This window comes from Lepidochelys kempii, chromosome 6 (assembly GCF_965140265.1).
Source record: "Lepidochelys kempii isolate rLepKem1 chromosome 6, rLepKem1.hap2, whole genome shotgun sequence".
Lineage (NCBI taxonomy): Eukaryota > Metazoa > Chordata > Testudines > Cheloniidae > Lepidochelys > Lepidochelys kempii.
Window position 1 is genome coordinate 14,992,749 of NC_133261.1, and position 70,194 is coordinate 15,062,942.

At 50.3% G+C, this 70,194-nt stretch overlaps 3 protein-coding genes and 2 non-coding genes across 6 annotated transcripts in view; 2 read left to right on the plus strand and 3 right to left on the minus strand.

The window, feature by feature from the left end:
* Nucleotides 1–402: 402 nt before the first annotated feature.
* On the plus strand, nt 403–5,987 carry CABP4 (calcium binding protein 4). The gene is made up of 6 exons (XM_073350589.1): nt 403–648; nt 3,026–3,056; nt 3,652–3,795; nt 4,605–4,714; nt 4,833–4,980; nt 5,835–5,987. The coding sequence occupies exons 1-6, from the start codon at nt 403–405 to the stop codon at nt 5,861–5,863; spliced, it is 708 nt and encodes a 235-aa protein (XP_073206690.1). The 3' UTR covers nt 5,864–5,987.
* A 13,351-nt stretch (nt 5,988–19,338) lies between these two features.
* ACY3 (aminoacylase 3) lies at nt 19,339–57,214 on the minus strand. Of its 2 annotated transcripts, none has more exons than XM_073350590.1 (7): nt 56,839–57,214; nt 24,077–24,328; nt 23,232–23,427; nt 23,057–23,150; nt 20,898–21,005; nt 20,465–20,574; nt 19,339–19,574 (listed from the first exon to the last, which is right to left on the minus strand). In XM_073350590.1, the coding sequence occupies exons 1-7, from the start codon at nt 56,862–56,864 to the stop codon at nt 19,383–19,385; spliced, it is 978 nt and encodes a 325-aa protein (XP_073206691.1). In that variant the 5' UTR covers nt 56,865–57,214; the 3' UTR covers nt 19,339–19,382. The 2 variants fall into 2 exon arrangements, with proteins under 2 accessions (XP_073206691.1, XP_073206692.1); XM_073350591.1 differs by lacking the exon at nt 56,839–57,214 and adding an exon at nt 24,983–25,061.
* TRNAL-UAA (transfer RNA leucine (anticodon UAA)) lies at nt 36,705–36,787 on the minus strand. The gene has a single exon. It is a non-coding gene; the product is annotated as a tRNA-Leu (tRNA).
* Nucleotides 42,143–42,225, plus strand: TRNAL-UAA (transfer RNA leucine (anticodon UAA)). Its single transcript has one exon. It is a non-coding gene; the product is annotated as a tRNA-Leu (tRNA).
* A 12,234-nt stretch (nt 57,215–69,448) lies between the features above and the next one.
* The window catches only part of LOC140913175 (mas-related G-protein coupled receptor member H-like), a 5,027-nt gene continuing 4,281 nt past the window's right edge, over nt 69,449–70,194 (minus strand). Inside the window, 1 exon segment of the mRNA XM_073349096.1 lies at nt 69,449–70,062. Coding sequence (XP_073205197.1) covers nt 69,449–70,062 — 614 coding nt within the window.

The following is a 70,194-nucleotide window of genomic DNA, read 5'->3' on the forward strand; positions in this document are numbered from 1 at the left end:
GTGGGGGCAATGGGGGGGATGAGGAGGGGAGAGGATCGGGGGGCAGTAGTGAGAGGAAGGGGAGCCATGGGAGGCAGTGGGGGGGTGAGGAGAGGAGGGGGAGCCATGGGGGGCAGTGGAGAGGGACAGGGAGCTGGGGGGGGGTGCCAGGGGGCACTGGTGGGGGGCAGCAATTCATACAGGTGGGGCTGGTGCTGGAGCGGCTGAGCTGCCAGTGTCCTGCCTGTAATCCCAGCTAATTGGCTTTGCCCCTCAGCCCTGGTGTTCCTGGGGGCGGGGGTGGGAAAATAAGAGGATTTCTCTGACTCCTTCTTAAGGCCCCGCTGTCCCGTCCGCTTGCTCTGTGCCTGACCTGGAGCTGCCTGTCCCAGAGTTGGCTGCCGCGCCCCGGTGCCCGGCCCCATGCCCCACAAGCGGCTAGATGAGGTCGAGTCGGAGACATGCAGAGAGGGGCAGGACCTGAATAAGGGGGGCCAGGCGCCCCCTAAGGAGGAGGAGGAGCCCAAAGCCAGCAAGAGCCCCGGCTCCGAGTCGCGTCGCAGCTCACACTCCAGCCACGGGCGCAAGCATGGCAAGAAGCATCACGCCGATGCCCATGCCGACGCCACCAAGGCCTACTCGCCCTTCCTCAACACTGTCTTCGGCAGGGTGCGCTTGCCTGGGGCGGAGATGGGGGGGGCAGAGCAGGATGGGGCACCAGGGAGGCAGGGCATGAGGGTGCTGGATGTGGGGCAGGGCATAGGGGTTCCGGGAGTGGGGCAGAACATGGGGCTCCAGGGTGGGGCATGGGTGTGCTGGGTGTGGGATGGAGCATTGAGGTGAGGCATTGGGCTTCGCGGGGGGCATGGGTGTAGGGTAGGGCATGGGGCATTGAGGCGGGGCATGGCGTTCAGGGGTGGGCATGGGGGCGCTGGGTGTAGGGTCGGGCATGGGGCTCCAGGGTGGAGCATGCGAGTGCTGGGTGTGGGGCATGGGACACTGGGTTGGGGGCAGGGATGGGTACATGGGAGTGGGAGCAGTGATGGGGCACAGCATGGGGATTTGAGGAGGTCAGGATGTGGGGGCAGAGTGGGATGAGGACATGGGGGTGGGATGGGGCAGGGCATGGAGGCACAGGGGGTAGGAGCAGAAATACAGGTGCGGTGGTGGGGTATGGGTGTGTGGGGGCAGGAGGAGTGGATGGATTGTTGTGGGGGGCTGGGCTCGAGGGAAGAGGGTGGATCATGGGTACGAAGAGGGGGAAATGTGGGCAAAAAGGTGCCCGGCAAGTGTGGGCATGGAGAGGACAGGCTGTGGTGTGAGAAGGGCTGGGCATGTGGGGTGGGGAGTGCTGTGTGGGGGTGGGCTGGGAGAGGAGAGGCAGCTGCAGTAGGGAGGCAGTGGGGGCATGGCCAGTTGGACGGTGTTGGTTGGGGAGCTCTTTGGGGTGAGATGAGGCATGGCTAGCTGGATTGTTTGGGTGGGGAGGGCGGACCATGGCTGGGTGGGCACGATCATGGTGGGGGCATGCTGGGGTGGGATGGGGGCAGCAGGGCAGGGTGGCTGTGCAGCACGTACAGCTTTCTGATGCCCAGAACGGTGCTGGGGGGCAGGCACCCTGCCCCCAGGCTCCTCCAGAGCGGGGAGGCGCTGGGCAGGCTCAGAGGGCCCAAGGGGTGGGGGAGAATGGGGCACTGCAGGCACCGGTGGGCCAGGGGTCCCCACTCCCAGATGCTCCACTCCACAGCCCCACTGGTGCCCATCATTCCCTGGGGCCAAGAGCCTGGAGGGATGGAGCCCAGTCCTCCAGGTCCTTCTCTGCCCCCCAGGCAGCTCAGTGGGCTGCAGCATGGCATGGCGCCCTTGGGGCTTAACAATGGCCCTGCTGCCTGCACCCTGTCACCCCGATTAGCTGGTATAAATAACCCCTTCTCAGCTCCCTGCTGGGAGCCCGCCAATCCCATTATCCCTGGGCGTGGGGCAGCCAGTGCCGGGGCCAGTCAGAGATGGGGGAGTAGGGGCTCTCAGGCGATGGAGTGGGGAGCAGGGCCCTGCTGGGGGGAGTGGGGCAGGGGTTGAACGGGTTGAACCATTGGAGGGCTGGAGTGTGGGTGGGGTGGGGGGCACTGGGAGCTGGCCGTTGAACCAGGCTGGGGCTGGAGATCACAGCTTTGCCCACAATCTCCTTAATCCCAGTTTCAGCAGGTTAATTTTGGCTGGGATTTCTCACCTGCTTCTGTGGCTTCTAAATGAAGTTGCCACCCTGACAGCACCTCCCGCGCCTCCCCTCCCCCACTGGACCCTTCACATCACCCCTCTCTGCAATGAGGTGTGTGCTCAAAGAGATGAGACCCCTCCTCACATTTCTCCAATAAAATATCACTGCTGGGCCCAAAATCCTCTAAGGGATGCTGGCTCTGATCTGGCCCTGGAGTGGGGAGGACTGCCTGGCTCAGGGGGCAGTGAATGGAACACAAGGCCTTTCCCCTCTAGGGGATGCCAGCTCTGATCTGGGCCTGGGGCGGGGGCACTGGCTGGTTCAGGCGCTAGGGGGCCAGTTGGCTGAGGCAGGCTGGCGTGGGGTGCTGGCTGTGCTGTGGGGCTGGGGGCGTGTGGCTCTGCTGCGCTGACCCTGCTGTTCAAGGCTAGTGGGGAAGGTGATGGGGATCGAGTTACAAAGGGCAGCGGTTGGGGGCATTAGCACTGAGCTCCCAGCATCCCTGGGAGCCACGGAAACACCCTGGGCATGGAGCCCCTGTCGTCCACCCCTGCTTGCTTTTTGGGGCTGCTCTACCCTCTGCCCTCCCCCACTTGCCTTGTTCAATCCCTGCTTGCTCTGGGATGGGGGCAGTTTTTCCCAGTTAGCCCTTTCCTGCTGTCTCCTGCCCTGGCTCCTGACCCTGCTTGTCATGCTGGCATGGCTCCTAGGGGTGGGTTTTGTGGGGAGGGTTTCCCTGACAACAGCTCTGTACTGGGGCTGCCTATCTAAGGGGGGTCCTCCCCACGTTCCTGGAGTCTAACTGCCTGCTCTTCTTTCTGCCCCCAGGAGAGAGATCTTTCCCCAGTAGAACTGGATGGTGAGTTGGCAGGAGTGGGGGCCTGCCCCTGGAAGGGGGGCACTGGGGCCCAGGCATGTCTGTTTGACCTCTTAGAGGTGGGGCAATAGATTGTGCCTGTCTCTCAGACATGCCCAGTCCCCTCTGGGTCAATGGCCAGGGACACAAGGAAGGGCACAGTGCCTGCCAATCTGAGGGGGTGGGTCTGGATTTATTTGTAGACTCTCCCAGTTGTGACCCTGTCCTGGGCTAGAATGTCTCTGGGCAAACCTAGGCATGCCCAGCCTGCAGCAGAGGATTCTGGGTAGCATATCCCACCTGGCATTGCCCACTTTACAATTAGAATGACCACTAGGGGGCGTCCCAGCTGGAGCCACTGCTACTGGTGGAACCCCTCACCGTGCACCCCTGGGGGTCCTGGCAGCAGGGGCTTGGGCGCTGGGTGGCATCAGTGCAGCGGCCAAAGAAGGGGTCACCCCCATGCATCGATGGCCAGTTCGGGTTGGTTCTGACCCAGTTCTCACCCCACTGTGGCTGGTTTCCTTGGAGCCCCCAGGGGGACGCCCGGGATAGGCACCCCAGCGCTGAGGGTGGCTCTGGCTCTTCCTCTTGGCAGAGCTGCTGGACGCCTTCAAGGAGTTCGACACGGACCAAGATGGCTTTGTGAGCTACAAGGACCTGGGCGCCTGCATGCGCACCATGGGCTACATGCCCACTGAGATGGAGCTCATTGAGATCTCCCAGCACATCAAGATGAGGAGTGAGTGTGGGGAATGGCTGTACCCTCAGGGGTCCCTCCCCGCACTGCATCTCACCCACCCATGAGACCCCTTCTCACTGCTCCTTCTGTGGGACCTGCCCCTGCCCCAGAGAGACCCCCGTCCCCTCAGACTGTTCCCCACCGTGGGACCTGCCTCTGCCCCAGAGAGACCCCCGTCCACTCACACTGCTCCCACCTTGGGACCCAGCACTGGCCCCCGAGAGAGACCCCCATCCCCTCAGACTGCTCCTCCCTGTGGGACCTTCCCCTGCCCCAGAGAGACCCCCCTCCTCACACTGCTCCCCCCTGTGGGATCTTCCCCTGCCCCAGAGAGACCCCCATCCCCTCACACTCCTCTGCCCCATGGGACCCTACCCCTGCCCCAGAGAGACCCCTGTCCCCTCACACTGCTCCCCCTGTGGGACCTGCCTCTACTCCAGAGAGATCCACCTCCCCTTTCACTGCTCCCGCCGTGGGACCTGCCCCTGCCTCTGCCCCAGATAGACACCCCTCCCCTCACACTGGTCCCCCCGTGGGACCCTGCCCCTGCCCCAGAGAGACCCCCCTCCTCACACTGCTCCCCTTGTGGGACCCTACCCCAGCCCCAGAGAGACTCCCATTCCCTCACACTGCTCCCCTGCCATAGGACCTGCCCCTGCCCCAGAGAGACGCCCCCTCCCCTCACACTGCTTCCCCCTGTGAGACCTGCCCCTGTCCCAGAGAGACCCCACTCCCCTGATGTGACTTCCCTCCGTGGGACCCCTCCCCATTGCGGGGGCTGGGCACTGATTTCCTTGTCTCTCCCGCAGTGGGTGGGCGCGTGGACTTTGAGGACTTTGTGGAGATGATGGGGCCGAAACTGCGGGAGGAGACGGCCCACATGGTGGGGGTGCGTGAGCTCAAGATCGCCTTCCGTGAGGTATGGGGGTGTAGGGGAACATGGGCACAGGGGGGAGGGGGAGCAGGTGGGGATGTGGCTGCACCCATCCAGTCGGGCGGTCCCACGCTCACCCCATTCTCTGTCCCCCTGCCCCCAGTTGGACAGGAACGGGGACGGGGAGATCAGCAGCATGGAGCTGAAGGACGCCCTCCTGGCCCTGCTGGGGGAGCAGGTCCCGCTGCCGGAGGTGGAGGAGATCCTGCGCGACGTTGACCTCAATGGGGATGGCCACGTGGACTTTGACGGTGAGACACCCTCTGCAGCACCCACCCCACCAACCCCCTGGGGAACCCATTGACCCCAGGGACTCCCCTCACCCCACTAACTGCACTGGCCTTTGGGAACCTGCCTCCCACCCACTGGTGCTAGAGACCCCCCACCTCCCTTCATACTGAGCCCTAGGGATACCTCCTCTGCCCCCCCCCCCCCACAGCAAGGACTCATCCCTGCAGAGATCTCCCCCTTCTCTCCCTGCCAGTGTCTTCCTGTGACACCCTCCCACCCCCGCAGTCCTCTCTGTGCTCTCCCCCTTGTGTTTAGTTGTGTGCTGGGCCCTTAACCCAGAACTATAGGGTCTAGGTCCCTGGGCTAAAGAGCCACCCCCCACCCCCTCCAGAACAGGGTGAGGCTCAGACTCACTTTCTAGAGCCCCAGGAGGGCTGTTTTTTCACAGGGTGCCTGGGGGCAGAGCTGCCTCCTTTGGGATTGGATGGAGGAGGGGAGGGAGCCAAAGCTAGGACTGGGGAGGGGCAAATGAGAGGAGTGGCAGTGATGGCTGCGGGGTGGAGGGGACAATCTCCCCCCAGCATCCTGTCTCCCGGGGGGCATGATTCCTCCCTTTGGCTGCTCCAAGCCCTCACCCTGCCCTTCACAGCCCCCCTGCAGCCCTGTGCCCCCTCCTGTAGAAGCTCTACATGCACTGCTTGGGGTGGGCAGCAGCATCCTGAAGCCTGGTAGGGGGAGCTGTGGCACGGGTTACGGTCTAGGGGATGCAGTGTGGGGTAGCACAGGACAGTGCAGTCCGGCTGTGCTGTGCAGGATGTGCATTGGGAGGTGCTGGTGTTTGCTCACTCCAGGTCCCACGTTGTGTCTCTCTCAGAGTTTGTGATGATGTTGTCCTCCCGCTAACAAGGCCCTCACCCCCCATCGCCATCGCCATTCCAGCCTCCAGGGGACCCGAGCAGCTCCAAGTGGATCCCCACTTCTTGACAACTGGTGACCCCCCTTCTTCGCCAGCAGGAAGTTCCCTCACGCCTCCCTTATGGGCCTAAGAAGACCCCTCCCACCGGGTCTGCCTGCCCCTCTGCTGGCCCCTCTCCCTCACAGTGCGCTGCCAGGGAGCAGGGGCCTGAATGCCCAGTTGGCAACCCCATTGGGGGGCTGCTAAGTCTCTGACGAGGGCAGGCCCTGCACCCCAGCTGGGAGCCCAATAGGCGGGCTGTGGAATTTATTAAAAAACTACACGTAAGAATAAAAAACCTTCCCTTGTATTTCAATGAGCTGGATGGCAGTCTGTACGTTTGCTCTCCGGGACGAGGCCCCTTTCAAATACTATGCACGCGTCACATTCCATTTCCCAAAGTGAGGCTAAGAGGGAGAAAAAGTAAACAGAGACAGACGTGCCCTGATGAATGCAATGTGGTGCAATGAGCCTTTGATGGTGATGCACATAAAAAAAGACATACAATTCAAGCCTAAATTTTATATTTACTTTTGACTTAGGGTAAAAGCTGAAACGAGCCAGACCTGGAACGGCATTATAATTAATTATATCACATTTAAAGACAGTGGAGAAAGTGACATGTACTTGGGAAGACTATTTTGGGAATGACCAGAAATGATTAATTATTAATTGCTTGTCATCCCAAAATATTATTCTCAAGGGTGTGTTGTTGTCTCCACTGAGCATGCTTATGTCCAGAGTTCTTATATTTAGCTTTAATGTTAGTTTCCACTGTCTGAAAATGTTAATTCTGGCACAAATGACAGATCGCAATCTAATGCTAGCCACCATGTTTGTTTGGATTTTAACCCTACTAGCCTCGTTATGGGTTGGTTCCTGAATATTCAAGATTCAAAATTAAGAGTGACCTATGATAGACGCAACGTTACACTACAGTCATATGAACTTGACGTTACAGGAGTCATATGATGGTATCAAGGTATGCCATGGCAGAGAAAAACATTGGGAACCACTGCTTTGGAGGACTCTGCTCAGTGGACCAGGCCCCCAAGGGGGTCCCACTCTTCCTCCAGGGCTGGCCACACCCTCACTTGCCTCTGGGCTCCAGCCCTCCTGCCTCATGTGGGGAGCTCTGCCCAGCAAGGCCAACTGAGCCAGAAGTCCGCTTAGGGATGTGTAACTCTCCAGGGCCTGATGCACTCCAGCGGGTATTTGCAGTGACACGGGGCAGCTTTTCCAACCAGGGCAGGGTTGGTTAGTCCCCTGGCATACAGCTTTCCAAGTCCTGAGGGTAGCCCAAAGAAAGGAAGGTTAAAGCACAATCCTTCTGGCCAAGCCCGAGCAAACCACCTGCCTTGCTGTAGCAAATTCCATCTCAGGCACTGTGTCTCTCTGGCGTCCTTAGTCGGGGCCAGGTTCTTCCAGAAGCCCACTCTTGGTCCTCCACTGGTCACCTCCCAATCCTTTGGCTCCAGGCAAGGACATGCAGAATTCACAGCCCTGCCTGCTGTCCAGTGTCCAGTCCTTAGGGCTTCCCATTGTCTCTCAGGACCCTCTCTTGAGCTGGGTCAGTTTCAACCAGTTTTCTGATGAACCTATTCATTGCGGCCCAGACAGCAAGGTCTCTCACATACACACTCCCCTCCTGTCCCACACAGCCCCCCCAAGAACTGATTTAACTCTCCACTCCCAAACTGGCTAGCAACACAGTACAGAGGGAAACTGAGGCACACAAGATTCATAAAAATATTACAGAAGATTTCCACTTCAGCACAGCTCTCCTCCCTTGGGGGCCGAACTGAGCAAGACGGCTTTACCCTTTGACCTGGGAGGCTTGAGCCCACCATGGTTATTAGGAGACGCCCTAGCATAATGCCCATTTCCATGGTAGCAGTTCTACCTGGCACTTGCGAGATGCGTACAGCACAGTTTCTAACCAAGCGTACAGGTTTCACAGCACAGGGCAGAGCTGTTTCACACCCTCCCTTTGGTCTGTTCTGTTTGATGACATGAGCAGGGTGCACATGGGAAATTTCCATGCAGTCCCCAGCCCTTTGGCCACCCCAGACCCTTTGGGTTTGAAACTGAGTCCTGCCACTACCTCCTCCCTGTCTTTTTCCAGGGAAAGATGAGGGCACGGAACCCACATTCCTCCATGGGTCAGCCATCCTGGCTGCAGACCGGGGTGTCCTGACCCCTAGGTTGGCTAGGAAGTGACCCTGTGAGCGTCTGGTGGGGTCAACCTGTTGCCCTCACCCTCAGGACAGAGTCCTGTCTTATGGTCCCCGGCCCTGATGGGCTGTGATTCAGACTGTCTTGGGTAGGCGCACCCATCAGGTCCATGGCCATGCCCTGACAAGTTGTGTCCAAGTCCAGTAGCTTAGCTAGGGCCTCAGCCACCACTGGACCTAGCTTGGCCTCTACTTCCCCAGGCTGGCTCCCTTGGTCACAGCAGCAGGCCTCAGGGAAGTTGTGCCTGAGCCCATGTGACTCACATCTGCTGTGTGGAGATGGCTGGGTCCATTCCTCTGCCCCACTTGGATACAGCTGTCTGCTTATGGGTCTCCCGACCTTAACCTTTCCTCCTTCTCCCTATATGCACTGTCACTAACACCTCCGGTCTGCTTGGTTCAGACTCTGGGCTAGGCCAGGAGGAGGGGCTGAATTTTATCTTAAAGTGACACATTCATTCCCCAAAAGGAAGTCAAAGCTGATGTCCTGGATGTCTGCCAAGGGATCTCAGCCATAGGTAGGGCCAATGGCTTCCCATTTGGAATCTTCCTTCAGGTTGTCCTGCCTTTCAGGATTTGATGGGGTTTCACCAGCAAGGATTCTCTCTGTCCCACAGTCCCTCCAGCCCATGAATGTCTTCCCATTAACCTTCTGCTCCCACTACAGCCTTAGGCTTTCTGTCCGCTAACCATGTTTTAAGCTTGTAGGGACATATCTTACAAAGTTGTTCCCCAGATCCTCCAGTGTAGTGACACCTGCATCTTTGCCCCATCATCATTCTTCCATCAGGGTGGTGGCTTCCATATGTGTCACAACCTTGATCTTTTGCATACACTCCAAACCTTTTCCTGTAAGCCTCAGGTGTCATTTCAGATTTAAGCAGTGGAGTCTTTTCAAATTGTTCATGGCCCCCACTATCAATTCTATCCGTTTGGCTGTATACCTGTATTGCTTTGGAACCGAGTGAGACAGACTGTACCCCTGAGTCCACACCCTATTGTACAAGGCATGCCGTGAGAGGTATCCGTGAAAAAACTCATAATTTGCTGATCAATAATATCATGGCAAAATATACATAGCCACGTTCTATGGGAAGTTCTAAACATAAGCGGAGATCATGACTAGAAGTAGGTTTTCCAGAGACTTCTGGGGAGTGGCCAAACCAGTTCCTCAGAGAGGAAGGACAAATTGATGCCTCAGCCTGGTGTCAACAAGCAGGGCCATTACCTGCTAAGTGGCCATTCTTTGGCAGGAAAGGGGGCAGGGGCAAAAAAACCCCAAACCAAAAACCCTACATCTTAGCAAAGAACCAGCCTGGGGTTCCACTCCACACAGGCTGCCTGTCGCCTGTTCCCAGCTGGAAATGCATCTCAAAGTGGGGACAGGACTATAAAAAAAGGGGGCAGACACCCCAAGGGACTCCTCCTTCCTTTCACTCTGTCCATCGATTTGCTGCACCAGAAGGAACAAAGGAAGCAGCCGTTACACAGAAGCCCAGACACGCAATCAAGGAGTCAGTGAGGCTACAGGGCCTACCCTGGAGGAAGAGTGAGACCCCTTGAGGGTCTAACACACTGAAGGGGTTCCTCCAAGAAACTGTTTAAAAGGTGCAATGTAGCACCAATCCTGTGGCAGTTGGTGTTAGAAGTGGGATACTGAATGCATCAGTAGTGTTTTGCAATACTGACTTGCTGAAGTAAAAAACAAGGTTAGTCAAAGGAAGAAGCAAGAAAATGGCATATAACTATCTCCCTAAGAAGGACATCATAAACCTGTGCGGGGAGAGAGGGTTTGGCCTAGGAAGTTTGGCCCGTAAAACTGTTGAGAGCATGCGGTGAGAGAAATTTTGCTGTGAATTTAACGTCGTTCGTTCAGGGAGGCTTTATTTGTGTTTTATCTTTACTTTTCTTGTAACCCTTTCTGACTTTTATGCTTCATTATGTATTCACTTCAAAGCTCTCTCCCTCTGTAGCTAATAAACTTGCTTTATCTAATCCAGTGTGTCTAAACAGAAGTGTTTGGGAACCTCCATTTAGGACAGCAGGTGGGTGCATATCATTTCTATGAATAAAATGATGGACTTTAAGTGAACATGTGTTGGCCAGGAAAGGGCTGGGCAGCACAGGATGTACGTTTCTGGGGAAAATCTAGGACTGGGGGTATGCTAGTGTCACCCTGAAATATAGTCAAGGCTGGTGAAAGCCAGAGCATCATCCATGTGTGGCTGGCTGGCTGCAGCCCACACACAGACACAGCTGGGAGTGACTTGTTGTTCGTGAGTTGTCCAGACTGGAGTCTACAGTAGCAAAGTCATGTAAAGGGCACCCCAGGTTAGAGGGCAGGGGTGACAAAGCTACTCACATGTCTGCATTGTACCCTGGTACTGAGTTAGTAGGTAAGACATTGGAGCTGGTAAGCAGGGTCATCCTGGTTCAAATCACAAGGCTTCTCAAAGGCAGTGATTTCGGCATCTATATCATCCCCTTAAACTGGGGCAACTGTATGGTATCTAGGCTTCCTGAGGATTGGCATCCCGAGGTCTTTCCCCACTTCCATTTCTCCATCTCCAGTTCATGCTTCTGTGTTCTTTTTCATGTTTTTGCTGCTTCTCCTGGTCAGCTCCCTCCCTTGCACAGTACTCCAGTCTCTGCCACTCTACTTGAAGATCCTTAGCTCCCAGCTCCAATTCTCACCACTTCAAGTCTATTAATGGGGAACCAGGTCATGAAGGTTCCCTGCTGAAAGGAGAATCAGGTCTTGAGGCCGTCCTGCTGCTGCTGTGGCCTTTCTTGATCTTGGACCGCCTTAGAACTTCAACTGGCTCTGGAATCTGGTTCTTGGTCCAATCATCCTTCTCCAGCCATGCACTCAGTTGCTTCTTGTTGAGCTTTCCAATGCTTAACCCTCTCTCCCAGCACAGGTTTATGATGTCCTTCTTAGGGAGATAGTTATATGCCATTTTCTTGCTTTTTCCTTTGACTAACCTTGTTTTTTACTTCAGCAAGTCAGTATTGCAAAATACTACTGATACATTCAGTATCCCACTGCTCACACCAACTGCCACAGGATTGGTGCTACATTGCACCTTTTAAACAGTTTCTTGGAGGAACCCCTTCAGTTTGTTAGACCCTCAAGGGGTCTCACTCTTCCTCCAGGGTAGGCCCTGTAGCCTCACTGACTCCGTGATTGCGTGTCTGGGCTTCAGCCCTCCTGCTTTATGCCACAAGCACTGACCAGTGAGTCCAACTGAGCTAGACTCCTGGTAGAGACTTGTCCACTTTTCAGGGACTGATTCACCTGAAGGAGTGGGGCTGGATGGGACCTGGCCAGAGGGCTGAGGCGTGGGAAGGTGCCACTCCCCAGCCTAACAGTGACTATAGCCAGGGGGTGCTGGAGCTGAAGAGGCTGCTCCAGCCACTCTCGCTGGCTGGTGGGGTACCTGGGATCCCTGGTGGGGTGGAGATTGGAGGAACCTGATATTGGAGAAAATGGGAATGGATGGGTGCACACAGACCCTGGCATGGGGAGGTGGGGAGGAGATGGGTGGCCCTGATATAGGGGAAGGGGCCAGTGGGGGGCACAGGGAGTCCCTAGCATGAGAGAATGGGGGCACACAGGGACTGGGGGAATGCAGAGAGTCCCTGCAATAGAGGGGGATGGCAGGTGGCAGCAGGGAGCTGTGGGGGGATGGAGGGATGCATGGAGCCCATAGGGTGCAGTGCACCCAGTTGACACAAGCTACCACCTGTGCACCCCTTAGCGTATTGACCCTCGCAGCTCCCCATGAGGCAGAGCAGTGCTGTGATCCCCATTGTACAGATGGGGCAATTGAGACCCAGAGGCTACATGATTTGCCCAAGGTTACCCAGGGAGCACATGGGAAAGCTGGAACTTGAATCCAGGCCCCTCAAAGCCAGTGTCGTAACCACTGGGCCAGCCTTCCATCTCAACTGCCCCCCATTGCTCCAGCACTTCCCCCTGGGATCTAACTCTTTTTGGGGACCATGGGGATCTCAGTGCTGGAGACAGACCAGGCTCAAGGCCTGGGGCAAGACCCCTAGCTCCCAGCCCCCTAGAGAGAATCAGCTCTTGGGTCCCTCAAAGCTGCTCCTCATGGGTTACGTCCCATGGACCAGTCCTGAGGCCCATGGTTGCCATGCTGCCCTCCCGCTGGCTGTTGCACTACAGAGTGTCACCTGGCTGTGGCCCCCTAGTGTCCCTTTCCAGGTTTCCCTGCCTGTCAGCGGGGCTGGAGCAGAGCCTTCTGCCCAGGCTGCTGAGCTAAAGGAGAATCCCACCAGCGTGTAGAAGAGCAGTTGTGAACCCAGCCAGCAGAGGGCAGGGTGAGACAGGTGCTCATCCAGAGAGGTTAGGAGTCTGTTCCAGATCTCGAGCTCCAGCTGTAGTGGCTCTGTGCCTTTAGCTCCGGCGGACCCCACTTCAGTGCCCAGTGTGTCGGCTGTCACACACCCCGCTGGGTCCCAGCTCCAGGGAAGATCTCCATGCTTGTAGTCTCATTCCTTTCCCTGCCCGTGGCAAAGCCGCTGGAGGGGCCTGGGTCTGAGAGCCCCAGCCAGGGGTGGGGCTGGGGGAGAAGGGCTCCTGAGAGTGGATTCTCCCATTGCGACCCCTGCACTGATCTGGATTCGCTCCCTTGGTGTGTGCGCCAGCATTTCCCCAGAAGGGGAGTGGGATTGGGGTGGGGGATGGAGTGGATGGCATCAGTTCCCCCGGACTCCCCGTATTTCTGCTCTGACACCTCAGAGCTCGTGTCAGTCCCATGTGCTCCCCTTTGCCCTATGGGGTGCATACCCTTTGCTGCTTCTAGTACTGCCCTTTCCCCACTGGGCTGCCATTGCGGGGACCTTGCATAGTTCAGAGATGGTGTCTTTCCCCCCGGTTCTAACTCCACCAACGAGCTAATCTCCAGCGCGCAGCATCCTCCATTGCCGATGCTGCAGTCACCTGGCTCGGCCGGTCTGAGCAGAGCATCCGCTGCTCTCCAGGCTCCTGGGGTAGAAGCCTCCTGTCTGTGTGTGACACCATCCTTATCAGACCCCCATCACCGTAGTAACGGAGTACCGCCCAATCTGTTTCGTATGAACCATCACGCTCCCTCCCCGGGAGGCAGGGCAGTGCTGTGATCCCTGTTGCACAGATTGGGAAACTGAGGCACAGAGCTGCTAAGGGACTTGCCCAGGTCATGCAGGGAGTCTGTAGCACAGCAGGGAATTGAACCAAGTCCCAGGCTAGTGTTTTAACCACTAGACCATCCATCCCCTCCCATATAGCAATATGGGGGGGCAGGGCAGGTGTGACTCCCCCCACCTCCAGTTGAGACCCCCTGTCCTAGTTATCCCAGCCCCTTCCTCAAGAAAATAATGGGCCTGAGCCATCATCCCCACCCAGGGCTCAAGAGTCCTCGAGCTCCCTTGTGGCAGAGCTGTGCCCTCCCCTTCCTGCAGGAGTGGCAAGGGGAACCCAGGCCTCCCACTTCCTTCCAGCCCAGGAACCCTAGAGTAAGCAGCTCCATCCATCCCACTCACTGCTACTTCCCATGGCCACTTCCTACCTTCAGGCTGATGGCAAGTCTGTTCAGGTTGCCTGGCCGCGCAGCCCCTTGCAGGCTGGGCCCGTTCCAGCTCCCTGGGAGGGCCCTTGCTCAGATGCTGTTCTGGCCAGGGTCTTGCTGCCCTGGGAGCTCAGCTGCTCTCTCCCTAGGAGGCTTCTCCTTCCAGGAGCAGCCTGTGAGCTCAGCTGTTGCTAGTCAGCAACTTCCTCACAGAGCTTATGCCCATTAACCCCTTTGCAGCTGCTACTGTGTGGGCCCCTCCTATGCTAGGGGATCTGTGGGCACCATACCAGGGTACCTCAATTCTTTCCTCCCCAGCCAGGGGTTCTGTGTATCCCACTTCCCCTCTTCCACCCATGCCAGAATCCCTCATTTCCTCTCACCACGTCCCATGCCAGGGGCTACCTGCATCCCACCCATTCCCTCTGGCCCTCCCCACCATTATTATTGGGCACTCAGTCATCCAGGGTGTCAACATGTTAAACTCTAGTGGGAGGCTATGCTGAGCTGAGATGGGGGTGTTGTTATGTGTGCCGGTATTAAAGGCGCGGTCAACCAGCTGTATGAGCTACAGACAAGTGGAGAGGTGCTTGATGCTGTGGCTGTGCTAATCAGATGCCGGGGCTCTGTGGATCCCCCATTTCAGATCCCCACCCCCGCATTTTAATAGTTTTCTGCCTATCACTGCCTAGAAATTCCCTGGGAGTTTGGAATGGATGGGGTGTGTGATTCCAAGATAGACAGACACTGGAGATGCCATCAAGCTGAGTGACAGAGTGAATGGGGTAATTATCTTTTATTGGACCAACTTCTGTTGGAGAAAGAGATGACCTTTCAAGCTCCACAGAACTCTGCTTCAGGTCTTCCCTGTATACACTCGAAAGCCTGTCTCTTTCACCAACAGAAGCTGGCCTCATAAAAGTGATTACCTCACGCACTTTGTGTCTCTCTTATCCTGGGGCGAACGTGCCTGCCACAATACTGCATATAGCCTGCTCAGCCAATTACGGACTGGAAGGCACTCAGACACTATGGAGGGGGGCATAAGTACCTTAGCTAGAAAAGAGCAGTTCTTTGTTTCATGAGTTTGCCCCATATCCCAGTTGGGCTGCAGCAGTTGGCCACCCCTGCAAGCAGCATCCCTGAGACAGTAGCCTTGTATCCAGGTTCAATCTCCCCGCTGGGTGAGGCCCCCCCCCCACGCTAGTAAGTGGCTTTCTTTAAAATTGCTCTTTTCTGATCCCATTGGAAATTTATCTACCCAAGGAAACTGACCAGCCGTGCAACAGTGGAATAAACGATTCTGCTACAGGTCTGCCAGAATAAGTCCCCATGTGGCTGCTCTATTCCACAATAAAAGTGACTTCCAAAGCAGAGTAAATATTCTGGATTAAAGTTAGTTTTGTTCTGGAATAGGGTCTCCACAGGGGGAGATATACTAGAATGGTTTATTCCACTATCCCAGTCAGTTTCTGCAGGAAGATAAGCCTCAGGGTATGTCTGGTTTAGTTTTTAGAAAGTAAAGGGACTTTTCCATCTCAGACTCTACAGTTCTGGGCTTTGGCAAACCCCAATTCATCTTTGAGAGAGGAAATACACTAATGGTGCAATCCAGAGCGCATGGAAGTTGATGATGATCCCATTGGGGTCTGGCTCAGTGTACAGTGAGTATCCTGTACTGGTGGCGATAATGGATTGTGTGTTGGCCTTTCAGAGCTTGGAAGATATTGAAAGGCAGTGGGTTTGACACACATTGCTGATTCTTACCCATGGAGAGAGCAGTTTCTGCATGGAGTGCAGATAAATGATTTCCTCTGCAGCAAGATATTCTAGCCTGTGTTATGCATGTGACCAGATGATCATAACAATCCCTTCTGGCTTCTAAATCTATTATTCTTACTATTTGTATTTATGACAGTGCCTAGAGGTTCTGGCTGAGATCAGGGCTCCATTGTGCAGAACGCTGTACAGACAGTCATGGAGATCAGGGCCTGTTCTGCCGGACTCTGCATGGACACAGTAAATGAGATTGGGGCCCATTGTCCCAGGCACAGAGTCATAGGCCATCCCTGTCTGAAATGCTTGCAGTCTAAACAGATGAAACAACTGAAGCTGCATCATTATCCTGATTTTGCAAGTGAAGTCTGAAGAGGTGAAATGACTTAACCAAGGTCACACAGTGAATCTGTGGCAGAGCAGGGAATTGACCTTGGGCCTCCTGCATCCCAGCACTGATCCTTAACCAAATTCTTTAGGGGATAGGATTATGTTAGCCTTGGGGAAACTGAGGCACAGCTCAGCATTGCTTCGGCCAAGATTGATGCTGAAAGAGGGGAAATTGAGGCACAACTCTTCATTGCTTTGGTCAAGACCGCAGCTGAAAATGGGGAAACTGAGGCAGCTGAGGAATACTGCATAATATGTGATTCCTATGCAAGATTGGAAAAAGCCCCTGATACGTGTGCAGTAGCCAGGAGGCCACTGCCTACGATAGAGGCCCCTTTTCAGAGGGTGGCCATAGATACTGGGGACAGCTCAGTCAAGGGGCTCAACAGCAGCGATGGATGATTTAGGCTCAAGCTTGTGAAGACCAGCTGTTTTTCATTGTGGTGAAATATTTGCTGCCAGTTTGCATCCAAACTTCAGCATAATAGAATAAATAGAAATAAACCTATTTCCCACCAGATTCTTCACATATGTGGGTGGTTCTAGAATGGAGGTATTCCCACAAGCTTGTCGTTTGTCTCCTGCTTCTAGGAAGCAAGGCCAGATTCCTGGGAAGGCAAAGATGGGATTTTTTGCATAGGGGGATGGAATGTTTTTCTGTCTCAATTTGCTATATCCCTGTAACCCCTGCAGCACCCCTTTCTGGCTGGGGGGAGGAGTCCACATGACTCACCTTCTTTGATGTTTAGTAGAAGGAGACATTTCGTTCCTATGAATAAAGCAGCTAGGAGAGGTGGGAGGGAGAGGTGAATGTGTCTGGGAATGCAGAGTGCTGACTGTTAAACTCATGCATCTGGTGCTAGCCACGGTCCGAGACAGGATACTGGACTAGCTGCACTGGCTCTGATCCAGTCTAGCTGTTCCTGTGTTCTGATGCAGCCCCGGAGGGAAGGGGCCTGGCTGGCTCGATGGTGGGAAATGGAATTACGGTGTCTTTCTCCTCTTGGGGGTGCTGGATCCCATGTGGCCCCCAGGGGCTGGGACTAGTTGGCTCAGGGGAGTGGGGAATGGGACATAGTGCCTTTCTCCTCCAGGTCCCCAGCTCCCATCCAGCCCCAGGAAGATAACGCAATGATGGGGATGAGTTTACCATCCCCCAGGTTACCGCTGTGCTGGTCTGTGTCTCCCTCTAGTGACTGCTCCGCAATGAGGTTTGTACGTCCAACAGTGTTTCCAGCAGGGGCAGGGCTAGGTGGGGGGCGGGGAAGGGGACTTGCTGGAGCTATAGTCACTGCAAAATTTGCATATCCCCCCCCCCCCCCCCGCAGCAGCTGCCGCTCTCTGGCCGCCCAGCTCTGAAGGCAGAGCAGAGAGAGCAGCGGTTGCTGGCTGGGCACCCAGCTCCAGCAGCAGCGAAGGAGTAAGCCTGGGTGTGGGAGCTGGTGTGCCTGAGGGTAGGCCCTGGCCCCTGTCTCTGCCTGCTGGGGTACACTGCCCAGGACAGGTGGAGGGTCCAGGGCTCCCCACAGCAGCCTGGACTAACCCACTCTGGCCTGGGCTCCTGGGCCCCACCCCTCGTGGTTGCTGCTCCTCGAGGGCTCTGCTGGCCCCAGAGCTGAGTCGCCCTTCCCAGGCAGCTCCTACTGGCTGCGAGTAGCCAGTGCCCGAAACTGCCTGGCTCTGGCTTCCAGCCTCTAACCTGGCCAGGGGGTAGGACCTCGGGGGGCGGGGGAAGGAGAAGGGGAGACCTTTTGAGAAGTAGCAGGGGGTGGGGCCACAGAGAGGGGCAGGGCCTCATGGTGAGGGGCACAGTCCCCCCCCTTCTGTCTAGCCCATCTCAGCCCCCCACCAGGAAAAGGCTGGCGGCGCCCCTGGTCTCCAGCTGGCAGACACCACCTCTGAAGTACTGAGCAAGGGCCATTTGCACTGTGCTCCCCAGGGGAGTCAGCAGGCAGCCCTGGCAGCCCCAGGCCAGAGCAGACTGCAGGGCTAACGTTTAACCCTGGCCTTTGGCCGATGCCACCTGCGGCTTCTCTGCCTCCCGCAGGGCTGGTTAAAGCTAAACCCCAGGGCTGGGTGTGGAACAGCTGAGCCCAAAATGGGGCCCATTCCCTGCTCTCGCCCCAGCTGCGCCTGCTCCCGGCAGGGGGTGAAACCCTGAGTCCAAAGGAGGCTCCACCGCTCAGGCTCGGGGCTGCGCAGGAAGCCAGGCTATGCCCGGGGTGGCAGAGCCATGCTGAGCAATCCCCCGTGAAGGCAGGGGCAGCCACTGGAGCTGGCCCACTGGTGGCAGCAGGGGGCACTAGGGATCAGGCCCATGATTTTGGGGGGCTGTTAACGATCCTGATTATTGCCCTGGCCTCATATGAGAGGAAGAAAACAGTGGACTGGGGGGTGGGGGGGTGGGTGTGTGTGGGACAGACCCATCCCATGCTACTCCAAGCCTCTTCTGCTTCCCCTCAGCAGGTTGGAACTGGCCTCTATGATCGCCCAGTTCTGAGCCAGGCCACGGCATGCCTGAGGGGACTCACCACACCTCCCACCCTCACCTTTAGCCCTGTTTCGCCACCCCCTCACTTCCCTGGCTCCAGCCCCCCTCCCGCTGCATGGGTTCCTGCCCATCCTCCTCCCCCAGGGCCTCCCCCAAGACAGCCCCTACCTCTTCACTCTCCCACCCTACACCTGTCCTCACTCCTGCATTGCTCCTGCTACTGCAGTCGACTCAGGTTGCACCTCCCCCACAGCACCTGAGGGGGTCACTGAGTGCACAGGAGAGCCAGGTGCCCCGCTCTGTGTGCTGCTGCCTGGCACCACAGCAGACAGGAGTAACAATTGCAGGGAAAATCTGACTCAGCCCCAGACTGGAGCACGCTCAGTCACCCTGTGGGGCGGGCCCATGGGCACTCTAGTCCCTTCTAGGAGCTGGGAGGGGTTGGAGCATGCTCAGTGTGGACAGAAACTTCAGGGAATTAAAAAGGCCCTACTGAGCGTGTGCAAACTCAGATTCTCCAAAGGCTTATCACTTGGCCAGATTTGGGTGGATTTTGATGGGGATGGCAAACGGCACTTCCCTTCCTCCAAGGCCACCCTGCTGCTTGGGGGCGCTAGAACCTTGCAAAGAAACCGTTGTAGAAATTAACCTGGCGAAACAACACCTTTGCCCTAGCCTTGTTCTTGGGAAAAGGCTGAATGGCTGAAATGTTCCAAAAAAATTTCTGCCTGAGGCAGACACCAGGCTGGCCTGGAAAGTTTCAGCCTGAATGGTCAGTTTTTCAAAGTTATAAGAAAGAAAGAAAAGACGTGCACTGGGAAGTGTCGGGGAACCTGGATAATAGGTGGTGCTACCAGATAGTGCTCCCAACACCCAGCCCAGCCCCTCCATCACAACACAAGGGTGATGTCCGCCTGGTAACACCCATCCCATCCCTCATGGCACACACCGTCATATCCATTCAGACTCTGTTTATTCCCTCTTAGCCCATGGCCCACCTGGCTCATTCTCGCTGCAGGCCGGGCATGGAGAATGTGTGCTTCTCCATCTTGGCAAAGGCCACCTTCTTCTCATAGTAGGCAGCCTCGTTGATGAAGGCTGGGTAGATGGTTGTGTCGTCCTTGTACAGGATCTCCTCCCCACTGAAGGTCTGGAAGATTGGGTCCCCGGGATTCAAGGGGAGGAAATCCTTATCCTAAGGGTGGAACAGGTTGGTGATTGGCTGGGGCTGGAGTAGCCAGGAACTCCTCCCCCACAGCCAGTGCTCTTGCCCTGCTCCCTACAGCACCCCCTGCTGGTTGAGGCCAGGATCCCCACTGTCCTGGCAGTACTCTCTGGTAACCAAACATTTCATTAGATATGTGGCAAGACCCCATGCAGGTCACAGTGCCTTGTGAACTAAGCCCACCCCAACTCATCTCCCGGCTGTCCAGTGTCACCCAGCCTGATGCTGTATTGCTACAGTGTACAGCTCCCTTGAGCCTGAGGGCTGCATAACCAAGAACATGGAATCAACTTCACTCGCCCCGTGCCCCGGAATAAACCCAGCTTCACCCCGCTGAGCTTGGGGCTAACTCTGGCACTGCCTTGCCATGGCGGAGCCTTTGGGGTACAGGCCTCAGTTGCACTAAGGCCCCTTTGTGCTGCTCAGTAGTAGAAACAAGAGCAGAGTTATCCCAGCTGCTCTAGAGCTGGTGTAAGAGCCCTGCTCCCAGCCCCCACTATGGGCTAGACTGTGTGGGGGTGGGGTGCATTATGCTCTGGATATTCTCTGCCACCCTGGGACCATGGAGAGCAGAGGGTAGCTCACAGCAGCCCTTAGGCTGCTTTAACCCACACCAGCGACCAGGCGCACAACCCACAATGCAGGGAGCACAGAAGTGGTTTAAAGCCACCCTCCCCTGCCCCCCCAGCTCTACCCAGAGCTCAGAGAAGGGCTGAGAGAGAATCTGGGCTAGTGAATCAGGCCTTGTCGTTGCCAGGCTGGCTTTGCGCACACGCTGGAGCTACAGCTGTGATCCGTCTCTCCCAGAGAGAACAACAATGCAGGGTGCTGGGACTACCCTATTCCAAGCCCACACCCACCTGCAGCTTGGGATGCACCATGGCTGAGATCTCCCCATCAGGGTAGCGGGGATAGTCCATGAGCCCGGTGATCTTGTAGGCTTCAATCTCAAAGGCAGGGAACACTGTGCCTATGGGGCAAAGGGGGCAGCAGAGAGCTCAGAATGGGGGGGCACTGCATAGGAAGGCTGCTCTCCCCCCCGCCCCCCCAGTTAATTACAGGCTCCCACCGCTGTGGCTGGTGAGGAAGGTGACCTCCTCAAAGTATTAATATGGGAGGAGGGCCTCACCTAGGGTGACCAGATGTCCCGATTTTATAGGGACAGTCCTGATATTTGAGGCTTTTTCTCACCCACCCCTAGGGCACTGCAGAGCAATGTGTGATGGGATAGCTCAATTCATCTCCAGGGTGATGCCAGGTGGGATAGCTCATGGCTCCTCTGGGATAACTCACCCTTGTTAAAGAGTTCGATGAAGTCCAGTGCGCAGGCCATGAGGGCTCTCATCTGAGCAAACAGGTCAGCTCTCACCACCCTCTGGGGCTGTGGCCCCAGCTCCAGCGCTGCAGGGAGACCACAGAGACCCAGTTACAGCTTGGCTACCGCGCCCTCCCCAGCACTTCTCCCCAGAGCATGCTGCAAGGAGTCCCCCAAACATGCCCCAATGCCCATTGCTACCCCCGGGGCCCTGCCCCAGGGGAGAGCATCACCCACCCCCTCCCTCAATCACAGCTATGCCCCAGGTGCCTGCTAAAATACTACCCGTGTCCTTTCATCCCACTCACCCCCAACCCCGACCTCACACACCTGGCCCTCACTGCTCTCAAGACCTGCCATGCATGAGACAGCGGAAAAGGCTCTGGATGGGGATGCAGAAGCCGTGGGGTTCATCCCTGCCTCTGCCATCAACCTCAGGTGTGACCTCCAACCCATCCCTCTCTGAAGGCCTGGCACTCTAAGCCTGGCTCAATCCCAGGTTTTGGAAAAACTTTAACCACCTCGGGGGGAAAACACCAGGGAGGGGGATGAGCTAGCCAAGCTAAAGGGGCAGCATCGGCACAAGAACGAAGGGGGATCACCCAGCCATGCATAAATGCAGGCTGGAAATGAAAGGTGGGGTCTACCCATCAGATCAGCAAGGGTCCAGATGAGCCTCCCAGTGGGGTAGGGGGGTTGTGTAGGGCAATTCCCTGAAATATCCTGCACAAACCTTCTTTCAAGGAAGTTTAACTTAATTTGGTATGTTTAAGCACCTTAGGCATTAGTTGTATTGAAAATGCAGATGTTTGTGTGTTATTGGGGGATGGCATGGAACGTCTCTCGGCGGGGCAGGACTAAGGTAAATCCTGGGGCAAGTTAGGAGCTTCAAAGGACTACTTGGAGCAATGGGCCAGGCAAGACTGGGCATTTCAAGTGAAGTGATTCCCTAGGAAATCTTGAGGGGGAGGAGGATGCAAATGTAACTCCTCTGCTATGCAAGGAGCTTCACCCTGAGAATGGGAACTTTGTCTGCTGATCACTGGTTACATGAGGACAAGAGCAGAGGGCCAAACTGTAGGAAAGAGGGACACATTAATTCATGGGGATGCTTGTTCTGAGTCCCCTGGTGTGATGAACTGGTGACCACAGAAACATCCATGGGTGGGGTCTGAAGGACTGATCACTGGGCAGAGCCGTGGCAGGAGTCGGGAAGCTTATTACCAGTAGTGTCGAGTCTTTTGTTTTAGCAGCTTTTCTCTGTCATGCTTTCACTTTAGGAATAAATGTGCTTGCTTAGAAAAGCAGTGTGATAACTAATTAGGGTTAAGATGGAGCTCAGTAAGTTTGTGAGCATCAGCAGGGATGTGGATTCAATGATCCGAGAATGACTGGAGAAAGGATGGCTACTATCTGCTGACAGAGCACCTATGCAATAATCCTCAGCATGGGGATTGAACCCTTGGCCTCTATAGTCACAGCCAGAAGCCACTACGGTGTGAACTTCAGGAGGCAGCAGCCTCAGAAATCTGTATTTGTGATCGGGACACTGGAGGGTGACAGAGCCCCACACAGCATTACTGCACTCTGTCGAGCCACCCCAATTCACCCCATTTGCCATGGGAGCCCCGAAGAAGCCAGTCTCAGAGCTGGGGCAGGCAGCACCCTATGAGGGAGGAGGTCATGGTGGGGCTTAGCTGGGAGCAGCAGTGGGAGGGGGTGTGTCTCCCAGGAGAAGGAGATGGGGAGCCATGGGAATGAGGGGAAGAGAGGGCACTGGGAATGGGAGGAGAGAAGCCTTGGGGATAAGTGACTAAGGGACAGGGCTTGAGGGCTGGGGAGAAAAGGGCAAGGGTTAGGAGTGGGGGCAGAACTTGGGGATGGGGAGGTGGGGCTTGAAGGGGCAGTGGGCACTGGACATGGGGCACAGGGGGCAGGGGTGTGAAGCTGCTGGAATGGTGATGGGGTGGGGAGGAGGTGACATAACCAAGGACGTGGTGGGGGGCAGCAGTGCTTGGTGCCAGAGGGGCATGGGAGGGTGGGCTCTGGGGGGGTAGCTGAGCAATGCCATTCCCTGCCCTGGGACAGATTCGCTCACTCCACAGGGCTCTCCCTGCCCCCTGGCAGTGCTCCCTACCTAGCCCGGCTTTGGCCACCGAGTTGATAGAGTAAGTCTCCTCGCCTGGCAACTTGTACAGGTAGATGGGACAGGGGCTCCGTGTGTAGTGCGTCTGGGGGAGAGAGGAGAGGGGTTAGGATGGGGGACCCTGGCCTAATGCAGGGCGAGTGGAGAGATTGGAGGCTGGCCGCACCTGGATGTAGTGGCACATGTGCATGGGCAGCAGGCTCTCCTCTGAGTCCACGATAAGGCAGGAGCCCATGTTGGCCGTGGTGTTGTGCAGGTCAAACATGAAGTCAAAGGCCTGGGCTGAGCCCTTGGGGCCGTAGGTCTGGTTGATCTTGCGGGCCTGGACCACCTCATAGGGCTCGTCCTCTGCCTCTGCAGAGCTGGGATAGGGAGAGATGAGTCACATGGAGCCACCAGGGCCCCCGGAGCCAGGGGATGGCTCCAAGTAGGGCTCACCCTCCCCCCAGTTGCTGGGAGCCTTCTCCACTTCAGTTCACGTTGGTGGCCCCAATCATGGTGTGGGAAAGGTTCTGGGGGGGTCAGTATGAGGGGTGGAGGATCCCTCTGGGGCAGGATCCCTGGGGGGAGTAGTGTGAGGGAAGAGGGGTCCCATGGGGGGTGCAGTGTGAGGGAAACCCTATCCACTTATGTGGGGCATGTGATCAGTCACCCCACACGGTGCTCTCTCATGGGCTATGAAGCCCCAGCTCATGGAAGATCCCTGGGCTTCCCACCACCACCTGGGATAGCAGTACAGAGTGTTGAATGCTAGGATAACTCATCCCAGCCCAGGGAACTGTTGCAGAATGATGCATCATGGGATACCTTACCCGTCACTGGAAGCCTCTCCACAGTGATGCATCATGGGATAAGTTTCCCACCCAGTCCCCGAGAACCAGTGCAGAGCGCTGCATGCTGGGACAGCTCTCCCCACCGCCCCGGGGACCAGTGCAGAGTGGTGCGTGCTGGGGCAGCTCTCCCCACTGCCCTGGGGACCACTGCAGAGTGGTGCGTGCTGGGGCAGCTCACCTGAGGAACTCGGTGGTGAAGGTGCGGTTCAGATCCCGCCCCACGTACCGCACACACTTCTCAATGGCACACGGGTTGCCCAGGAAGGGCGTGACGGCAAAGCTGTCACGCTGCAGCTCCATGGGGTCCCGCAGCCAGTGCTTGGCCAGGTAGACGCCCGACATCTCATTGCCATGGGTGCCCCCACTCACGGCCACACGGCTCAAGGGCTTGAGACGGCAAGAGGCTGCCATTCCTGCGGCTGCTCTGCTCCTGTGGGAGGGGGAAGAACAGAGGATGCTGCCCAGGTGAGAGCCCATATGGGATCTTCCCCATCCAGTGGCTCTTCTGCTACTCTGATATCATCTCCACTGGCCTGGCCTGGCCTGGCCTGTGTGTGTGTGTGAGGGGTAACTGTAGGGGACTGATGCCCAGAAGCCAGCTGGGATGCCCCCTGCTACAGTCACCCTCCAGCTGGAGGCCCTGCCGGTATTTTCCCCCATCAGTATTTACTGGGGCTTCAATCCCCCTGACAGCGAAGTGTTCCTCAGCCAGAGGAGTGTGGAGCCCACCCCTGTCTCTATGCCTCTGTGAACAGCTTCCTTTCAGCGGTGTAGGCGTTATATGGGCTTCCCCTTACTCAGCCCACAGACAGTGCCCTGCTCTTCTTGGGAATCTGCTCTGGCAGTGCCCATGCCAGGCTTCACACTGCATGGCAGGGGTGCTGGGGCTGGCCTCCCTGGCTTTCAGCAGGTGCACTGGCCACAGCAGGTTCTCCAAAGGCTGGAACCTATGACACAGGGCAACTGGCCCTTTAAGAAGGAGTGGAGTTTAGGAGTACCTCCAATGGCTTCCCTGATGCCCAGGGGGATCCCTGCCCCTCTTAAAGGGCCAGTCACCCCGTGATATCCAGGCAGCCACACTTACCCACAGGCTGGTGTGGAAGAGCCTCAGGGCGGTCCAGATGGGGACAGAATCCTCAGCAGGATGCTGGGGCCAAGGGGTTATAAGAGGAACATGAAAGCCACTGGCAGGAAGCCAAATCTGCCAACTTCACAAAAAAGAAAAACCCACAAGGATGGGGAGGAGTTTCCAGGCACTGAGACCAAGCGAGCGCAGAGATTGGCCCTCCATCATTCCCTCCTGTGCCTCCTTCCCCTGGGAGCACAGGGCTGAGGAACCACCAGACTGGATCCAACCCACGCCTCATCTAGCCCAGCATCCTGATTCGTACAATAGCTAGCCCCAGCTGCTTCACATGAAAGAAACGCTGCAGTTGCAGGATCACCTGCCCCGCAGACAATGGTCACTCTAGCCCCCAGTTGTTAGAGGCTGCAGGGTTGTGAAGGGTTTAAAGTCCTTACATAACCCTAGTTTATTCCTTGAACATGTATCCTAACTCTGCACGGTCTTTTTTTCCATCAAAATGACTGCCTCTTTTAGAAATCCTGCTAAGCACCAACAATACCTTGTGGCAATGAGTGCCGCAGGCCGATTGGGTGTGGGGTAGAAAGGCGTTTCCTCTGATCAGTTTGGCTCCATTCCTGGGCACGTCCTCTTCTTTTTGTTGCGCGGGGGCGACGGGACAGTGAATGAAACAGGCTAGAAATGGTCCAGCCAAAGGCGTATCCTGGAGTGCTGAACACTCACCTCTCAGGCAGCCGATAAAGGTCCCAGCCCACCTGCTGGTTGTGGGTGTATGTCAAGACAGACCTCCCAGCTTTGATTCTGTCCACTGCCAGTCAAGGGCCGTCAATAACAATCTCCTCGGGCCTCCCATATGTGAGAAGCTGCTCCAGGTCCAAGCCATGGAGCCCCTCCGTGTTTAATGTTTACCTCCCACTGTTGGAACTTGAGTGAATTATACCCCAGGGCTGGCAGCGACCTCTTCACTGAGGCTTTCCCTCATGGCCTCCAGCCAGGAGACCTGCTGCACCTGGTGACCCTAACCCAGATCACAGGCATCTCAAGGGGCCAGATGCTGGATGTACAGTCCCCAGGAAATGAAAGTGAACTCCAGGCCTTGGAAAGGGTTGGGGGAACCCTGAGAGGTTTGGGGAGCAGTGACTGGATTCCTCTGGCTCCATATCCCAGCGTCCAAGGGACAGGGCCCCAGCAGGTGTACACTGGTGTCGCTACATTGGAGTCTGCTCATTTGCACCCGTTGAGCATCAGGCCCCACATGCTTATCTAAAGCCTGCCCAGATCTCTCAGTGCCCCCCTGTGCCCCGCATGCTCTCCCAGCCTGCCCCACACAGGGAGATTGGGGAGGGGGGAATGAGCGGGAGCTGGTGGTGGGAGCTGGTAGAATAGACAGGAAGTCCCTGCAAACTTGATTTCATCCCCCTGCTGTTCCTGCCCTGCCCCTCCACTGTCCACAGGCCCCCTTGCTGGTCTGCTCTTGTCCCTCACTACTCTGGGTGAAGTAGCCACAGCCAGGTCTTCTAATGCAGCTTAGGCCCGCCCCGCAGCTGCCCCGCTATCCAAGCCCTGGCCCCTGCAGCTGTGCCAATGCCCTTCAATCCTGACTCACGGCCCCCCATTACCCTAGCCTTGGGCTCCCCCACTCTGCTGAAGCCCCTCCATCCTGACCCACAGCCTCTCCCCCTCGATCTCTTTGCCAGGTGGGAGCGGCACTAAGCTCGTTGCGAGGGGCAGGGCATGTTCCCTTCCGCCTGGGCATGCAGCTGCAGCCGCCCAGAGAAAGCATGACACAGCAGCTCTAAGGGCCCCAAGGCCGCCTCTGGTTCCGAGGGCATGGAAGACCCTAAGGGCTGCTGGGGGTGGGAGGGAGAACAGGAGAAAGCCGGAGGGAAACTCCATCCATGAGCTTGATGGGAGCTGGGGGTGTCTATAGCCAGACCCACTGCTATGGCCTTGACTCCCTGGGAAAGTACAAGTGTTGAGATGCCTGCCCCCTGGTGGCCCTGAGGGTGCATTGCCCTCAGCTCCCTCCCTTCTATCAATCAGTTACTGACCGCAGAGTACCTCAAGCAGAGGGAGGTCTGATGTATTAGCTCTTTGAGAGAGTCTAAACCCCTCTTCATTAGGGTCCCTATAGAGGCTCAGTTTGGCCCTGCCAATCACCAGCCCTGCCCCTGGAGCTGGGTTGGTACAAACCAGGCAGGTTCCTGTCATGGGATGGGATGGGATGGGATAGGATAGGATAGGATCGGGCGGGGCGGGGCGGGGCAGGGCAGGGCAGAGCCAGGATGGGTGCTTGGGGAATCCCTCCCCCTAGACCCACTCTCTTTTATCTGCGCTCTGGTAGCTTTGCAGGCTCAGGTGCTCCTCACCCAATGAGCTGCCAACCAGCCACCTAGATGGTTAATCACTACAGGTGGGCTGAGTTGGGCTCGTTCTCTCTAAAGAAGCCAGCCTTGGGTAGATTGGGCCCTGTCTCCTCTTGAAGGAACCTGCTCCCTTGTACTAAGACCCTGGGGGTGTCCAGCTCTTCTTTGAGCAGCCCCTCACTCTATTCCAGCCCCTGGAGTCATGTTGTTTATATTCAGGTAATCCACTAGTCTTAACAGTAAGTCATCGCTAGTAACTTAATGCCCTTCGGTGTGAGCTACGTAGTTAACACATAGACAAGAACACCACAGGTGTCTGGCTGAGAGGGACCCGGTGGTCAGCGCCTACAGTCCCTTCTCCCCCTCCCGCCAATGGTGCCCATGCTCCCTGGGAAGATGAGGCACAGTCACCCACTTTGGTGGCTGCGTTGTGACCGTCTTCCTCCCCACGTGGGGAGTTAGCTTGCCCAGGCTGCAGTGCCACAAAACAGCCACTATCCTTGGCGCTAAGGCGGCAGAGAGACTTAAAGGGTCAGATCCTCAGCTGGTGGAAATTGACATTGCTTCATTGACTCCCATGGAGCGACAGCTGATTTACCCCAGCTGGGGATCCGGCCAACTGGCTCCAATGACGCTACGGCTGATTGACACCAGCTGGGGATCTGGCCTTATGGGTGGGATAGAGACTGTATTTCCTTCACATGCCTGCAGGGGGCGTTTCTCCATGGCAGAAGTCAAACATTTTGTCCCGGAGGCAGGGGAGCGGGAGGGGCAGTGTGTGGTGTGGTGTGGGCAAACTGGTGGGCTGCGTAGCCAGTCAGCAGCTACACAGAGGCTGTCAGTCCCTGGGGATCTCCATGCGGCCTCCTCACTGGAGCTTCCCTCACAAAGAAAGCGGGATCGCTGCTGCGCTCTCCCTTCCTGCTAGTCCCTGGGGCTATTTGGGTATCCTTTGGGCCAGTGAATTGGTGTCACCTTCCCATTCTAGGCTCCTTCACCAGGGGCCATTGCTCAGTTCCTGGCACGCACAGCCCCTGCACCAGTCACCTTCCCACTCTGTGCCTCCTGTACCCCAGCGCCCCGCACCAAATGTGCTGCAGGGAACCTCTTCCAGCTTCCCGGCCCTGTGACCTCGGGCCCCATAGCCACTGAGGGCTACTGCAGGGCCTGCCTTTCCTTGCCACCTGGGCTTCCTCACTCTCATCTCAGTCTCTCTGGCCCTGTTTCACCAGTAATGAGAGCACCCAGGATGCTGCAAAATTGGAGAGGGTGCCGGGAAGAATTGGGAAAAGGCTTTGATGGTGGGAAAAAATGCCTGACAATGAGAGACTGAAAGAGCTCCGTGTGTTTCGCTTATGGAGGAGAAGATCCAGCAGGGTGGGGTTCTGGTGACAGCGTCTCAGTACCTCCCTGGGAGAAAACACCAGCTGCTCTCTGAGCAGAGAATAGGCATGACAACCAAAGGCTTGGCGCTGAAGGCAGACACTTCTGACTAGAAACAAGACACGGCTTTAACAGCGAGGGTGGTTAACCATCAGAACAGACTGCTAGTGGATTCTCTTTTTCTTGGTGGCATCAAAACCAGCCTGGAGGCCTTCCCGGAAGATGCTTTAGCCAAACGTAAGCCTCACCTCAGTCCCTGGAAAAATCATGGAGCAGGTCCTCAAAGAATCAATCCTGAAGCACTTGCATGAGAGGAAAGTGATCAGGAACAGCCAGCATGGATTCACCAAGGGAAGGTCATGCCTGACTAATCTAATCGCCTTTTATGATAAGATTACTGGTTCTGTGGATGAAGGGAAAGCAGTGGATGTATTGTTTCTTGACTTTAGCAAAGCTTTTGACACGGTCTCCCATAGTATTCTTGTCAGCAAGTTAAGGAAGTATGGGCTGGATGAATGCACTATAAGGTGGGTAGAAAGCTGGCTAAATTGTCGGGCTCAACGGGTAGTGATCAATGGCTCCATGTCTAGTTGGCAGCCGGTATCAAGTGGAGTGCCCCAAGGGTCGGTCCTGGGGCCGGTTTTATTCAATATCTTCATAAATGATCTGGAGGATGGTGTGGATTGCACTCTCAGCAAATTTGCGGATGATACTAAACTGGGAGGAGTGGTAGATACGCTGGAGGGGAGGGATAGGATACAGAAGGACCTAGACCAATTGGAAGATTGGGCCAAAAGGAATCTGATGAGGTTCAATAAGGATAAGTGCAGGGTCCTGCACTTAGGACGGAAGAACCGAATGCACAGCTACAGACTAGGGACCGAATGGCTAGGCAGCAGTTCTGCAGAAAAGGACCTAGGGGTGACAGTGGACGAGAAGCTGGATATGAGTCAGCAGTGTGCCCTTGTTGCCAAGAAGGCCAATGGCATTTTGGGATGTATAAGTAGGGGCATAGCGAGCAGATCGAGGGACGTGATCGTTCCCCTCTATTCGACAATGGTGAGGCCTCATCTGGAGTACTGTGTGCAGTTTTGGGCCCCACACTTCAAGAAGGATGTGGATAAATTGGAGAGAGTCCAGCGAAGGGCAACAAAAATGATTAGGGGTCTGGAACACATGAGTTATGAGGAGAGGCTGAGGGAGCTGGGATTGTTTAGCCTGCAGAAGAGAAGAATGAGGGGGGATTTGATAGCTGCTTTCAACTACCTGAAAGGGGGTTCCAAAGAGGATGGCTCTAGACTGTTCTCAATGGTAGCAGATGACAGAACGAGGAGTAATGGTCTCAAGTTGCAGTGGGGGAGGTTTAGATTGGATATTAGGAAAAACTTTTTCACTAAGAGGGTGGTGAAACACTGGAATGCGTTACCTAGGGAGGTGGTAGAATCTCCTTCCTTAGAGGTTTTTAAGGTCAGGCTTGACAAAGCCCTGGCTGGGATGATTTAACTGGGAATTGGTCCTGCTTTGAGCAGGGGGTTGGACTAGATGACCTTCTGGGGTCCCTTCCAACCCTGATATTCTATGATTCTATGATTCTAAGCGATGGGACTCAGTGCAGGGGTAAATGGGCCATATTCTCTGGCCTGTGCTATGCAGGAGGTCACACTGGATGGTCTGATGACCTTCAGCTCGCTGGCTCTATAGTGAGCTGCGTGACAGGCTCAAAGCACGAGACGGGCTATTTTTTAAAATCAGCAGATTTAGTTTTGTGAAGGCAGCAGTATTCCCCAGCTGCACCTTCCCCCCATCGTCTCCCAGCAGTAGAGATTTCTCGGTTCCCCATTTATTGTTGTAGTGGATGGAAGTCAGGAAACTGCAGCATGGAAGTGAAAGTCCTGAGCTCGGGAGTCAGGCCAATGCCAGTCCGTGCCATGCCTCCCCATCCCCCAGGGCCTCAGTCCAAGCTGAGAGGAGTCCTTGCTTTGAGTGTGCCCCGGGGCTGTCACTTTATAGCCACAGACTCAGCTCACACAGCCGTAGGCTGGGAGGATTCTGGGGAGATGATGCAGTGACATACATTTGCACTCACTCTGGGGAGTTCTGCACACAGTTAACTGGCCCCTGTAGGCCTGCTGCCTCACAATCATTAATGTATTTATACCCACTGCACCCCTGGGAGATAAGGCAGTGCCATTATCCCCATTGTACAGAGGGGAAACTGAGGCACAGGCACATGTCACACAGGGAGTTTGTGGCAGACCTGGGAGTCAAACCAACATCTCCAGAGTCCTGACCTTAACCAGTGGGCCACTTCAGCTCGCTGCTGTGTGGGTGTGAAACACCCATTAAGGCCAGGGTGGGTGTCTGAGTACAAACCCTGCCCGAGGCCAGGATCCTCTCAGCATTCCCTCAGATGCCACCTGGGAGGTGGGACCTAGAATTTAGGCCACTCACCCCAAATTTCCCCTTCACCCAGCGTGGCCTAGTGGATGGAGACCTGGATTCTATTCCTGGCTCGGCTGCTGGATGACGTGGGTATGTGACCGCACCACTCTGTGCCTCAGTTTCCGCATTGGTAAAAGAGTGATAATAATACTGCCCTCCTTTGAAAAGCACTTTGAGATCTATGGCAGAGAAGAACTAGGGATGAGTATTATTAGAACAGGAGGCTCAGGCCTGGCTGCCCCGCACACCCTGGGGGCCCATCTAGTCCAGACTTGGGTGCTCGGTCTCGGCTGGCATGTAAAGGAGAGAGCAGTGCTATAGCGAGGCAGCGAGGCCATGAGTCGAGCACTGCTCTGCCTCCTTTGCTGTCGGGGAATCACTGTGCACTGACATGGGGCTGTCTAGGTGCCTGTATGTCCCTCACCCCGTGGCACATCACAGCCAGGCGCGAATCAGCGCAGTCCTACGGCCTGGGTTATCCAGGGGGAGAGGCCAGACATTCCAACGAACCCCTCTGGCCTTAAAAATCTACAAATCAGTCATAGATTTTGTCCTCACAATCCCTGCCCCGCCCCCCCTTGAGGTAGGGCAGCAGTGTCCCCTTTTTAAACTGAGGCACGGGGCAGCAAAGTGACTTGTCCAATTTCATACCGGAAATCTGGGTAGAGCGAGGAATGAAACCCCAGTCTCCTGAGTCCCGCACCATGCGGCCCTACCCATTAGTCTTCCTATCAGAATTGGGTCCCTGGTCTCCCATGGTGGGACAGCCTGGAAAACATTATAGTGCTAGACTCCTATTTAGCTGAATAAAGGGAAGGCTAAGGGTGACTTGATCACAGTTTATAAGTACCTACATGGGGAACAAATGTTTAACAATGGGCTCTTCAGTCTAGCAGACAAAGGTCTACCACCACCCAATAGCTGGACGTTGAAGCTAGACAGATCCAGAGGGTGTATATTTTTAAGGGTGAGAGCAGTTAAGCACTGGAATGATTTACCAAGAAGCCGTGGTGGATTCTCTGTCACTGGCAATGTTTAACTCGGGATGGGATGTTTGACTAACAGCTCTGCTCTAGCAATGATTTGGGGGAAGTTCTATGATCACAATGGTCTCTTCTGGCCTGGGACTCCAGGAACCAGTGAAAAACACAGGGTGAGAGCCACGGTACTATCTCCAGTACACTGCTGATTCTCCTAATAGCAGGGCTAACACGGATTTTATTCGGATGATCGGGAGTTCAGATAATCAAGAGTTCAGGAGCCATTCAGCAGCAGGATAGTCTCCCCCACGGCCCAAGGCTCCTCTTCCTTGCAATCCTGGCTGGTCTCTGCTCCATTATCCAAGTCCTCTCCTTGTCCCCCACCAGGAGCTACATGCAGCAGAGGGCATGCCATGTAACTCATCTCATGTAACTCATGCCAGGGGGCTAGGAAGGGCTTCAGATAATGCAGAGGTTCAGCTAATAGAGTTTGGCTCCATGGGAGTATACTGTATCTGCTTCTATGCTCCCACCCCTGTTGTGTGTTTCACTGGGTCAGCTCTGTAACAGGGACAGGGGGCTGTGAGCAGCTAAAAATGGAGCCGCCGGTGCCCTGGTTACTTAGATCACCCAGGACACCAGGTGTGGTGAGAGTAGGAGGGAGTTGGGTGGCTTGATTGGCTGTAGCAGGGTAGAAGATCACTTAGAACTGTAGGGAGCCTGATGAGCTAAGGACATAATTAGCTCACCAGCTGGAGGACGCAGGGAAGAAAGCCAGCCATATGAAAGGCTGACCCAGGGAATACCAACGTGCATGGCAAATGGGGAAGGAAGGGAAAGGGGAAGTGGGGGCGGCAGGGGCCATGCAACGGTAGACAGTTTCTCTCTTTTGCGTGGTTTCACTGTTTGCACTTGTTCATGCACCTTTTCTTTTGGCAAGGTTGTGTTGTTACTGGTGATTTGGTGTGGTAATGGCAGTGGGCCCACCTGGCAAGGGGTTTATAGACATCTCCAACAGGACTTCACACCTCCAAAAGCACATTCAACAATCATTCTGCACCGGCTGAGAGTGTAATCTGCCAGGGCCTCTGATATCAGGATTCATAAGGCAAAACGGGATATACTGGGTCCCCCAGAATAACGGCGGGGCCAGTAATTCCATTTAAAACAAAGTCCATTGGTGGGAATAGTATCCCAGCCTATCTCTGAATATAGATTGCCGCTCAGTGAAAAATCTCGGCATCATGAACTTTTCCAATGCACGTTTCAGAGTAGCAGCTGTGTTAGTCTGTATCTGCAAAAAGAAGAGGAGGACTTGTGGCACCTTACAGACTAACCAATTTATTTGAGCATAAGCTTTCGTGAGCTACAGCTCATTTCATCGGATGCATTCAGTGAAAAATACAGTGGGGAGATTTTATATACACAGAGAACATGAAACAATGGGTGTTACCATACACACTGTAATGAGAGTGATCAGGTAAGGTGAGCTATTACCAGCAGGAGAGAAAAAAAACAAACACCTTTTGTAGTAATAATCAATGTGGGCTACTTCCAGCAGTTGACAAGAACGTCTGAGGAACGGTGTGTGTGTGTGTGTGTGTGTGTGTGGGGGGAATAAACATGGGGAAATGGTTTTACTTTGTGTAATGACACATCCACTCCCAGTCTTTATTCAAGCCTAAGTTAATGGTGTCCAGTTTGCAAATTAATTCCAATTCAGCAGTCTCTCATTGGAGTCTGTTTCTGAAGTTTTTTTGTTGAAGAATTGCAACTTTTAGGTCTGTAATCGAGTGACCAGAGAGATTGAAGTGTTCTCCGACTGGTTTTTGAATGTTATAATTCCTGACGTCTGATTTGTGTCCATTTATTCTTTTATGTAGAGACTGTCCGGTTTGGCCAATATACGTGGCAGAGGGGCATTGCTGGCCCATGATGGCATATATCACATTGGTAGATGTGCAGATGAATGAGCCTCTGATAGTGTGGCTGATGTGATTAGGCCCTGTGATGGTGTCCCCTGAATAGATATGTGGGCACAGTTGGCAACGGGCTTTGTTGCAAGGATAGGTTCCTGGGTTAGTGGTTCTGTTGTGCAGTATGTGGTTGCTGGTGAGTTGGGGGGCTGCCTGTAGGCAAGGACTGGGCTGTCTCCCAAGATTTGTGAGAGTGTTGGGTCATCCTTCAGGATAGGTTGTAGATCCTTAATAATGCGTTGGAGGGGTTTTAGTTGGGGGCTGAAGGTGACGGCTAGTGGCGTTCTGTTATTTTCTTTGTTAGGCCTGTCCTGTAGTAGGTGACTTCTGGGAACTCTTCTGGCTCTATCAATCTGTTTCTTCACTTCCGCAGGTGGGTATTGTAGTTGTAAGAGACCTTGTAGGTGTTTGTCTCTCTATATGAGGGGTTGGAGCAAATGCGGTTGTAGCGTAGAGCTTGGCTGTAGACAATGGATTGTGTGGTGTGATCTGGATGAAAGATGGAGGCATGTAGGTAACTATAACGGTCAGTAGGTTTCCGGTATAGGGTGGTGTTTATGTGACCATCACTTATTAGCACTGTAGTGTCTGGGAAGTGGACCTCTTGTGTGGACTGGTCCAGGCTGAGGTTGATGGTGGGATGGAAATTGTAGACATCATGGTGGAATTCCTCAAGGGCTTCTTTTCCATGGGTCCAGATGATGAAGATGTCATCAATGTAGTGCAAGTGGAGTAGGGGCACTAGGGGACGAGAGCTGAGGAAGCGTTGTTCTAAGTCAGCCATAAAAATGTTGGCATACTGTGGGGCCGTGCGAGTACCCATAGCAGTGCCACTGATTTGAAGGTATACATTGTCCCCAAATGTGAAATAGTTATGGGTGAGGACAAAATCACAAAGTTCAGCCACCAGGTTTCCAGTGCAGCCCATGCTGACATTCATGAATTCCCTCTGTGGTTCATGAGTGCCAGCATAGAATCATAGAAGATTAGGGTTGGAAGAGACCAACCCTAAGGAGTTGGGGTCATCTAGTCCAACCCCCTGCTCAATGCAGGACCAACCCCAGCTTAATCATCCTGGGCCTTAAAAACCTCTAAGGATGGAGATTCCACTACCTCCCTAGGGAACCCATTCCAGTGCTTCACCACCCTCCTAGTGAAATAGTGTTTCCTAATGTCCAACCTAGACCTCCCCCACTGCAACTTGAGACCATTGCTCCTTGTTCTGCCATCTGCCACCACCAAGAACAGCCGAGTTCCATTCTCTTTGGAACCCCCCTTCAGGTAACTGTAGACTGCTATCAAATCCCCCCTCACTCTTCTCTTCTGCAGACTAAATAAGACAAGTTCCTCAGCCTCTCCTTGTAAGTCATTTGCCCATGCTGATCATTGGGGTGCATGGGACCCCAGTAACAAATGAGTGTTGTGAGAATGCGCAATTAATCAACGCAACGCTGAGCTGATGCGGCAACTCATGGTGTTGGACTCCATCAGGTGGTCGAGGGATATCTATCTAGAACACATCATGGGACATCAGCAATACCAGGAGAGATGAACTGGAGCCCCGATTGGAAGCAAAGTTGGGAAAGTATTGGACATATTTCCCTAATGGATTGTATTTTCTAAGGGATAGCTGCAGGAATCAATTAATTTAGAACAAGACTTAACTCAAGCCTACAACTGAATCACTGTGCTGCCCTAGAAGGCCAACATGCTATCCAGTCTGCCACAGAGCCACCTAGAACATGCTGCTTTAACCCTTCACTTAGGGAAAATACACATCCCCAGGCATTAACTGAGTAATTCCAGGGCTTCTTTGACATTAGAGGGACTCAGGCCATAGCTTGGCTGTCAGCATGGATAGGAGAGGGAAAATGGGATAGGATGGGTCCCTCACAGAGAGCAAGGGAATCCAGAAGCTGGGCTGTGAATGGGCTACAGGGGTTAGTGGTGTTAAATGTCCACGGTGGGGCAGGTGGAAGGGGCTGACAGGAGACAAGGTGGGATTTGCAGCGGCTGGTTTCATCTTTCATCCAAGTAACTCAAATCTCAGCTTTCCCAGCCAGCACCTGGAATTCACTGCCGGGAGCTAGTCTGAGGGAAGAGATAGAGAAAAGCTAAGCCAGACCCAGTGAGTCAATGAGGGGCCGAAGTTAATCACTTACCTCTGTGCTGTTCAGATGAAGACTGAAAATGAGGTGGATCATTGGCTAATCTATTACATTAAGAACTGGGGAACAGGAAAATGGTTTCAATGAATCATTCCAAAGATTCGCTCAGGGGACTGGCAGGCACAGACAGTCCTGCATCCATGGGTATATCTACGCTGCAATTAAAAACTCACAGCTGGCCTAAGGGGCTGTTTACTTGCTGTGTAGGCTCAGGCTGAAGCCCAAACTCTGGGACCCTCCCACCTTGCTGGGTCCTAGATCCTGGGCTCTAGCCCAAGCCTGAAGGACTATGTACAGTAATTAAACAGCCCCTTAGCCCCTGGCTCAGGACAGCTGTGGGTCTTTATTTGCAGGATATGGTCAAATAGAGGCTACACTGGGCTTTGAAAGGGAGAAAAGAACATTACTACCAGAAGTGGGGTTCGAACCCACGCAGACACATGTCCATTGGATCTTAAGTCCAACGCCTTAACCACTCGGCCATTCTGGTGAATACATAACAAAATTTCCATTGCACCATAGAGATTATTACTAAAGCCTGACCACACCACATTCAAAACATTGCCATTATCCAGCAGCCCTTGGGATTAACTGGGTAATTACATGGCTTTTGAAGTTCAAGGAACTCAAGCCCTAGCTTGTCTATCAGCACAAATAGGACATGAAAGGTGTGAGGGGATGGGTCCCGCACAAAGAGCATGGGCGGGGGAGGGGCAGGAGCTGGCCTAAAAATGGGCTACATTAATGGTGAGTTGCATTAAAACTGTACTGTGAGGCAGGTGGAGGGAGCTGATTGGTCCCAGCCTATAGGGGGTGGGGCAAATGTGCTATTAAGTAGGCAGCAGGTTTAAAACAAACAAAGGGAAGTGCTCACACAACACAGTCAAACCTGTGGAACTCGTTGCCAGGGGATGTTGTAATGGCCAAAAGTATAACTGGGTTCAAAAAAGAACTAGATAAGTTCATGGAGGATAGGTCTGTCAATAGCTATTAGCCAGGATGGTCAGGGATGTGACCTCATGCTCTGGGTGTCCCTAAGCCTCTGGCTGCCAACTGTTGGGACTGGATGACAGATCACTTTGATTATTTCCCTGTTCTGTTCATTCTGTTTGAAGCACCTGGCATTAGCCACTGTCAGAAGACAGGCTACTGGGCTAGGCAGACCATTGTGGTCTGGCCTGGTATGGCCATTCTGATGTTTTTAAAGTCTGCTCTATGGACCTAGCAGTCATTCCAGTCTGCTAGCTCAGCCTAGCCAATGGTGCTTCCAGGCTGAAGTCTGGGCTATGTTCAGATTTTGTACTGGCATAACTATTTCAATGAGGGGTGTTGATTCCTTTCATGAAATAATTACACCAGTACAACCCTTAGTCCCTCTAAGCTAGTCTCAATCAAGTGTGAAATTTACAGATTTTAAGACCGGACAGGGCCATTAAATCAACATTACTAGATTGATATCCACAGGGCAGAAAAACTGACTCACTCAGCTCTGTATTGAAGCCAATTACTTGTGTTTGACTAATGCTGATCTTAGAAGGGCATCCAGGTGGGATGGGAAGACATCAAGGAGATATAGGAAGCACTGACCTGCAGGTCTCCTAGCTCCTCTCCCTCTACCAAGGCTCATGCTGCTGGCTCTCCCACTCATCAAATTTACCTCTAGGTAGACCGACCTCTTCTGCAGTGGGGCCTATTCCTGATCCTGAGGGGACAGTACCTTGCAGACTGTCTCTGCTCTAGTTTTGGAGGGTCCCCAGTCAGGATCGGGATGAGGTGAAAGCAGCACGGGGGAAGGAGGGGAAGGGAGTTCTCTCCTGGACCAACATTCACACCCACTTTTCCTCAGGGGGAGATGAAAGAACCACATGGAAATAGGAATTGCCATAGATCAGAACAAGCATGGAGGTGTGGGGCTTCCCAGCCTGGCCTAGAGCTGGAGGAAACCAACTCGGGGCAGAAGTCTTCTTGACCTGCTGCTCACAAACCGGGAAGAATTAGTAGGGGAAGCAAAAGTGGATGGGAACCTGGGAGGCAGTGACCATGAGATGGTCAAGTTCAGGATCCTGACACGGGGAAGAAAGGAGAGCAGCAGAATACGGACCCTGGACTTCAGAAAAGCAGACTTTGATTCCCTCAGGGAACTGATGGGCAGGATCCCCTGGGAGAATAACATGAGGGGGAAAGGAGTCCAGGAGAGTTGGCTGTATTTTAAAGAATCCTTATTGAGACCTCATCCCGATGTGTAGAAAGAATAGTAAATATGGCAGGCGACCAGCTTGGCTTAACAGTGAAATCCTTGCTGATCTTAAACACAAAAAAGAAGCTTATAAGAAGTGGAAGATTGGACAAATGACCAGGGAAGAGTATAAAAATATTGCGTGGGCATGCAGGAGTGAAATCACACCTGGAGTGAAATCACACCTGGAGTTGCAGCTAGCAAGAGATGTTTAGCAACAAGAAGAAAGTCAAGGAAAGTGTGGGCCCCTTACTGAATGAGGGAGGCAACCTAGTGACAGAAGATGTGGAAAAAGCTAATGTACTCAATGCTTTTTTTGCCTCTGTCTTCATGAACAAGGTCAGCTCCCAGACTACTGCACTGGGCAGCACAGCATGGGGAGGAGGTGACCAGCCCTCTGTGGAGAAAGAAGTGTTTCGGGACTATTTAGAAAAGCTGGACGAGCACAAGTCCATGGGTCTGGATGCGCTGCGTCCGAAAGTGCTAAAGGAGTTGGCGGATGTGATTGCAGAGCCATTGGCCATTATCTTTGAAAACTTATGGTGATCGGCGGAGGTCCCGGACGACTGGAAAAAGGCTAATGTAGTGCCCATCTTTAAAAAAGGGAAGAAGGAGGATCCTGGGAACTACAGGCCAGTCAGCCTCACCTCAGTCCCTGGAAAAATCATGGAGCAGGTACTCCAGGAATCAATTCTGAAGCACTTAGAGGAGAGGAAAGTGATCAGGAACAGTCAGCATGGTTTCACCAAGGGCAAGTCATGCCTGACTAATCTAATTGCCTTCTATGACAAGATAACTGGCTCTGTGGATGAGAGAAAAGCGGTGGACGTGTTGTTCCTTGACTTTAGCAAAGCTTTTGACACGGTCTCCCACAGTATTCTTGCCAGCAAGTTAAAGAAGTATGGGCTGGATGAATGGACTATAAGGTGGATAGAAACCTGGCTAGACTGTCAGGCTCAACGGGTAGTGATTAATGGCTCCATGTCTAGTTGGCAGCCGGTATCAAGTGGAGTGCCCCAAGGGTCGGTCCTGGGGCCGGTTTTGTTCAATATCTTCATAAATGATCTGGAGGATGGTGTGGATTGCAGCCTCAGCAAGTTTGCTGATGACACTAAACTGGGAGGAGTGGTAGATACGCTGGAGGGTAGGATAGGATACAGTGGGCCCTAGACCAATTGGAAGATTGGGCCAAAAGGAATCTGATGAGGTTCAATAAGGACAAGTGCAGGGTCCTGCACTTAGGACGGAAGAACCCAATGCACAGCTACAGACTAGGGACCGAATGGCTAGGCAGCAGTTCTGCGGAAAAGGACCTAGGGGTGACAGTGGACGAGAAGCTGGATATGAGTCAGCAGTGTGCCCTTGTTGCCAAGAAGGCCAATGGCATTTTGGGATGTATAAGTAGGGGCATAGCGAGCAGATCGAGGGACGTGATCGTTCCCCTCTATTCGACATTGGTGAGGCCTCATCTGGAGTACTGTGTTCAGTTTTGGGCCCCACACTACAAGAAGGATGTGGATAAATTGGAGAGAGTCCAGCGAAGGGCAACAAAAATGATTAGGGGACTGGAACACATGAGTTATGAGGAGAGGCTGAGGGAGCTGGGATTGTTTAGCCTGCAGAAGAGAAGAATGAGGGGGGATTTGATAGCTGCTTTCAACTACCTGAAAGGGGGTTCCAAAGAGGATGGCTCTAGACTGTTCTCAATGGTAGCAGATGACAGAACGAGGAGTAATGGTCTCAAGTGGCAGTGGGGGAGGTTTAGATTGGATATTAGGAAAAACTTTTTCACTAAGAGGGTGGTGAAACACTGGAATGCGTTACCTAGGGAGGTGGTAGAATCTCCTTCCTTAGAGGTTTTTAAGGTCAGGCTTGACAAAGCCCTGGCTGGGATGATTTAACTGGGAATTGGTCCTGCTTTGAGCAGGGGGTTGGACTAGATGACCTTCTGGGGTCCCTTCCAACCCTGATATTCTATGATTCTATGATTCTATGACAAACCTAGAACAATTATAGAATCACAGGACTGGAAGGGACCTCGAGAGGTCATCTAGTCCAGTCCCCTGCACTCAAGGCAGGACTAAGTATTATCGACCATCCCTGACAGATGTTTGTCCAACCTGCTCTTAAAAATCCCCAATGATGGAGATAACACAAACTCCTGAGGCAATTTATTCCAGTGCTTAACCACTTTGACAATGAGGAAGTTTTTCGTAATGTTAGACCTAAACCTCCCTTGCTGCAATTTAAGCCCATTGCTTCTTGTCCTATCCTCAGAGGTTAAGAAGAACAATTTTTCTCCCTCCTCCTTGTAACAACCTTTTATGTATTTGAAAACTGTTATCATGTCCCTTCTCAGTCTTCTCTTCTCCAGACTAAACAAACCTAATTTTTTCAATCTTCCCTCATAGGTCATGTTTTCTAGACCTTTAATCATTTCTGTTGCTCTTCTCCGGACTTTCTCCAGTTTGTCCACATCTTTCCTGAAATGTGGCACCCAGAACTGGACGCAATGCTCCAGTTGAGGCCTAATCAGCGTGGAGTAAAGCGGAAGAATTATTTCTCGTGTCTTGCTTACAATATTCCTGCTCATATGTCCCAGAAAGATGTTTGCTTTTTTTGCAGCAGTGTTACACTGTTGACTCATATTTAGCTTGTGATCCACTGTGACCCCCAGATCCCTTTCCGCAGAACTCCTCCCTTATACAGATACGTATTTGAGAAAATGGTTAAAAATCAATTTAAAAAAAAAAAGATACGTTAACACAGGCATGTCAACTATGCAGCCCTCAGAAAGTTAAAGGATGGCCCCTGACTGACAGTACTGCATTATTAGTTAATGCTGACACCTAATTAATTTTTTTTATATTACAGATGACTATAAATGGAAGGAAGGCTTCAAGTTGATTGCCGTCATTGGCAAAAAAGAAGCAGTTCAGTGGTATTAATTATACGCTTTGTTTATTATGCCAGAAGGGTTGTGATGTCAGCATCCAGCCAGAAATTACCAGAGTCCATCAGCAAGCAGTATGAACAGAGTTACATAACATAATTAATTACAATCCCAAAGTAATTTATTACATAATCCTTGATTTTACTTTGGTCTTGATGATTTTTACGCATTAGTGGGGAGACAGAGTATCACCTAGTAGCTGAATCTTTGGGGACTACCACCATGGAGGACCTAGTCAAACACAATGCTTGGTGGCACCTACCATGCTTTAAGAAGTGCACCCAGAAACTGAATTTGGCAAGGCTGGACAAGAAGTACATCAAGCATCAGGAAAAAGTTGAAGATGCTGGGACAAGTGTCAGCTGTGGCTACGATTCACCTTATACTAGGTTCCAAGGCAGGTGTTGCAAGAACACCTGCTTCTTTCATAGTAAGCTGGAAGCCCGAAGGCATCTGTTAAGCACAGTTTCACTAGTGAGCCATGTGAGAAACTGTATGAAGCAACCACTCTTAGGAAACAAAAGGGAGAGATGAGAGAATCCTCAACCTCACAGCTTCCCCCCTGGAGCTGTTAAAGAGCCATGGAAACCAGCAGTAGGTAAAGCTATGCTCTGGGGATCAAAGCTCACTTTAGCAACAGGTAATATATGGGAATCACCAGAATGGCCGAGTGGTTAAGGCGTTGGACTTAAGATCCAATGGACATGTGTCTGCGTGGGTTCGAACCCCACTTCTGGTAAAAAAACATTTTCTTGCCTCTCAAGCACCCACTGTTTAACACCATAAATAAAACTATTTTCCTTCCCACAGTTTTTCATTTAGTGGATAAAGATGAATTCTCTTGATTTTCAATCATCAATCAACCAACACAAAAGTAAATTCCCAATTTAGTGCCTTCCTAACTCATTTAGTCTGGTTCAGCTTTTTCAATAGCACTCATTGTAACATATAATCCTTCTGGCAGATGTTGGCAGCAGGAAAAAGGGACAGGCTCAATTTTCTAGGGGTTCCTACCAAAAACTCCAGCAACATTGTCTCCACCTCCCCACCTAGAAATCTGGGAAACTATATATACCACCCTGGGAACACCCAATGGGCAACACTTCCCCATGAAGTTTAAAAGGGCAACAAGCCTTGTGGATAAGGGGGAAGCAGTAGATGTGGTATATCTTGACTTTAGTAAGGCTTTTGATGCTGTCTTGCATGACCTTCTCATAAACAAACTAGGGAAATACAACCTAAATGGAGCTACTACAAGGTGGGTGCATATCTGGTTGGAAAATTGTTCCCAGAGAGTAGTTATCAGTGGTTCACAGTCATGCTGGAAGGGCATAACAAGTGGGGTCCTGCAGGGATCAGTTCTGGGTCCGGTTCTGTTCAATATCTTCATCAATGATTTAGATAATGACATGGGGGTACACTTATAAAGTTTGTGGATGATACCAAGATGGGAGGGGTTGCAAGTGCTTTGGAGGATAGGATTAAAATTCAAAATGATCTGGACAAACTGGAGAAATGGTCTGAAGTAAATAGGATGAAATTCAATAAGGACAAGTGCTAAGTACTCCAATTGGGAAGGAACAATCAGCTGCACACATACAAAATGGGAAATGACTGCTTAGGAAGGAGTACTGCAAAAAGGGATCTGGAGTCACAGTGGATCACAAGCTAAATATGAGTCAACAATGTAACGCTGTTGCAAAAAAAAGCAAACATAATTCTTGGATATATTAAGAGGAGTATTGTAAGCAAGACACAAGAAGTAATTCTTCCGCTCTACTCCGCACTGGTTAGGCCTCAACTGGAACATTGTGTCCAGTTCTGGGTGCCACATTTCAAGAAAGATGTTGATAAACTGGAGAAAGTCCGGAGAAGAGCAACAGAAATGATTAAAGGTCTAGAAAACATGACCTATGAGGGAAGATTGAAAAAATTAGGTTTGTTTAGTCTGGAGAAGAGAAGACTGAGAGAGGACATGATAGCAGTTTTCAAGTACAGAAAAGGTTGTTACAAGGAGGAGGGAGAAAAATTGTTCTTCTTAACCTCTGAGGATAGGACAAGAAGCAATGGGCTTAAATTGCAGCAAGGGAGGTTTAGGTTGGACATTAGGAAAAACTTCCTCACTGTCAAAGTGGTTAAGCACTGGAATAAATTGCCTCAGGAGTTTGTGTTAGCTCCATCATTGGGGATTTTTAAGATCAGGTTGGACAAACATCTGTCAGGGATGGTCTAGATAATACTTAGTCCTGCCTTGAGTGCAGGGGACTGGACTAGATGACCTCTCAAGATTCCTTCCAGTTCTATGATTCTATGATGAACAAGCACTGAGTTCTGAGGTTTAAAACAAAGACCTTTACCGTGGGGAAAGGAAAAAACAGAATAAACTTGGGAAAGCCAGCAATTCATCAATTAATAATATTTATGAGCTAAGACTTCTTCCCAATCAAGGGTGTCTTAACAATAGTCCCAACCTCAGTCTTTCTCTTCCAGTTGTGAGTGGCTGATTCATTCTAGCTACCACATAAGAACGGCCATACTGGGTCAGACCCAGGGTCCTTCTAGCCCAGTATCCAGTCTTCTGATAGTGGCCAGTGCCAGATGCTTCAGAGGGAATGAACAGAACAGGGCAATTATTGAGTGACCTATCCCCTGTCATCCAGTCCCAGCCTCTGGCGGTCAGAGGTGTAGCCATCTTGTCTAATAGCCATTGATGGACCTATCTCCTCCATGAACTTATTTAATTAATTCCCTCTTTCCTGGCTCGCTCACTCACAGTTTATTGTGCATGACGGGTGGAGTCCAAGAATTCTGACAGCTCTGTCTCCAGCCGCAAGGGAAATGTTGCATTGGCTGCTCTATCAAGCTCTACCACCTCAGGTGATTAGAGCTGTGATTGTTGGGTGGAGAAACCATAGCTGAGTCCTTCAGGAAGGCTGCTGTTTACTGCAGCTTCTGCTCAATCCACAGCCTCAAATCTGCCCCAATTTAGCTCCATTTACTTCCTCAAAGCTGTTTTAACTCAGTGCTATATAGTGCCTCACAACCACATCAACTCAGCTCTACAGAGTACCTCAAGCCCAGTCACCTACTTGAAACTACCTGTGTGCTGGCTCTCCAGAGAAGAATAAGTGGCATAAAGAACTCATAACAGATTTATTTTTTTCTCACAAACACATTCTGGCAACAGATTAAAAAACCTGTCTCATTTCAAAGCCATCTCCAGGCTCAACTGTTCCAGAACTTTTTGCAGTCATGGTGACCCCACTCAGCTGTTCCAGAACTTATTTCAGTCATGGTGACCCCTCACCCCAGCACATTTATTGCAGTTTTCTTGTCCTTTCATTGCCCAACAGGGTTAGTGTCATTTTATTGCCCCCAAACTCAAAACTTAACTATATTTTAACCAAATGCTCCAAACAGTCACAGAACTGAAATGCAAATGAGACATGGAACACCCAGTCATTTCCCCATGCTCAACAGATGGCAGCAGAGAATTCGGTCCCTCATGGAGCCCCTGCCCATCTGGAATTCCTATGCAGATCTGGGCTGTTCTTCTCCTTGTTCACCAACAGGAGTCAGTAGTGAGTGTCCCATTCTGTAGAGCTTCAGGTCATGGGGCTTACAAGAGAACACTGAACTCTTGGGGTTGGTAGTAGTGAGTGCTCAGCAATAGAAGACTGTACACACATGTATCTATGGGTGCAGAGAAACTGCATGAGATTCTGCTGTATTGCCTGGAGAATAGTGGGCACTTTGCAATTATAGACAGTATCTTTTTAAGCCACAGCAATATCCTGTTATGCATAGATCAATCTGAAACAATGTTATTAGCAAAGAGAAATGTAATGTTTGGGTCACCAACAGAAACTTGTAAACTTGTGTTATTTTTCTATAAAATTAAAATACTCCCCAGTGATATGCTAGGGCATGTCAATGCTTAATGTTTTTGTATGATCTCAAGCCACTATAATTGCTTTAGTTTTTAGGATACCTAAAGCAATAGGAATATAAGTTTTCAGTTTACAATGATGAAAACCTAGCAGGTGGTTTAATACCATATGCAGTCAGACTCAGAAAAACTTCAGTAGAGAAAATGCCCCACAGAAGAAGATCCCTGGGAATCTCCTTCTCTTCTTTGGTGTGTTGCTGTTTTCTAGGCTGAAGTGCATTGACCTACATTACACAGTATGTACAGTGCAATCCAATAAACTGCACTGTGGGTAGCTTATTGGGTAGAGTCTCAGGCATTTAATTTGAGGATGCAGAGTCCAAGGCCTGGGTTTGTTCTCAAAAAGCAAGCCCTGGACACTTTAGAAACACAGCTGTTTCCATCCCCATCCATCCTGAGCAATACCTGCAGCCCTCCAACTGCAAGGAAAAGAGGCTGCCAAGTTTCAAATGTTCACAGATGATTTAATACTCTCCAAGCTGGTTTCAATCAAGTGAAGCCCATAGATTTAGAGTTCAAGGCCAGAAGGTACCATTAGATCAGATTCTAGGCTGACCTCTTATATAATACAGGGCAGAGTATGTCACTCAGTTACCTCTGTGTTGAGCCCACTAACTTATGTTTGGCTAAAGCATCTTCCAGACAGACTCCAGACTGGATTTGAAGACATCAAGACATAAATGAAGTATTGACCTTTAGGTCTCCCAGCTCCACTCCCTCTCACAAGTGTCATGGTGCTATCTTTCCCTCTTGTATCATGTTGCCCTCTGAAGTGGTCTGTTCAGAGAGACCATAAGCTTATAGAAACTTTTTAACGTTAAGAATAACTGAAATGTACCTAAGAATAACTGGAATATACTTCCTATACTGAGCTCCTGAAGGCTTCTTTGGGGGTCATCTTTTATTTTCTACTGGGGGAGAACAGATAGTATTAGGGAGAGCAAAAGTCTATGTTCCGCTAGCGTGACTAGATAGCAAGTGTGAAAAATCGGGACGGGGTGGGAGGTAATAAGTGCCTATATAAGAAAAAGCCCCAAATATCGGAACTGTCCCTATAAAATTGGGACATCTGGTCACCCTAATGTTCTGCAGTCTTAGAAAGTCATCAAACATTACATATTAAACATGGCAAAAGAAATAACAGTATTTCTTTTATATTGTTGCACAGATAGGGGTTTCATAGATATCTTTGGCGTCTCAATAAATATATGCTTTATTAGTTGCTACTTACACTCTTCAAGTCTTAAAACACAAGTACACTTCCATAAGTACACAATAAAACAAGGTTCACAATATAGCCACTGGGCTCTCACTTCACTTCGTTCTTATATCTCATTGATTGACTGGCGATACCCCATCCCTAAAATACCCGCAAGGGCATGGCTTACAACATTCTAAGAGGTTTGAGGAAAATGTAGTTCTCAGAAAGTCTGGAAGGTTCCATGATATTCTACAAAGGTTCAGAACGTTCTAGGAGGTTAGTGAAAAATGAATCCACAAATGAAATATCTGAAACATTTTACTTCATACATTCTATTTTCTCTTTTGTTGCTAACTTGTTAACACCAAAAACAGCACTCCGAATGCAGGTGGTCACTTGGGTTGTCTGCCCCTAAATCCAGTCCTGGAGGCAATGGTCACGCCCTGTGATTCAGCAAAACACGTAATGGCATGTGATATAGACATGTGACCTTGGACTGTATCTTTGTCAGTAACTTGCCATATAGAGGGGCTGCGGGCTTTGTTTGGGATACTAAATTTCCATGCAAATGGCAGAGGATATAAGACTCCTGAGACATCCCCATTTTGCCTCATTCCTGCTTCAATTTTCTGGACTGTGGATTTACAAATAAAAGGAGTATTTTGAAAAATGGACTAAGGACCTTCCAATCTTTTGGAAGTTGTGACACATTCCCCAGAGTGCAGCCTGGGACTGTGGGACCACTGATCCCCCTGAACTCTCTCCAGCCTGGGCTGTCTCTCACAATGCCTTTCTAGTGAGCAGCAGCAAACCCCTCCAGGTGCTGTTATCACTCAGCACAACTGCAAGCGGAGACTCCACACCCAGCTAATTGCATGAATGCTCACAGATCCACTCATGAATCACACAGGGAAAGGCACCAGCGAAATACCCCCAGCTCCCAGCACTGCACCTCAGGAATATACCATCTTGCACTGCTCAAGGTGGGCAGTGCAAATTTATTAATTGGTTCACCACTTCATCAATGGAAAGTGGATATGCACCAGCCTTTGCAAAACCTGAGCAGATTTGCCACACACTTCATACAAACTCCCTGGCAAATATAACCAGTAAAGGAAGTTTATTGACTACAAAAGATAGATTTTAAGTGATTATAAGTGATAGGCAAAAAGTCAGAGTTAGTTACCAAAAGAAAAGAAAATACAACCACGCAGTCTAAACTCTTAACCCTATTAGACTGGGCAACATCTAGATTAAGCAATTTTTCTCACCCCACTGTATACTGCAGTCCATAGTATACAGATTTCACCCTTGAAATCTGGGCCAGTCCCCTTAGTTGGAGTCTTCAGAGTGGCCTATTGCTTGCAGCATAGTTGGGTGAAGGAGAAAGGCCAAGCATGGCCTCCTATGTTTGTTTTTATACCCTCAGTCCATGTGCTTGGAAAACACAAGTCCAGGCATGTCTGGTGGGTATTGCTGAGTCTCCAGGCAAGGTTGAGCAATCCCCCTAGTGTGGCCTCACGCAGGTGAGTCATTGAATTGTAGCTCCCTTGTTGGACAATTGCTGTTGATGGGTTTTTTCACACCCCACCTGGGCTTTGGTTACTTTCCTTGCTGTTGCCTCTGGGGAGCTAATATCTGGCTGATTCCTCAATTTACAGCATGTTGTAGTGACCACCATACAACACAATTCTCATAACTTCATATGCATTAATGATACACATATATAGATAGAGAAATGACTTTCAGCAGATCATAACCTTTCCCCTGATACCTTACAAGGCATGTTTTATATGTAAGATCACAATCATATATAAATGAGGAATATGCGGGTTACAGGGTGCTCCCCCAAGGTACAGAACGTCACAGAAGTTACCAGAGTAACTTTTGGAAACCAGCAGTCTACTCCATTAATGCTACAAACCTGATCTAAGGACTTTGCAATCATTTGTATGTATACGATCTTATAACAATTTATAACTCTATTCTTTTCTTCTATTAATAATTCTTTAGTTAGCTTACTGAGGATTGGCTGACAGCATGATATTTGGGTAAGATCTGAGATATATATTGATATGGGGGTAAGTGCTTGATCCCTTGGGACTGGTAGAACCTCACATATGGTGAATTGGGTTTTCAGTACCTCTCACTATATTACACCTATTTGTCTGGCTGGGAGTCAGGGGCTGGAATGCCTAAAGGGGACTCTGTTTGGCTTCTTGTTAACCAGGGTGGTACTGCAGAAGTTCCTTTGTTACTGGTTTGGTGAATCTAATTATAGAATAAATCACCATTTTGGGGGACTGTGTGCCCTGTTTCTTGCAGTCTGCCCTGTGTGTGTCATTCTCAGTGTAGCCCATCCCAGGCACCTGGTCACAATGGGGAGAGAGCGAAAGCAGCCCCGGGGGAAAGGGAATTTCTGTTCTGTAACAACATTCACAGACACCTTTCCTCAGAAGGAGGTGAAAGAACCAAATGGGACATAGGAACCACAGGAATTGTCATATTGGATCAGACCAGATGTACATGGAGGTGGAGGCTGCTTAGCTTGGACTAGAGCGGGCTGAAATCTGGGAAGTCTTCTGACCATAAATAAAACAAACACAAATCCTAATTACCAAAAAAAAAAAAAAAGATTTTTTGTTTTCTTAGGAAAAATGTTTTCGCATTTTTCAACTCAAAATTTACTTTTGGAGAGTAACCCTACCACTTTCTCTTGTTTTTATTCTTCTTCCCAAAAAGGAGGAGGGGAAGGTTAACCCTCCTACTCCCCTTTCTCTCACATGTCACCAGTGGTCTAGGTTTACTTGGGCCTGTCTCAGCACAGCACTGGAAGATGTTGGAGAGTCCTACATTTCTGGGCTTTCATAAGGAGCTGGTGGTTCTAGTGAGGTGCAAACTACAGCACAGCTGTCTGTAAAGAAGGCACAATAGCCATCAGGCTACAGAACCAGCTGTCATTAGGTGCTTCTGTGGAACCTCATGAAAAGAAACCTGACTGGCTGGGTCTAGAGGAGAGAGGTGAGTCCCTCACAAAAAGGGGATTCACAAACAGGAATATTTCAGAGAGAAATACCCAAATTAACATCCACTTCCAACATTCCCTGTGGGTCAGCCTCTCTCACCATTCCCTAGCTGGGAGCCTCCTCTCCATGGCAGAGACGTGTAGTCAGTGACTGGGTATAACCCACTGTTAGCGTGCATCATATAGCCCCCTCTGTGCCTGATAAACAGGATGGGGTCCTGTTACAGCCCCACCTATAAAACCTGGCTCTCTAGCTCAAGCTGTAGCTGTGAAAAGCCCAGTGTGGGGTTGCCAAGTGTTTGAAATCAATGAGCATTTTTAAAATGGTGTTATTTTTTATTTTTTTGCCTTCTGTTTTCTGAGCCTTTTGGGCTCACTTCGGTCACATTTCCAAGCTTTTCTCTGCACCCGGGGGGCTGGCGACTTTCTGCTTCCGTATTTTTTTTAAAGTGATTCTCCCATAATCACAGGGCTTCAGGAGCTTGGGCTTTAAGGAAACCCCGAAGATCACAAGGCTTGAGAGAATACAGCAAGAGTTGTCAGCAATGACAATGTTTGGTGCCACTGACTATTTTCTCTTTATTTTTAAAAAGGAAATCAGCCCCAGACAGCTACCAAGAGCAGAACTTGAACAAGGGGCCCCTTAAGATCTTCAGTCTAACACTTTTCTAACTCACCTGTTTCAATCAACTGAAAAATGCCTCAGAGGTACACCTGACTTCTACCTTTATATTTCTCCTTGATTACACCATACTCATCAGCGGCAGATGCTGCCTCCGCAACCCAGCAAGACCAAGACCATGTCTACACTATGGGCGTCATATCGGTAGCTCTGCAAATGCAGTACAGACTCTTCCTACACCAACAGAAGGGGCGTTTCCATTGATGTAGGTAGCCCACCTCCCTGAGCAGTGGTAGCTAGGTTGCTGGAAGAATTCCTCCACTGACGTGGCTGCATCTACACTGGGGCTAGTTTGGCTTACCTGCGGTACACAGGAGTATGAATTTTTCACACCTCTGAACAACGTAGATAGATCGATCTAAATTTTAAATCTAGACCAGGGCAAAGAAGAAAATAAACAGCACAAACTAATCAGAGTGAGATCCATGATGTTTTTCATTCATGTCTCTTTGGAATTAAGAGAATTTCAGTCACTGATGTTCCAACAACAGCTTAATGAGAAATGCCCCTTTGCAAAATCCCCCATGAATCGGAGGTGAGCTTTGAATTCCAGCTCGCATTACAATCTCTCACCCCTAAAGTCACATTCCTGAGCTAAACTGATGCTCCTTAAGGGCTTGTCTGGAAAAAAAGGATAGTATCCCAGGATAGCTATAGAGGTAGGGATGCAATTATATCAGTATAAAGGTGCCTTGTGTCCAGTGCTTAATTTGTAATGAATGGGGTGCTGGGGCTCAAGCAGGTTTTTTTACATTCTTAACTGATACAGGAAGCCCAGAGGTGCCCGGGCTATGAACTGCCAAGACTAGAGGTGCCAGGCTCAACCCTGGCACAGATTAAGTGCTGCTTGTACCAGCATAGTTTACTCCCAGAGATTGTATTGGTGTAATTATTTCAGGCAAGAAATCACACACACAGAATGAAATACCCAGAATGAAGTACCCAGACCTCAGCCTGGAAGCACCATTGGCTAGTCTGAACTGTCAGACTGAAATGACTGCTAGATCCATGGAGCAGACTGTACAGCATGTTAGCTCCACCCCTAAAAAGATCTGGTCAATCAGCCACCTTCACCTGCCTTACTATGGAGTTTTAACATAACATTAATTGCTTAGCCATTACCTTAAGAACTGGGGAATAGGAAAATGGTTCTAATCAATCATTCCAAAGATCTGCCCAGGTGATTAGTAGGCAGAGAAAGACCTGAGAAGTGACCTGCCCTCCCTGAAACTTGCATCCTTGTTGTTAAATAGAGGAGACCCTGCTCTTGAGAGGGACAAAAGAACAGCTGTACTAAAAGTGGGACTCAAACCCACATGGGGCACACATCCACAGGAGTTTAAGTCCCACACCTTAATGACTCAGCCATTCTAGGTGGTGCAGAAGTGCTCCCTGCTAGTACTGTACACAGACACCTACCAGAGGCTGACTCCACACCACATCTGGGGCACTGCCATTATCCAGCATAATTTGCGTAATTACCGGGCTTTTGAAGTTTGAGGGACTCAAGCCCCAGCTTGTCTATCAGCACAAACAAGGCATGGAAGGAGTGATGGGTTACACATCTATGATTCTATGATCACAGAGCGTGGAGGCAAAAAAGAACATAAGAATGGCCATCCTGGGTCAGACCAATGGTTCATCCAGCCCAGTATCCTGTCTGCTGACAGTGGTCAAGGCCAGGTGCTTCAGAGGGAACGAAGAGAACAGGTAATCATCAAGTGATCCACCCCTGTTGCCCATTCCCAGCTTCTGGCCAACAGAGGATTAAGTTACATAGAACAAAGGCTACTTTGCTCCAGAACACACTATAATCCAGTGATTCTCAACCTTTTGTACTAGTGACCCCTTTCATATAGCAAGCCTCTGGAGTGTGACCCCCCCCCTTATAAATTAAAAACACTTTTTTATATTTAACACCATTATAAATGCTGGAGGTGAAGCAGGGCTTGGGGTGGAGGCTGACAGCTCGCAACCCCCCATGTAATAACCTCTTGACCCCCTGAGGGGTCCTGACCCTCAGTTTGAGAACCCCTGCTATAACCTATGTGCATTATCATACCTTTAGTTAGCTCTCCTTAACTTCCCTACCTGTTCCTGGGTAGACATAGCATCAGACAGAAGATTTGAAGGTCCCTGAGTCATCATGACAAAATGGGGGGGCGCGGAAGGGGAGAGAAGCAGGGGAAATAATAAGAGAACGATCCAGAATTTTGCAATTAAGACTAGAGCTGGGTGTTTTTAAAAAAATTTTGGTGAATAGTAAATTCACCAAAAATATATTGTATAGGCCACTGAAACTACTTGCAAATTTGGGTTGAATTCAATGAATAGTTTTGGCCAAAAAACAAAAGGGAGCAGGGAAGAGCAATTTTTTAAAGTCAAACGGTTTATTTTGATCATCTCATTTCGGAAGGGTAGTTTGTTTAGAAATTTAGCTAATTAAAAAATACCTCAAAAAGGCATGGAAAAACACCCCAAACCATCTGAAACAAGATGAAAAAAATCAATTTAGCTTCAAATCAAACCACATTTTTGTTCTTGATTTTTTGGTTTGGACCCTGAACCGAAACATCAATCATTTGCTTGGCTCTAATTAAGACCATTGATGAAATGAGAGATTATTGAGTGCCTCTAGCTTTAGTTACCTAGTTACCTCCCTGGGCTGCTGTGAAATGGTGGTATTCCTAGAGAAAGGTTGGAGTCTGTAGATGTAGCTCTGTTGATTTTAATGTGGAGGTTTTTTGCTAGATTTTGTGGGAGGCCATTTCTCATGTGTCACTTCTCCTGGTCGGGAAGAGGAACTCCTCTCTTCTTTACAATAGAACCAGATGCTCGGGGTCTTCTTGTGAGATGCCACAATGTAATGTTTGGTTTCAGAGTAGCAGCCGTGTTAGTCTGTAGCCACAAAAAGAAAAGGAGGACTTGTGGCACCTTAGAGACTAACAAATTTATTTGAGCATAAGCTTTCCTGAGCTACAGCTCACTTCATCGGATGCATGCAGTGGAAAATACAGTGGGGAGATTTTATATACACAGAGAACATGAAACAATGGGTGTTACCATACACACTGTAATGAGAGTGATCAGGTAAGGTGAGCTATTACCAGCAGGAGAGAAAAAAAAAACACCTTTTGTAGTGATAATCAAGGTGGGCCATTTCCAACAGTTGACAAGAATGTGTGAGGAACAGTGGGGGGGAAAAGGGGGAAGAAATAAATATGGGGAAATGTGATATATGCCATCATGTGCCAGCAATGCCCCTCTGCCATGTACATTGACCAAACTGGACAGTCTCTACGTAAAAGAATAAATGGACACAAATCAGATGTCAAGAATTATAACATTCAAAAACCAGTTGGAGAACACTTCAATCTCTCTGGTCACTCGATTACAGACCTAAAAGTTGCAATTCTTCAACAAAAAAACTTCAGAAACAGACTCCAATGAGAGACTGCTGAAATGGAATTAATTTGCAAATTGGACACCATTAACTTAGGCTTGAATAGAGACTGGGAATGGATGTGTCATTGCACAAAGTAAAACTATTTCCCCATGTTTATTGCCCCCCCCCCATTCCTCAGACGTTCTTGTCAACTGCTGGAAATGGCCCACCTTGATTATCACTATAAAAGGTTTTTTTTCTCTCCTGCTGGTAATAACTCACCTTACCTGATCACTCTCATTACAGTGTGTATGGTAACACCCACTGTTTCATGTTCTCTGTGTATATAAAATCTCCCCACTGTATTTTCCACAGTATGCATCCGATGAAGTGAGCTGTAGCTCACGAAAGCTTATGCTCAAATAAATGTGTTAGTCTCTAAGGTGCCACAAGTCCTCCTGTTCTTTTTAATGTAATGTTTGTCACAGCTGCTTTACCTGCAGAAGGTCCTGGGTTTGTGCTCCAGTGGAACGACCAGAACTTTCTGGCTACATCAACCCTTAAAACGCTGCTATGCTCTAATGTAGACGCTCACTATGGCCACAGGAGGGGTTCTTCTATCGCTGTAGTAATCCACCTCTCTGAGAGGCAGTAGCTAGATTAGGACCAGCCTTATGGCAAATGGTGCCCTGGGTGAACTTGTATTTTGGCATCCCTGGCCTTGCTGCCTTCCCTGGTCCCCACTCATCCCCCTATTGCCCAGACCCCCTCTGCCTCTCCTGTCCCCCCGACCCCTGCTGGTTCCCCATCCCCCTTGTCCCCCCCACCTCCCCCAGCTCCCCCACCCAGCCCCCCTGACCGCCACTGCTTCTCCAACCAGTCTCCCATCTCCCTTGGCCCCCACTGCTTCTCCAGGCTCCCCCCCACCTCTGTATCACCTCTGGCCCCCTCTGCCTCCCAGGACCCCCCACCCATTTCTCATTACCCCTTGTCCCGTCTGCCTCCAGAAGCCACAGGCATTTGCAGATTAGATGATGGTGATGGAATTGCAAAGACTTTAAACAAGAACAATGGACATTGGCTCCAGCCCTGCTACATCAAGTTTAACAGGACTACACATAAACAAACAAACTAACAAAAAAGAACTGAGAAAGCTGTGGGTCACCCTGAAGAACTGCAGAGAAAATACACTCTCTGTGGATCAGCCCCTTTTCACCATAACCGAACAGATACAGCGGACCTGGCCCCCTGGGGATGGAGAGGACAAATTTGTCATTAAGCTAGAACTGAATATAACAAGTCTAAAGCTCATTGGAGACTGGTGATTGGCTAGAAGATAGTGGAGAGATGGCAGCCAAAGTGGACTCCCCAGGAACAGCTGACTTCTTGAAAGTGTCTCATGTCACACATACTAGGCGCACCCATGAAGTAACCGCCAGCGGTCTGTACATCTTGCTGCAGAATGCACACACGCAGTCTACCCAACATCTCAGGGAAGATGAGGCCCCCATGGGGTAGGGTAAATGGTGTGACAAGCAAAAACTAGAAAATCCAGTATTCCACTTCTGGCATGCCACACTTAATCAGGAGCTTCTTGTATTGACCTATGTGCTGTCAATCCACCAGGCAAACTTTGCTCCATACATTGAACACCTTGGAAAGCTGCCACCTTGGTTCTTTGCATTAGATCACAGTAATTATACTTGTTGGGTGCCTGTTCACCTCCAAGATATGGTTCCCCTTCATACAGACACAGCTAGAGCCTTCCTAAAGGCGACCTTCACAGTTCACAAGCCACATGTTTGCTCTACAATAGCACTCGGCCAAGCTCATGAGCAAAATAATGCCATAATCAAAGGGGATGGTGGAGCTCTTGGTCGACACAAAGTCCAGAGGCCCCTTGGCCTCGATGACAGTGGGCCAAGAGGTGGCCAGGCTGAGAGGAGGATTTGAAGCCTCACTAGAGAGATGAGCCAACTGAAAAGTGTCTAACACAAAGCACTGTGAGCAGGCAAAACATATTCAGTCTTCTTTGTCGCGACATGCCAAGGCCCTTGTTGACATCATAGAAGACACGGGCAACCCCTTCTCAGGAGAGAGTGCAGACTGAGCTAAACTGGACACCAAAACCGTTCCCAGTCCTTCTGCGACTGTCTCTGTTAGGGAGGCTGAGAAGATTGGGCAGCAGCAGCAGCACATCACATTTGTAACAGACAAACCAAGTCAGAACCAAGCCATTAACGGAGCCCACCAACCAAAACAAACTCCTTGTTCCACAGACCTCCGGCAAGGGAGGTCTCCAAGGCCCAAGTACAGCTCTCCTCCTTGAAAAATGGCAGGGAATGCGATGTTTCAATACACTGAGGCCTGTGAATAACTTCCTTGTTTTTTAATTCAATCTTTTTGTGACTCAGCAACATCTTTTATGTCTAGATCAATCTGAAATATCATTCTTAGCAAATAGAAATGTAACTTTCTGGTCATGGACAGAACCTTTTTAACGGATTGAGTTAGTTACTTTTCTATAGCATTCACTTTTTAATGAATACTCCCTAGTGGCATGCTACTAAGCATGTACATTCTTAATATATTTGTATGATCTCAAGTCAGGGGTAGTCAATTCCTTTTTGTCAAGGTCCAAATTTCTTGTTCAATGTATAGTCAAGGTCTGGACTCCAGACAAAATAATAACAATAATGATAATAATAATAAATAAAAATATTTGGGATCCATTTAAAAGAGTCTGGAGGTCTAGATTTGGCCTGTGGTCCACCTATCGACTACCCCTGTCTCAAGCCATAATAATTCATTGCTTTAGTTTTTAGGACACCTAAGACAATAGGAATCTAAATGTACAAAAATGAAAACCCACTGGGTGGTTTAATACCATAAACAATCAGTATCAGAAAAAACATCAGTAGAAAAAATGCATCTTAGAATTGCATACGACTGCCAGAGCCAATGTGGCATGAGCTGGTGAGGCCCCCAGATCTGAGAATCTTGATTAGGTCATGCCCTAAGACTCTGGCAAGTTTCATGCTTTTATCATAGAACCCACAATTATTTCACAAATCTCATCAGCTCCCAGTAGCACCACGGGAAACACTGACCTGACGGAATTGTTGGATTCCTCCATCTCTGGACAACAAACTGCAACACAGAGAGCTGGGGAGGGAAGCCACTCACATCTGCCAGAGGAGGACTGAGATGTGGACGAGTAAGACACCAAAGGGGTGGGGTGGAAATCTTATCTAATAGGAACTGGTAATTAATCACTTGCTTTCCCAAGTTTATTCTAGTTTTCCTGCTTCTCCCCCCGCAACCCCCAATAAAGTTCTCTTTTAATCCCCTGGACTGAGTGCTTGTGAGCTGGGATCTGGGAGGGCTCCCCCTCTGTGGGTGTCTCTGCCTTCTCTTCTGCCATGCCCCCCATGTGGAGCCAAGATCTTGGGGGCCCTATTACTCTGAAAGGGTCTGAGCCCCTGCTCCCTAGCCCCCCCATGCAAGCCAGCAGCTGAGGAAGCCCTGCCCTCTTGGGGGAGAGCTGAGTACAGGCATGCTAGGAGCATGCACCGAGTACACAGTGCTGAGATTGGGGGTGAGGAATTGAGAATGGGCAGGCTTGGTGCCTAGCACAGGCTCCCAAGCACTAACTGGGAGGAGCACGGGGTGGGGGGGGGGCTGAGAACACCCACTGAGATGAATGGAGCTATTGTCTCAGGCTGTATCATCTCCCCCTTGGCGCTGTCCTTCTGCGTATACCATCATACTGAGATCAATGGGCCCCCTCACATCTTTTGGAGCTGCCTATACTGCAGATGGATGTGCAGAGCCCCTTTCCTCTCTCCTTCCTAAAACTCCTCCTTTCAGCATTCCCCTGTGCTGCGGATTTGGGGACAGCAAAGCAACTGATGATGATTTATTTCATGCAATATTACAGTGGAGCACCAGCTCTGCTATGATTAAGATTGGAAAGCTTTTCTTGTTTAACGGATGATTCTCCTAAGTGCTTGAAAATCCCCGTACTTACATGGGTTGTCTTGAAATTTGCTGTGCCTCATAGGGGTGTGGAGTAGGTTCAGCGATCCAAATTTGGGGTAATTTGACTAAGGGGTTCCTGAGATACAACTCCCTACCCACCCTGAAAAACATAAAAATAGCAATTCTGAAAGTTCACAGATTCTAGCAACTTTGGTGTTTGAAACCCACCCAGGGCAGAAACCTGACACTGGATTGTAAACATTTGGCTAAAATCTGTCTCTGTCAAGGTTTTTTTATGTGATTATTTTGGAGAAATGTAATCTGAGGAAAGGAAATGATTCAGAAGGCACTCAAGCTGTTTTTGAAAAGAAAATAAATTACACATGTGAATGCTTACTGGGAAGGGAGGGGTGATTAGGGGTGGCAGAGGAGGCAGGAATAGGAGTGAGGGGTTTGGGTCTGGAGTGAGGGATGGGGGATTATGGGGAGATAAATGTTAATGGGTGGTAGGGGAGGGAAGAGGAGTTGGGGGGCTGAGGTACAGGGGAGTAGTGGGGGCTGGGGGGAGCAGAAGACAGAAGTGGTTGGACAATATGAGGGGTGACATGAGGTGGGGGTAGAGGAAGTGGGGGAGTTAGGGGTGGGGAGGGGCTATCAGCCCTGTATTTCTCCCCTCTATGTATGTGCTAGGTTCTGGGCAGCAGATTAAACTTATTACTTCTTGTCCTACCTCCAGTGGACATGGAGAACAATTGATCCCCATCCTCTTTAGAACAGCCCTCAGTGTATTTGAAGATTTATCAGGATCCCCTTCAGTCTTCTTTTATTATAACTAAATATGCCCATTTTTTGTATCCTTTCCTCTAGGTCAGGTTTTCTAATCCTTTGATCATTTTTGTTGCTCTCCTCTGGGTTCTCTTCTATTTGTCCATATCCTTCCTAAGATGTGGCACCCAAAATTGGACACAATACTCCAGCTGAGATCTCAACCGTACCAAGTGGGACAATTACCTCCCATTTCTTATGTACAACACTTCTGTTAATACACCCCAGAATGATATTAGCCTTTTTCACAACTGCATCACATTGTTAGCTCACTTTCAATCCACTATAACTTCCAGGTCCTTTTCAGCAGCACTACACCTAGTCGGTTATTCCTCATTTTGTAGTAGTGCATTTGATATTTCCTTCTAAGTGCAGTACTTTACACCAGGGCCAGATTAAGGCAGGGGATTTAGGGGCTGCAGCCCAAAGCCCCAGCTCAAGGGGGTTCCCACAAAAATAAATCACAGACAGCGATCTCCAACTCTGGGCTGCTAAAAGTCCCACGGTGCAGAAGGGCACTCAGGTAGGCTGCCTGCATGCCTTGGCCCCACGCTGCTCCCGGAAGCAGCCGGCTGCTAGCACGTCTCTGCGGCCTCTGTCGGGGGTGGGGGAAGGCAGCCCCCAGCACTGTCCCTGCAGCTCCCATTGGCTGGGAACCAATGGGAGCCCCCTCCTGCACCAAACTCCCTCCCAGGAAAAAGACTTGTATACAGGGGCCCCACAAAATCTAATAGCCTCGGACCCACAGGAGAATTAATCCAGCCCTGCTTTACACTTGTCTTTATTGAATTTCATCTTGCTAATTTCAGACCAATTCTCCAATTTGTCAAGGTCATTTTGAATTCTAAACCTGTTCTCCAAAGTGCTTCTAACCCTTCCCACCTTGGTATCCTTTGCAAATTTTACAAGCATACCCATCACTCAATTACCCAAGTCATTAATGAAAATATTGAATATTATTGGTCTCAGGACACTAGACATGGGACCCCCACTATGTCTTCCTAATCTGACAGCAAACCATTGATAACTACTCTTTGAGTATAGTCTTTCAACCAGTTGTGCACCCGCTTTTCAGCAATTTGTCTAGACCACATTTCCCTAGTTTGCTTATGAGAATATCATGCAGGACTGTGTTGAAAACCTTACTAAAAACAAGATCTCTCACATCTATAGCTCACCCCTATCCACTGGGCCAGTAATCCCATCAAAGAAGGAAATTAGGTTAGTTTGGCATGATTTGTTCTTGACAAATCCATGTTGGCTATTCCTTATTACCCTACTATCCTCCAAGTGCTTAAAATTGATTGTTTAATAATTTGTTCCAGTATCTTTCCAGGCACTGAAGTTAGGCTGACTAGTCTATAATTCCCTAGGTCCTTTTTGTTCCCTTCTCCAGTCCTCTTGGACCTCCCCCATGCTCCTTGAGTTCTTGAAGATAATTGCTAACAGTTACTTCAGCTAGTTTCTTAAGTACCCTAGGATGAATTTAATTAGCTCCTTCTGTCTGAATGAATCTAAGTTATCTAAATATAAATAACCTGTTCTTTCCCTATTCTGGCTTGTGTTCCTTCCCCCTTGTAATTAATGTTAATTCTATTAAGTATCTGGTAACCATTAACCTTTTTAGTGAAGACCAAAGCAAAATATCTCAGCCTTCATCTGTTATTAGCTCTCCTCTCTCACTAAGTAGTGGACTTACACTCTCCTTTATCTTTTTCTTGCTCCTAATATATTTATAAAAACTCTCCCTACTGTCTTTTATGTCCCTTGCCAGGGATAACTCATTTTGTGCCTTAACCTTTCTGATTTTGTCCCTACGTGCTTGTACTATTCTTTTGTACTCTGACCCTCTTCTTCTCCTGCCGCCCCCCCCCCCCATGTGAGCCAGGATTGGAGGGGGCGGGATGAAGGTAACACATTTAAACACCTGAAAACCAGGAAATGATTAAAGTGCATCTCACTTCTCTCTGGGGTGGGTGGGCAGGCTGGTTTGGAGCTGGGCTCTTTGGGAGGGTCTGAGGCATGGCTGGGCAAGGCTGGCAGTGCGGGTGAGGGGCCCAGCTCAGAGTGCAGCCCAGGCCCAAACTGCTGCCTGTGTATCCACCAACGTAGTGCAGCAAGAAGCAACTTCTCTCTAGTGGCTTCTACAGTGTCAGCTAATGGCTTAATGGGATGGAGCTGGAAATGTTGGGGTGTGTGTTGGGACATGTTGCGGGGAATGATGGGGGAGGGGTGTGGAGAAGGAATGAGACACCCCAGATTTCTCTTATGTGCTTCAAGTTACTGTCATGTGTAATAGAACTGTCAAGATTTTGGGACATAGACGATGCCTGAGACTGCTCTCACAGGCCCTCTCAGCAGCTACACTTTGCAAACATTTCAAAGCATGACCATTAGCCCCATTCTACTATAGCAAAATGTACAGGAGTGGGAAGGAGCACTGAGGCACCACATAGCAACTGTGGGGCCTAGGATAGAGACTGTTGGACTGGGAGTAATCCTGACTTTGCCACTGCCCTGCTTAGTGCCCTTATGTAAGTCACTTCCCCTTTCTGGGCTTCAGTTTCCAATCTGTATAAAGGGGATGACATGAAGTTCTTTGACATCTATTAGTGAAAAGCACTTTACCAGAGTGAAGTCTTTTTGTTGTTATTACCTAGTCAAAGCAGAGTATCAACTGCAAACTCAGGTAAGAACCACAACCACCTAAATTACCATTAACTCCTACACCAAACATTTCTCTTCCTGTTAAAAGAACGAGGAAATTCACTGACAAAAAACTTTGTTAATGCAGAGTTAAGGTTGCCCAGAGGTATTTTGTGCCCTAGAAGAATATTGAGTTCCACAAAACTCAACTTCTGAAAACCAGGAAACACAGTGTTAAGGTATTTCAAACTCCAACTTTGACAACCCAGAAAATTCAGCGGTAAGGTACACATCAAAGCAACTTGAACTCTGCCCTCTGTAAGCGATGACCTAATATGCCTAGAACACCTGTTCTTGCACTCTGCCTTGCAGATAGTACACATCACTTAGGGAACGGGGCACATGACAATTGTAGCACAGAGTCTAAGGCCTTCTCTTTGCTAGGGAAGACCTTGTGTTTAGGGGAGCTGTACTGAACAGGAGCTACCCACACCTGTTCCATATACTCAAACCCTGAGCCTGCTCCTGAGGGACAACCCAATGTTTGCTACATTTTAAAACCCCTTCACATCCTTTTACAATCCCCCTCATCCCTACTCACAGTTTCCATCTAACATTATACTCTCACTCACCCATCATTAAACACAAGATTGTTCTCACCTCTCACCTCATTGTTGACAACTCCATGGCAAGAAGACCCCTGTGTCCTACAACCTACACAACTCAGCACTAAAGTGACGCATGTTGGATCCCTCAAGGTGCCCTCGCGTCTCTTAGTTTTGGTCACACCCATGTGGTAGAGATGGCTCAGATCCAGATAACTTCATATCACAATCATACCTCCTGGCCCTTTCTAATTAGCATGCAGTGCAGTGTCTGGGGCAGCTGTTGTTGTCTCTGGATCAGCCAATAAGTTCCTCTTAGGTGAGGGGCTTACCTGGCGCCTGCTGAGTTAGCTGCGCTCTGACCTGACTGGAGCTGCAGAACCTGGCCGGATTGACTGTGTGGGCAGGGGTGCTGTGCAGGTATTTGAAAATCCCAGCTGGTAGCCAGAACCTGAGCTGCCACCCCCACCCCCATTCTGCCCCTTTCTGTGGACACCCCCAGCACTCAGGTTCCATTGGCCAGATGAGAAAAACCTTTCTGAAAATGTTGCAAGCCCTCAAAAGAATGATAAACCCATTTGGTCTGATCCTTCTGGAACTTGTGTGCGGCTCCTGTTCAGGGCAAGAGACCAGGAGCAGCCACAGGTGTAGGAGAGAGACTGTGACATGGTGTTTATTCACGTTGTCCCACCCAGCCCTGGGAATGCTACCCCAGCTAGACACTCACCCGGCTGCTGGGTTTGGGTCCAACCCCACTGGATTGTTGAGCTCTCAAGCGTCCCTTGGTGTGAATAGGCTGCAATGCTTGTCCCTCCCCTTGGTCTTTCTGACACATTCCTGGGCCCAGCCTGTTGGTCTGTTACCCCTTCATAGAAATGAGACCCCACAGGCCAGCTGCCCCAGGACCAGGCTGACCCCTAGCCTGCCTAGCAGATTGGAGAGTGTAATATATGGGTTTGGTTTGATTGATTGATCGATGAGACATCAAATAGGCAAGCTCAACTGGTTTAATCAAAGATTAGACGTCTAGAAATAATGGGCACAAACAGAAAGGCAATCGCTTACCAATCAGGCACCCACCAGCTCACCCTGGCCTGAGATGGTTTGCAATCTCTAGGTCTTTATAGACTCCTGGTTTATCTCATTCAACATTTTGTGCTTAGCTGCATACCATCCAATCATTATCAAATATTGCGTTCCATCATAATAACTTTAACTTACTTAACAATAAAGCTTTGCAAGACTTTAAACAAACCTGTAACCCATCATTTCATTTTGTCCTTTGCAGTTTGGAACATTTAATACATTGTCCAATCTTATGTTAACGTCATATTGCGGTTATGCACCTGCAAGGTGAATAGTGTTCCTCTTAACCGTTTCCATATATGCCCTGGCTTGCGGTTTTGATTATAACTTGTTATTCACATAGCCAATCATAAAGCACAGAAACAACCTTAAGCAGCTTAAGCTTGCTCTTCAGCCAGGCTCTCCCCTTTGATCAGTACTTCAGTCACTTGGTGGTGTCTGTAGATGTAGGTGGGAGAGAGAGCATGACAAACGTGTCTCCCTTTTATCATGTCCTTTCTTCCCTCTTGGTTTTGCCCCCTATCCTCCCTTCAGAGTCAGGTGAGCATTACCTCATTGCAGTTCCAAACTGACCAAAGGAAGGAGGTGACTCCCTCGAGGGTCTAACAGATCCTTTTGTTGTTGCCTAGACCAGCATCCTTTGTTCTTTTGAGGCTGGGCTGGGTTTGTCCGATACATGCTCTATAAGGTGTGAACTGCCTCTCTGTTCTTGGAGAGTTTTTCATAGAATCATAGAATATCAGGGTTGGAAGGGACCTCAGGAGGTCATCTAGTCCAACCCCCTGCTCAAAACAGGACCAATCCCCGACTAAATCATCCCAGCCAGGGCTTTGTCAAGCCTGACCTTAAAAACTTCCAGGGAAGGAGATGCCACCACCACCCTAGGTAACGCATTCCAGTGTTTCACCACCCTCCGAATGAAAACGTTTTTCCTAATATCCAATCTAAATCTCCCCCTCTGCAACTTGAGACCATTACTCCTTGTTCTGTCATCTGCTACCACTGAGAAAAGTCTAGAGCCATCCTCTTTGGAACCCCCTTTCAGGTAGTTGAAAGCAGCTATCAAATCCCCCCTCATTCTTCTCTTCTGCGGACTAAACAATCCCAATTCCCTCAGCCTCTCCTCGTAAGTCATGTGCTTCAGTCCCTTAATCATTTTTGTTGCCCTCCGCTGGATGCTTTCCAATTTTTCCACATCCTTCTTGTAGTGTGGGGCCCAAAACTGGACACAGCACTCCAGATGAGGCCTCACCAACGTCGAATAGAGGGGAACGATCACGTTCCTCGATCTGCTGGCAATGCCCCTATTTATACATCCCAAAATGCCATTGGCCTTCTTGGCAACAAGGGCACACTGTTGACTCATATCCAACTTCTCGTCCACTGTAACCCCAGGACCTTTTCTGCAGAACTGCTGCCGAGCCATTCGGTCCCTAGTCTGTAGCGGTGCATTGGATTCTTCCGTCCTAAGTGCAGGACTCTGCATTTGTCCTTGTTGAACCTCATCAGATTTCTTTTGGTCCAATCCTCTAATTTGTCTAGGTCCCTCTGTATCCTATCCCTACCCTCCAGCGTATCTACCACTCCTCCCAGTTTAGTGTCATCTGCAAACTTGCTGAGGGTGCAATCCACACCATCCTCCAGATCATTTATGAAGATATTGAACAAAACCGGCCCCAGGACCGACCCTTGGGGCACTCTACTTGATACCGGCTGCCAACTAGACATGGAGCCATTGATCACTACCCGTTGACCCCGACAATCTAGCCAACTTTCTATCCACCTTACAGTCCATTCATCCAGCCCATACTTCTTTAACTTGCTGGCAAGAATACTGTGGGAGACCGTGTCAAAAGCTTTGCTAAAGTCAAGGAACAACACGTCCACTGCTTTCCCCTCATCCACAGAGCCAGTTATCTCGTCATAGAAGGCAATTAGATTAGTCAGGCATGACTTGCCCTTGGTGAATCCATGCTAACTGTTCCTGATCACTTTCCTCTCCTCTAAGTGCTTCAGAATTGATTCCTTGAGGACCTGTCCATTATTTTTCCAGGGACTGAGGTGAGGCTGACTGGCCTGTAGTTCTCAGGATCCTCATTCTTCCCTTTTTTAAAGATGGGCACTACATTAGCCTTTTTTCCAGTCGTCCGGGACATCCCTGACACCAGAGCAATCCCCCCTCCTACCCTCTGGCAACATTTCAAGTCTCTGCTCCAAAGCATGAGGGTGCTAGAGGCTTGTGACAAAACAGAGTTAGGAACCCTTTTAACATGAGCAAATGAATGTATTTTCCCCTGATCTCATGCTCAGAAATGGCTGACCCATTTTTGCTGAAATGGATATGCAATGCAATGGTTATCACATCTGCTTTACACACGGACAGTCCTGGGTTTGAGCACCAGCAGCTACTTGTGTGAGTGACAATGTTTATAAAATCCGGCAAACCTTGTACTGCCGTTTTCAGGGGCTGATTTTGTTTTGCAGCAGGAAACGGTATTAGTGTGAGGCTGTCACTCTCTGTGTCAAGCGAGCTCCAGATGTGTCCCATTGCAGCTGAATGTCACTCCATCCCCAGAAAGTCAGCAATGGTGAGGCCTCATCTGGAGTACTGTGTCCAGTTTTGGGCCCCACACTACAAGAAGGATGTGGAAAAATTGGAAAGCGTCCAGCGGAGGGCAACAAAAATGATTAGGGGTCTGGAACACATGACTTATGAGGAGAGGCTGAGGGAACTGGGATTGTTTAGTCTGCGGAAGAGAAGAATGAGGGGGGATTTGATAGCTGCTTTCAACTACCTGAAAGGGGGTTCCAAAGAGGATGGCTCTAGACTGTTCTCAGTGGTAGCAGATGACAGAACAAGGAGTAATGGTCTCAAGTTGCAGTGGGGGAGGTTTAGGTTGGATATTAGGAAAAAACTTTTTCATTCGGAGGGTGGTGAAGCACTGGAATGCGTTACCTAGGGAGGTGGTGGAATCTCCTTCCTTAGAGGTTTTTAAGGTCAGGCTTGACAAAGCCCTGGCTGGGATGATTTAATTGGGGATCAGTCCTGCTTTGAGCAGGGTGTTGGAATAGCTGACCTCCTGAGGTCCCTTCCAACCCTGATATTCTATGATTCTGACATAGCTTGTAATAGTAGAAGTGCCTGCTGATCCTCAGACAGTGTGGTTGAACCTCATACAATTTCTCTACATCCTTAGGCCATGTCTCGAGTGGAGAGCTTATAGCGGCACAGCTATGCCGCTGCAGCTACGCTGCTGTAAGAGCGTCCGTGTAGTCACTGTGTGGTCAAACCGAGAAACCAGGGAAAAGAAAATCAGTTTGTTTCTAACCCAAACTGAAGGTTTTTTTGAATCTCTTGCTGAAGTGGTGCATCAAAAAGCCAATTCAGTCACATCAAAGGCAGCTTTTCCCATGTCATTTTGAAACGGCCTTTCGATTCCAATCAATGTTTTGCTCAGGAAATGTCGCCTCAAAATGAAATGTCAAAACTCTTTCATTGGAAAACGTCCAAACGTTTTGATGCTGCTGAAATTTTTGTTTTCAGTTCTTTTGGGAGGAAGAGAAGAACCTTTCTGGAAATGCCACGAGCACCCACAGGAATAAAAACTCATTTGGTCTGGTCCTTCTGGACATTGGGGCCTTTGCAAAAGGCTCCCATTCAGGCAAGAGACAAGGAGCAGCCACAGGCCGAGCAAAGTGACTGTGACACAGTGTTTAATCACATTGTCCCATCCAGCCCTAGCAAAGCTCCCCTGGCTGGACGCTCACCAGGCTGCTGGGTTTGGGTCCCACCCCACGGGCCCCTTGTGCTCTCAAGCGTCCCTCAGTCTGAGTAGGCTGCAGCATTTCCCTCCCCTTGGCCTGTCTGGCACATTTCCTGGGCCCAGGCTCTCTTTCTGTTAGCCCTTCACAGAAATGGGACCAGATGGCCCAGCAGCCCTCACCCCCAGCACCAGTGCTGACCCCGCCCCAGACTCCCTAGTAGCTTAGACACACCCTTTCCCAGATTGCCAAACTTTTGAGCACTCTGGGTTTACAGTTCACCTCTTCAGGGGGTCGTGATAGTGAAACAAACAGACACACGAGCTTTGCAAAAGGGTTTCAAACCAATCACTCTTTCTGGTAGCTAGTGCAAGAAATATACATATCTAGACAAAGCAATAAGAAATCTAGGCACATTTCCCTGCCTCGCTTTCCTCACCATGCTGGTGTATGCTTTGGGTGAAGGTCAGAGTCCCTCAGGGAGTCCTGGGTCCCCAATCCTGCACATGGCTCATCTTCTGAGCCAGGCACTCTCTCTCTCTCCTGCAGTCAGTGCCCTCATCTCGGTCTCTAAAATGGCCACTGACAAACCCTCTCTTTTACAACCTCCCATCTCCTTTGCCAGGTGAAACCTTGGTGCTCAGAGTCCCTCACCAGGTGATCTATTGCTTAGTGACCTCCCCATGGAAGTCACACTTGAAACAAGGGTGTGCCCTGGGCATCAGCCATCTCCGTTTCCAGGGGGATTCCGTTTGAATGGACGACCATCGAAGTTAGACAAGAGTATCCCTGGGCCCCCAACCCTTGGGATTTAGTCCAAGATGGAGGTACAGAGGCAGTAGCAAGGCAATAAAACAGCTGTAGAATCAAAATGATGTTTGCAGCCAGATACGGCTACATGCAGAGAGTTCATGTAAGGATATAGATATTCAGGCCTGTCTGTAAAGGCCTATACTCTCAGAATTTAGGTGTATTCTTATCACTTGGCTAGTTCTAGAGGTATAAAAGAAAGAATCAAAACCACTGTCTGCCAGTGTAAGGGCCTTCTCTTACTGTGACAGTTTGTGGCCCTGTGCTTAGGCTCAGGCCTTTGGCTAAACAGCAGAGGCAGCCATAAGCTGGGAAGCGAACGGTCACATCCTCACATTCCAAACTAGTCACATTGAAATAAGGTGCTATTGGGCTGTTAGGCACTATCAGGACAGGATTGTATTCCTATCACCTCCAGAGAAAGGGAAGTGCCTAGAAAATGTAAAAGGAAACTTAGTTTGATAGCATCCTGTCTGGCAAGAACTCACTTATCAATAGCTGGGATGTGAAATCCTCACTTCTGTATTGTTTTGTCATTATAGTTCCCACTTTGCTATTGTTTGTCTTTATAATCTCTGTCTGGTTCTGTGATTGTTCCTGTCTGCTGTATAATTAATTTTTCTGGGTGTAAACTAATTGAGGTGGTGGGATATAATTGGTTACATAATCATGTTACAATATGTTAGGATTGGTTAGTTAAATTTCAGGAAAATGATTGGTTAAGGTATAGTTAAGCAGAACTCAAGTTTTACTATATAATCTGTAGTCAATGAGGAAGTGACTGGGTGTGGGTGGGCATGTGGGTGTGTGAGATGGGAATGGGGGTAAGAAAATTGGAATCATGTTTTGCTAAAGGGGGAGATGGGAACAGGGAATGGGGGTAAGAAAATTGGAATCATGTTTTGCTAAAGGGGGAAATGGGAACAGGGAATGGGAGTAAAGAAGTTGGAATCATGTTTGGTTAAGGGCAGGAATGGGAACAGGGACACAGGTGTGAGGCTCTGTGGTGTCAGAGCTGGGAAGGAGGATATTAAGGAAGGAAACTGGAATCATGCTTGCTGGAAGTTCACCCCAATAAACATCGAATTGTTTGCACCTTTGGACTTCGGGTATTGTTCCTCTCTGTTCATGCGAGAAGGACCAGGGAAGTAAGTGGGTGAAGGAATAAGCCCCCTAACACTCACAACAACTTTATACCCTGTAAATCAATTCCCCAGATTGTCTCACATTCCCCAAATCACCAAGGCTGGGGTGAATACAGAGAAAGAGGAGTTAGAGAGCAATACCTGGCAGTTAGCCTGGTCATTTTGGAGCGCTGGTGCCTGGCAATATTAGTAGAGGAGTTTGAATTTGATTAGTAGATTGTTAGTTTGTATTATTTCCATTGGAATAAAGGTGAACTATTCAAATATCAGCTGGGATCAGTGGGAGTCCAGAGCTGCACGGAACGATCCCCTGCCTTTCATGGGAGTGTGTCTGCACAGGGAGCTGGCTGGGGAATGAGTTACATGGGGACAGTCCTAGTCATGCTACTATTATTCCCCCCCCACCATTTCTCCAGGCCATTGAATTTTTACTCAGCATATTTACAGGGAAAGTGGGGAGGCTGCGAGATGTTCTCAACACTAATTCTTTACAGAAGAGATAACACTCACCAGGTGATACCACGGAAAACTTGCCACCAAAACTGAAATTACATGTCAGAGGCATTTTTAGAACAAAGCAGATCAGACCATAATAGACCCTGATCCCATTCAAGTCAATAGGACTTTCCAAACTGATTCCACTGGGAGCAGATTGGGCCTCATGTGACCCATTGTTGTTCTTTACAACTGCACAGAACCCTGGGGCTCTCCTCTAGGGAAGGACTCTGCTCTGGGTGGGCATGGGGAAGAATTAGCAAGTGACCTACCAAGTCCTTTCCCATTCTGAGTTCTTTGATTCTGGGATCTAGAGAAATTTCCATCCTCAGAACAGGGTCTCCCAGGCTGGGTGCTGTATGGATTTAAGTGACCGCCTCCACTGGCTCTGCACTCGTGGTCTCTCCATCTTCTCTGGAATCTGTCTTCTCTTCAGAAACCCTCTGGAGTGAGATCTTGATGGAGCCATAGAATCGCCGCTTCCCATAGCTCCCGACTAGAAAGTAAATAAATGGGATGGTGCTGCTGCTTGCAGAGGCCAGCACATGAAATATCTCACTGGGATTGTATGTGTTACGATAAGAGAGGAAGATCTGAACACTCTGAGGGACAGTGAAGAGGAGGAAGAAGAGGACGGCGAGCAGGATAACAGCATAGAGTTTTCCTGGCTGACGTTGCTGTGAGCTATATTGGACCTTGATGAACAGGGTCAAACTGGACAGAACCATGATGGGAGTGAATATCAGGACATTCAGAACAAAGATGGGTAGGAAGGATTTGACACAGTTTTCATCTAAAAGAACAATACAAAAAACACCCACTGGACAGGACACCAGCATGGAGAGAGCCCAGAGCAGGGCAGAGACAAGGGCAGACAAGCGTTTTGCCCGGCAGCATCAGTGCCAGATGGGGTAGAGGACGGAGAGACACCTCTCAGTGCTGATGGAAAGGAAAATGGGCCTTTTTTTAAAAGAAATGTCTGTAAATAAATCCAGGCAAAGAAACTATGTGATTGAAATCATTTGGCTATAAAAAATTTAGTCAAATTAGCTAAAAGAACATATGGGGTTTTATTAAAATTTAACCGCCCAAATGTATAAAAAATGTAAAT

Excerpts from the sequence above, each read along its gene's own strand:
- CABP4 (XM_073350589.1), top strand. The coding sequence starts at position 403 with ATGCCCCACAAGCGGCTAGATGAGGTCGAGTCGGAGACATGCAGAGAG. Across the intron at positions 3,796-4,604 it reads CCAGCACATCAAGATGAGGA|TGGGTGGGCGCGTGGACTTT; the intron begins GTGAGTGTGGGG and ends TCTCTCCCGCAG. Across the intron at positions 4,715-4,832 it reads TCAAGATCGCCTTCCGTGAG|TTGGACAGGAACGGGGACGG; the intron begins GTATGGGGGTGT and ends CCCTGCCCCCAG.
- ACY3 (XM_073350590.1), bottom strand. The coding sequence starts at position 56,864 with ATGGAGGAATCCAACAATTCCGTCAG. Across the intron at positions 24,329-56,838 it reads GAATCCAACAATTCCGTCAG|GAGCAGAGCAGCCGCAGGAA; the intron begins GTCAGTGTTTCC and ends CCCCTCCCACAG. Across the intron at positions 19,575-20,464 it reads TGGTGCATCCCAAGCTGCAG|GATAAGGATTTCCTCCCCTT; the intron begins GTGGGTGTGGGC and ends TTCCACCCTTAG.